Source organism: Lithobates pipiens, unplaced genomic scaffold (assembly GCF_037356315.1).
Source record: "Lithobates pipiens isolate NorthernLeopardFrog02 unplaced genomic scaffold, aLitPip1_a1.2 Scaffold_30, whole genome shotgun sequence".
Classification (NCBI taxonomy): Eukaryota; Metazoa; Chordata; class Amphibia; order Anura; family Ranidae; genus Lithobates; species Lithobates pipiens.
Genome location: NW_027507791.1, coordinates 103,017,697 through 103,082,268, shown reverse-complemented (window position 1 = coordinate 103,082,268; position 64,572 = coordinate 103,017,697). Strand labels below are relative to the sequence as shown.

The 64,572-nt window shown below is 43.9% G+C and overlaps 1 protein-coding gene across 1 annotated transcript; it reads right to left on the bottom strand.

The window, feature by feature from the left end:
• Positions 1-4,027: 4,027 nt before the first annotated feature.
• Positions 4,028-39,233, bottom strand: FAM177A1 (family with sequence similarity 177 member A1). Its single transcript, XM_077464710.1, has 5 exons — positions 39,080-39,233; positions 36,352-36,528; positions 21,011-21,077; positions 14,875-14,972; positions 4,028-7,786 (listed from the first exon to the last, which is right to left on the bottom strand). The coding sequence occupies exons 1-5, from the start codon at positions 39,092-39,094 to the stop codon at positions 7,580-7,582; spliced, it is 564 nt and encodes a 187-aa protein (XP_077320836.1). The 5' UTR covers positions 39,095-39,233; the 3' UTR covers positions 4,028-7,579.
• Between the last annotated feature and the right edge of the window lie 25,339 nt (positions 39,234-64,572).

The following is a 64,572-nucleotide window of genomic DNA, read 5'->3' as shown; positions in this document are numbered from 1 at the left end:
CCTGACTCTTCAGGGTATCACGCACAGCTGTGATAAGTGCTCCAACAGGCGCCTTGTCGCGTCCGGACCCTCACTGTCCGAACGGTCCTGGTCTTATAGGTCAGAGCAGGGCCAGAGTCTGCATCAGAGCTCTCCCCAGGGGACGGGGGGTAGGGGCCTCTTGCGTGCACCTTTCCTGCCACCTCTATCTTAGCAACATAGGAGTCAAGGACCGCCATCAGGGTGTCCATGCGTACCGAGGTGACCCGGTTGCTATAGCCTGTATTTCGGGGGAAGAAACACCAGTTTCTGAAGCCATGCTGACCCTAGCCTGTCTGCCACCAGTGAAGGTCCCACCCTCCTGCTGCCACTGCTTGGGGGGTACTTAGCGCTAGACTCACTACCCTGGGGCGTTCCGTGAAAAGCCACAAGCAGTGCCTGTAGTCCCTGGGAGGTTCCCAGTTGCAGAGAGGAGAAAACTGTGTCAGCAGCTATGAACAGAGGTGCAACGATCTGCAGCGCAGCTTCAGCAAAGAGCCATCCAGCATCCTGCACACACAGTGGACACAGGAAGCAGCAAGTGAAAGCACATGTAATGCTGCCACAAGAGGACAGCGGCGAAAAAAGTGCTCAGGCTCAGAAAATGGCCGCCAATGTAATCAATAGGAAATCCTCAAGAAAATGGCTGCTGAAGCTCACCAGGGGAATTTACAGCTTTCCCAAACCCAAGATGGCTGCCGGAACAGCGCCATGCGGTGACAGAACAAAAAATAAAACCATGCTGCCTGCTAACAATCAGAACAACCTCCACAAGCACCTTGTTTGAGACCCCCAGACCTGGACCAGGACTAACGCCAGCCGCACAGAGCCCCCACAGGTGAGAAACGGCGAGACACACACACACCGCTCGCAGACACCCCCCTCAGAGGGGGGAAGGAGGGGTGATAGGGATTTGGGAGAGAAGATAGGGAGGTGAGGTGGCCCCCGAATTGACCCCCCAGGGAATGCCCAGCTGCTCACCCCACCGAAGCAGGGAGAGCCGTACTTACCAGTCCTGAAGAGCTGGGAGACATTCCATCACAGACCTACATCTGCGCAGTTACAGGGTAGCTGTTGGCCTCAGTATACTGTGATCCAGACATCAGTAGCCCGGTCATATGTATACCCCAGAGCATTGAAGCTCACTGACCACCTCTGGAGCTGAGGCATGTCGTGGCCTGCTGAGCCTTAGCTGCGGCCTGCTCACGCTCGATGGCTGGACTGGGGAGACTACAAGGATATCATTAACCAGCCTGTCACCCAGCCGGCAGTTGATAGAAGATCTCAGGATCTTTCATCTTGCATAAAAAGCAGCAAACCTGCAGCAAAAATATGGACCGAGAGGCCCGCAGGGTTTCCTAGGTCATTCTCCTTGCTAGGCAAAATAAAAACTGAAGCTGCTAGGAGCAGTGGGAAGGGTTGATAGCACAGGGTCCGCCCCCCAGGGGCGGGATTAAAGTTCTGTGTATTGTGTAACAATTTTGCCTAGTTTCTCCTAATGGCAGGCTATACAACCCATTTAGTTACAGAGAGGAGCTGTGTCGGTCGGCGAATATAAGAGAAATGTGTTTTCCAGCGCTAAACCTTTCATGTGATTTCTAAATTGCTGCATTTGTAAATTCCAAAAGCCAAAAATATAAAAAGGAAGGAGTAGTGGTACAAAAGCACTTTTGGGTTGAACCAATCTTTGTACAATTCTCCTTTAAGGGGGCATGGCAAAGGGTGTGTTCTATGCATGCATACTTTTGCTGATAGGTTTCCCTCATTCCCATCTCTAAGGCTGTATTCACACCTATGCATTTTTAGTGCTTTTTGAAGATTTGCACTACAGAACATGTTCCATAGGAAACCATGTTAAATGGACTAGTGCAAATCTGCAAAAAGCACTAAAACTGCATAGGTGTGAATCCAGCCTAAAAGTTGGGAGCTATGCAGCATTGCTAAAGCGTAGGAGAGAAGAGAAGGACCAGATAAGTAAAACTGCAAGTCCAGGTCCCATAGACCTTAATAGGCATGTAATCCTTGCAGTGCAGGGGCAGCCCTGCTGTAAGGGAGGTCTTTTCCTTTCCCCAGAGATGGGCTTCAAGTCACATTCTGTTATGCACTGCTGCACTGTTACATGAACTTATGGCAGAGACTATGCGGCCATTCCAAGGATCGGTGCACAAGCATGTCTGGTTGTCTCAATAAAAGAACTGAGAGCCTGAGCAATGAAATATAAGGCACTGCTGAAGTAAACACATCTAGACAGGAACTGACTGCAGGAGATCAGCAGCACTAAAATAAAACAACAAAACACCACACACCATGGCAGTTCTTTGTTACAATGTTTTAGCAACTAAAATGTTATCCATTTGGGGTTTACATTTTCTTAATAAAAGAAAAAAAGAATATTGTACAGGATTAATGTTCCATTAAAGAGTCTTTATTTTGAAATAAAGTTTTACATTTTTACTGTACATGGAAAAAAAAAAAAAGTTCTCTTTACAGCAAAATATAATCCCAAAAGGGTGTTTCCCTTTAGTTTGTAGTTAAAATATAAATTACAAAGGAAATTGAAGACATGCCAATCAGAATTAACGTCTCATCTTTTTCTAATGCTGCTTAGAAAAATCCAGGCAAATATCCGATTAGCAACTACAGGACAGACTAAGAACTTTGAACTAGGTTTAATAAACATGGAGAATTTCATGAGTAGCATCAGAAAAGGTTGGTCAAATTGTATTTATGGCCTCATGCATGTCATTTCTGAAGCGGAGCTCCAGTCTAATCATCCTTTTTTAAATATTTGGATAGATTGGGTAAAAGGCAAGAACTCTTTTCGGCTTGTTCTTTCTGGTTCACCATGGAAGAGATTTTTCCACACTTCCTGTTCTAAAAGTGGAAATAACAGCTTTGACAGGTGGTCCTCCCCGAGACATTTTCCCTGGACTCTTGCTCTACTAACTGTGAAAATGTAGTATTTCCAAGAGTCACTCACCAAGGCAGAAAGTAAGAGTACACATCCCCAACAGGGACACGCATGGTGAGGGGGGAAAAAAAAAAAAAAAACTAGACAGGTTTTTAACCCCTCCCCAATTTTTGGCAGGAGTCCGATATTAGAGTGCCAAGACCATCAGCCTTTAGCAGACAAACTCAACTTTTATTTTGATTTTGATACAGCAGAAAAATCGATCTCCTCTACAGTTTAGCATCCCATTAACCACTTCCTGTCCATAGGATGTATCCGTACATCTTTGGATAGGAAGGGTGATATGTCAGACTTTGCTTCAGCAATGATCCAAAGTATATATATATATATATATATATATATATATATATATATATATATATATATATATATATATATATATATATATATATATATATATATATATATATATATATATATATATATATATATATATATATATTTTTTTTTTTTTTTTTTTAGGGCCAGCGATACTGCATAAAGTAAAATTAATCCAAGCAGGCAGAAGGGGGCTTTCCTGTCTGATCAGGGAGCCCAGTAAGGCGGCACCCAGCAGAATCTGCTTCCTGGGATATAGTGAGAAGTACTTATGTTGTTCTTCCCACTGTGTGACGTAAGAAAACCAGGATTTCCTCACTTCCTTTTTTTGCCGTTGCTGGCTTGTGAAATCATCTGATCTCAGTTTAAATGAGATGTTTTGGAGGCCAGAGGAAAGATATGGGGTCTAATAAACCCCAGATCTCTACATAAAAAAGTACCTGTCCTGGCTCATGCCATCACATGGGATGTTCATACCTTAGGATGGTGATGAAAGAAAAAAAAAAAAAAATGTAATAATGAAAAAAAAAAATAAGTATTTACATTTTAAAAGCACCCAGTACTCATGCGCAAATGTGATGCATCTGTCCCGCACGCACATGTTAAGGGTGATCACACCACAGGTAAGGTATCACCACAAGAGTGAGCGCAAAAATTCTAGCACCAGACCTGTGTAACTCTAAACTTGTAAAAGGCTTTTAAAGGACTCACCTCTAGAGATTATTTTTTTTTTTTTTTATGTACCGTAGTTTGACACTATTCCACGGGTGTTTGCAATTTTAAAGCGCAACATGTTTGATATCTATTTACGTGGCGTAACATCATCTGTTATATTTCTACCAAACAATATTGTGTTTTTGTGCATTAAAATTCTTTAAAGTACATGTTTGAAAAACTGCTACGCAAATATGCAACACTCACCATTTTATTCTCTGGGGCCTTTACTTAAAACCCCAAAACAGTTTTCTAGCAAAAAAAAAAAAATGCAGATTTTTACATGTAGGAAAATTCAGAATTGTCCCGGACTGGTTAACAAAACAAAAATACAATGTTAAAAGAGAAGTATGGGTTTGGTTTTTTTTTCTCCTCCATTATACTTAACGAGGTGGCTGCAGCATCGGTCCCCTGGCGCTTCTACACTGAGAACCAAACCGACGAACATCGATTGCTCGGTTCTCATAGCTCTCCGTGCTCACTGGAGCGTTAAACGGTGGAGGGGCGGGGAGCAGCCCTCTCAGCTGCTCGCTGAGATGGGTGTCAGTCCAGGCACCTGGCGGATCCAGACTTTGACGCGGTGCCTGGACTGATATTGGTGACGTGGTCACTGAAATGCAAAAGAAGTTGCACTCCTGTGCCATAGGAGAAGCCCAGCCAAATGAGCTTTGACTGGACTTCTCCTTTACGTACAGCTAAAGCCAATACTTTTTATATCTATTTTTGGAGTAAGAGGTTTAGAACCCCATTATTTTGTTTTATTTTTATTTTTTCTATCTGTGTCTCCTTAAGGAGATTTCCATTCACTTCCTGTCCTGTAGACTCAACAGGAAATTATGATATCTTGCCAATGTAGGTGAAATTCCTTCTTAGATGTCATGGGAACAAGCATGTCCATTGAGTTTTTCCCCATCTATCCCTGTTCTGCTGGCAAATCAAATTTTATTTTGGATGTACCTTAATTTTCATTCCTGGCGATCAGAACAAATAGAAAAGTTGACTCTCTATTAAAATACAGATTGGAATTAAAACCAGAGTGGTTCTAATCCCTGACCACTCTTTTCGAATTGTCATTAATTATACCTTAAAGGGATTGTAAAGTGAATTTTTTATTTATTTTTTTAAATAACAAACATGTTATACTTACCTCCACTGTGCAGCTCGTTTTGCACAGAGTGGCCCCGAACCTGCTCTTCTGGGGTCCCTCGGCGGCTGTCTCGGCTTCCTCCCGCAGGTGCTTCTCACGTTCATTGCGAGCTCCCTCGCATGGTGAGAAGCACCTGCAGGCGTGCTCCCATGATACAGCCGCTCGCTGTATCACACGGCCCCGCCCCCCGGCACTCCGCATCAGTGGATGTGATTGACAGCAGCGCAAGCCAATGGCTGCGCTGCTTTCCATTCATCCGAACAGCGGCCAGGCTGAATGGTGGAAAGGACGTCGAGGGACGAGCGCAGGACGTTCGAGGGGTGAGGTAAGCAAAACGGGGGGGCTGGGGGCGCAGGCACTGTCAGATGTTTTTTCACCTTAATGCATAGAATGCATTAAGGTGAAAAAACATTTACCTTTACAACCCCTTTAATCTCACACAATGACAAGTAAAGCAAAAGCTGCCCCAATATATAAACCCCTTATAATAACAGTGCAAAGAGCAACAGCGCATTAAGTGTAATCTAACTACAAAATTCATTTTTTTTGGGTTTCAACACATCACTGCTTCTTATACCATGCTGACACATACTCTTAAGTGATTTTCTTCATACATGAGTTTGTATAGGGCTGTATGTGTACATATAACTTTTATACAAATATTACATATTTATAAACCCTGATCATAGTACAGTTTACTAAAATATACAAGAAACGTTAAATACAATATTTCCTTAACTTATGAAGAGACAACAAGTTTGGTAAACTTCAGACACAAAAGTCACATATAAAATGCAGGTACTTTGGGGATTATAAATGTAGGGAGGTGACATTACAGCTGCAGCCTAAATGTGAGACACCAGAGGAAGTTACAATTCTACCAAACATGTGAACAGAAGTCTCCCTGGGACCTCAGATTTAAGAGGTTATTAATCGTGAAGAAAATTTGTAGTTTGAGCATTTAATGACATGCAGCAGACAATTTTCAAAGAATATTTCAACAATCAAAATAAGCCTTTCAATTTCCAAAGATTGGATCATTTAAAAGGAGAAAGTATGGGGTTAATGACATTTTTTTAATGCTGCAGTATGCAAGTGACAATGCAGCCGGCCATACACTAGTGTGGTCATTTAAAAGTACTTCAAAATTTAATTTGCTATGAACATTCCCAAAACAAAAACCACATTGCCATCCTCCTCAGCAGTCAAAAGTCAATGTCGTTTTGACCCCACTAATAATTAGAAAATTGCATTTTTTTGTTTCAAGAACATCAGTTCTTACAAAATTCTACTACTGTATGGCCAGCTCAAGACAGATCTGAGCATTCACCTAACCGCTAGTCAGTTCTTGATCTGCTCGCAGTGGAGTACAGTGAGTATCAGTCATTCCCCCTCAGCCCCACTGTGCTTCTCCGGCAATTACTGGAGCAATAGGCTGGGAAGAAAGCTGACACACAAGCTCCAGCTCTCAGCCATGAGTTGAAAGGCAGAGCCAGCTGTTAGTCAGGCGGACTGCCATCAGTTGACTCTGGATCATAGGAATACATTACTAAATGTAGTTGTGACCCATTAAGATGTATAGCCAAAATAAAGGTTTGACCATACTTTTTTTGTAACCATCCATTTACAGCGAATGGTGTTCAGTATACTATTAACGTTATTATCTACATATCAATTATTTATGCCATGTCCATCTATGTGTTTCTTGCAACACAATGTCCACTTCTCAAGGATGCAGATTGGAAGAGTATCTCTGCACATGGATCAATTCCATATGCAAACCACCATAGAGCATGCTGGGGCTGAGTGGAGGTTACTGCAGGTATTCCCATGTGTGGGGCATTACCTACACCTCTGGATGTCCCTCCCGCTGTCCCATGTTCTCCAGTTTGGTGCAATACCTGAAAAATACAGGGGGTCTTCCATTTATGTGTTTTTATGATTCACTGTAATGGTTCACAGTGTGTATATATTGAATTGATCCATCTAAGGAGATATTTTTTCCAATCTGCATATACAGCCTTAAGAAGGGAGGACTTATTTTCTAGACATTATGTTTGGATGGACGTAGCATATGTAGATACCATATTGTGACTCTATGCAACATGAGTTTATCTTTACAAATTGAGAGGCTTCTCATTTTTATCAATTATTAAATAAAGCAATAATATATTTTCAAAGTTCTGCTGTCTGCAATTACTGGATGCCAGGAAATGCCCAAGGGATATGACATGCAGTAACGTATGAACTTTCCTTGACCCCCATTTATCTCTTTTCTGCTAGTGAATTTAATATGTTATTACACAGTACTGTGGTACAAAATGGGACTCAAGTCACATTAGAAAGGCACCATGATGTTTTTGGTAGGTGAAGCTTTCCTGTTAGTATTCCCAGTTTCTATCCCCTTCCTTTTAAGTAGGGACAGCAGACAGCTCCTGCTTCTGTGCAAGATTCACCGAGTCTTCTCCTTCCATCACAAAACTAATGTTCACAAAAGAGGCAGCAGCCTCTGGCTGCTGTGTCTGAGCATTGCTTTCGCTCGGCTGCTGGCTGCGCTGCTCTTGGTACTGTTTCTCAGCCCGCTCTGACATTTCATTCTCTTCCTCCTCCTCTTCCACCTACACACACGAGAAAGAAAAGAGTCCATTATTGGAAAGTTAGCCACATTATTACGATGTTCAGTGTTTCGCCATTTCTTAAAGCCCAACTCCTGCTTAAGAGTGTTTGTTTGGAATTTAACCGGTTAGTGACCGCCCACCATAGATACACTGTGGCAGGCTGACCGCTCTGTGCCAGATCACATACCTAGTACGTGATCTAACACTTCCAAGTCTCGAGAGCGCACACACCACGCGATTGGACACGGCAGGAGCCAATCAGCAGGTCCGGCGGACATCAGACCCGGCAATCATTTGTGAGAAAGGCAGAACGGCGGTCTGCCTATGTAAACAAGGCAGACTGCCTTTCTGTGAGAGGAATGTGCGCATCCTGTGTTCCTGCTAAGCAACACAGATCTTTACATTCCTCCAGTCAAAGCACACCCAGGGAACACAGTTAACCCTTTGTTTACCATAGATGTTAAAGCGGTTCACCACCCTAAAGGGGAAGTTCCACTAATCTGATCCCTCCCCCCCTCCGGTGTCACAATCGGCACCTTTCAGGGGGGAGGGGGGTGCAGTCACCTGGATAATCCAGGTATCTGCACCCACTTCCAGGACAGACCGTCGCAAACCCCCACAGATGGCAACCCCCCCCCCCGTTGTGTTCTGGGAAGCACACAGTTCCCAGGACACAGCGGGGACCAGAAGAGACGCGCAGCGCGGCTCACGCATGCGCAGTAGGGTACCGGGCAGTGAAGCCGCAGCGCTTTACTTCCCGATTCCCTGACAGAGGATGGTGGCGGGGGCAGCAGAGAGACGAGCGGTCGCTCGTCATCTGCCGCCGACATCGCTGGACCCTGGGACAAGTAAGTGTCAATTTATTAAAAGTCAGCAGCTGCAATATTAGTAGCTGCTGGCTTTTAATATTTTTTTTTTTTTTTGGGTGCAGAACCACTTTAACCCCTTCCCTGGCAAAGTCATTAGTACAGTAACAGTGCATACTTTTTATCACTGGTCCCCCAAAAGTGCCAGTTATGTGTCCGATTTCTCCACCGCAATATCACAGTCCCACTATAAGTCGCTGATTGCCACCATTACTAGTAAAATATCTGTTAAAATGTCAGGTTTCTGCGAATATCATATATTTTATATATATATATTATATTATATTATATACACACACATACATACATACATATACAGTCAGTCGTTTTTTGTTTATAGCAAAAAACAAACAAGAGGTGATCAAATACCACCAAAAGAAGGCTCCATTTGAGGGGGGGGGGGGGGACATGTTTTATTTGGGTAAAGTGCCACATGACTGCGCAATTGTCGGTAAAATTAACGCAGTGCCATATTGCAAAAAATGGCACAGTCATGAAGGGGGTTAAACCTTCCGAGCTGAAGTGGTTCGTTGACCAACTCCACTAGAGATTTCCCTACACTCTGTACTCATGTGACACCAAGACAAGAACTTAGGGGGACAGGTGTTACCATAGGGGTAGAGACATCATCAAAACATCAGTTTCTACCATTTTTGTACTACAAAAATATTTTGCTGCAGTCTCTGTAACTGTATATTTCTCCACACTTCCTGTTACAAACACACTGCAATAGGAAAATACAGTTCTAACCTACTTTACAAATAACAAAACCAAATTGAGCTTAAATTTTTTTATTTTTTTTATTTATCTCCCTTTTTTACGCGCTCAGCTATTCTTCAGTTGGTGTTTGTCGGGAATATTAAAAAAAAAAAAAATTATTTTTTATATATATATATATATATATATATATATATATATATATATATATATATATATATATAGCACCAAATATCTGACTCTAGAGCAGGAATATGCAATTAGTGGACCTCCAGCTGTTGCTAAGCTACAAGTCCCATCATGCCTCTGCCTCTGGGTGTCATGCTTGCGGCTGTCAGAGTCTTGCTATGCCTCATGGGAATTGTAGTTCTGCAACAGCTGGAGGTCCGCTAATTGCATATCCCTGCTCTAGAGCAACATACTGAAGGTGCTGGGAACTTTTAAACTTGCAGGTGCCTCAGCTGAAGGAATACTCCAGATGAGCTCTAATGGTTCTAGCGAGGTGGCTTCCCTCGATGGGAACCGAATAGTAGCTCAAACCCCAGAAATAAAGAAAAGTAGTGTCAGACAAAAATTAAAAGGAGGATTAAAGATTTTTTTTTTTTTTGCAATCAACAATTAAAAAGAACACAACAAAAAAACAAAAAAACAAAAAAAAAAAAAAAACAGGGCGTGTTAGAGCAATACCACCAACTGTCTGCCATGGATAGCTCTGCTTTCCTTTAGCTTTTAATAACATCATATACTATTTGTGCCATATTGGACTTTGTTCTGGTATGCCATATCACAACTCACTGTGTCAGCACACCTCTATATTTGTGTTTCCTTGGGAGAACATCTACACAGTGGCTTTGGGTGAACCACAGAGCTGATAATGTGCTGCTGACCACTGGGACCAGGTTTACAGGAAACTAAATGCTAAGCAATCTAAGAAACTACCACCCTTGTCCCATTTCCAGGTTAATTCACCTACTGCCAAGGTGATAGTCATGCCATTATTTACCACCAGTATAAAACTACTTAATCCTTTTATACAAGGCCTGCTTCCATTCTTGTTTTAGGGAAGTATACAAAACAGAAACATCTACAGTAATTCTAGGTACTGAATATGTGCCAAGAGACTGGCAAGCACGTAAAAGGAGCCACATATCCTACCTCAGCCAAATTCTAAGGATTACCGATTTACAACTAGGGCTGAAACAACTAATCGACAACTAATCGATTATGAAATTAATCGATTACTATTTTCACAATCGATTAATCGGCCAGTAACAAAATGGGGTTAAAGTTAATGAGTCTGATGAAATTTACCAGATTGACCCTTTAATAGTATATACACTATATCATTCCTCAAATAGTATATACACTATCTCTCTCCTCTAATAGTATATGCAGTATATATCCCCTCTAATAGTATATACATGATATCTCTCCTCTAATAGTATATAGCCTCTAATAGTATATACAGTATATCTCTTCTAATAGTACCGGTATATACAGTATATCTCCTCTAATAGTATATATCACCTCTAATAAATACAGTATATCTCTTCTGTCTGTTATTAGATATTTTGCTCCCTAACCATATAGTTGGTTATTTATATTTACCACTGCATAGAGATATTTAAGAATAAAATTGCATTTTTTTTTAACCACTTTCAGACCGGACCATTTTGCTGGTAAATGACCAGAGGTCTTTTTACACTTTGGCACTGCGCTGCTTTAACTGGTAATTGCGCGGTCATGCAATGTTGTACCCAAACAAAATTTGCGTCCTTTTCTTCCCACAAATAGAGCTTTCTTTTGATGGTATTTGATTGCCTCTGCGATTTTTATTTTTTGCGATATAAACGTAAAAAGACCGCAAATTTTGAAAAAAAATGATATTTTCTACTTTTTGTTATTAGAAAAATCCAATAAACTCAATTTTAGTCATACATTTAGGACAAAATGTATTCAGCCACATGTCTTTGGTAAAAAAAAAGTCAATAATTGTATATTTATTGGTTTGCGCAAAAGTTGTCACATCTACAAACTAAGGTACGTTTTCTGGAATTTACGCAGCTTTTAGTTTACGACTGCCTATCTCATTTCTTGAGGTGCTAAAATGACAGGGCAGTACAAAACCCCCCCAAATGACCCCATTTTGGAAAGTAGACCCCCTAAGGAAATTGATAAGAGGCATGTTGAGCCCATTGAATATTTTATTTTTTTGCCTCAAGCGATTGAATAATGACAAAAAAAAAATTTTTTTTTTTTTTTTACACAAAGTTGTCACTAAATGATATATTGCTCACACATGCTATGGGCGTATGTGAAATGACACCCCAAAATAAATTCTGCTGCTTCTCCTGAGTACGGGGATACCACATATGTGGGACTTTTTGGGAGCCTAGCCGCGTACAGGGCCCCGAAAACCAAGCACCGCCTTCAGGCTTTCTAAGGGCGTAAATTTTTGATTTCACGCCTCACTACCTATTACAGTTTTGAAGGCCATAAAATGCCAAGATGGCACAAAACCCCCACAAATGACCCCATTTTAGAAAGTAGACACCCCAAGCTATTTGCTGAGAGGCATGTTGAGTCCATGGAATATTTTATATTTTGCCACAAGTTGCGGGAAAATTACAAACTTTTTTTTTTTTTTTTTTTTTTTCACAAAGTTGTCACTAAATGATATATTGCTCATGCATGCCATGGGCATATGTGAAATGACACCCCAAAATAAATTCTGCTGCTTCTCCTGAGTACGGGGATACCACATATGTGGGACTTTTTGGGAGCCTAGCCGCGTACGGGGCCCCGAAAACCAAGCACCGCCTTCAGGCTTTCTAAGGGCGTAATTTTTTGAGTTCACTTCTCACTACCTATTACAGTTTTGAAGGCCATAAAATGCCAAGATGGCACAAAACCCCCACAAATGACCCCATTTTAGAAAGTAGACACCCCAAGCTATTTGCTGAGAGGCATGTTGAGTCCATGGAATATTTTATATTTTGCCACAAGTTGCGGGAAAATTACAAACTTTTTTTTTTTTTCACAAAGTTGTCACTAAATGATATATTGCTCACGCATGCCATGGGCATATGTGAAATGACACCCCAAAATAAATTCTGCTGCTTCTCCTGAGTACGGGGATACCACATATGTGGGACTTTTTGGGAGCCTAGCCGCGTACGGGGCCCCAAAAACCAAGCACCGCCTTCAGGCTTTCTAAGGGCGTTACAGTTTTGAAGGCCATAAAATGCCAAGATGGCACAAACCCCCCCCCCCAAATGACCCCATTTTAGAAAGTAGACACCCCTAAATTTAGGGGTACACTAGTGAGACTAGGTAATAAATGGCGGGTGCCCTGAAACTATAAAAAAATAACTAACCAACCAGCGTCACCTGTAACAGTTATATGGTGATCACTGGTGAAAGGGTTAACTAGGGGGCAATCAGGGGGCTTTATGCGGTAGTATATGGGGGTCCCTGGCGCTATAAAAAGCTGCGGCGAACCTAAATACCTACCTGCCTAACTAGCGTCACCTGTGACACTAATACAGCGATCAGAAAAACGATCGCTTATTAGGCTGGGTTCACACTGGAGCGATGCGGGAACGCCACGAATGCGCGGCGGGTTCCCGCATCGCATGCCTCCCGGCGGCAGTTCACACTGCCCTATGCGAACTGCTGGGAGTGTCAGTGAAATGTTAATGACACCCCCAGATCAGTTCGCATATCGCAGTGCGATCTGCAAACTTGGATCGCATGGTGTGAACACCCATGCGATCCGATTCTGCTGCGGACCAAAAAAAGGGTCCCGTGCGAGTTTGCGGCGGGTGCGACACGAATTCAGCCATACTATCTGTATAGCTGAACTCGAATCGCACAGAGATCGGATGTGATTTGCACTGCAGTGCGGTGCGAATCACATCCGTTCTCATAAACCGCTGCAATGTGAACCCAGCCTTAGTGACACTGGCGACGGGGGGTGATCACGGGGTTAAACCTTTATTGGGGGGGTTAGGGGGGTACCTTAGAACTAAAGGGGGCTAACCCTAACTGCCCTAACAGTTATTAGTCACAAATGACACCTGCCGGGTGATCAGGGGGTTAAACCTTTATTAGGTAATAAATGGCGGGTGCCCTGAAACTATAAAAAAATAACTAACCAACCAGCGTCACCTGTAACAGTTATATGGTGATCACTGGTGAAAGGGTTAACTAGGGGGCAATCAGGGGGCTTTATGCGGTAGTATATGGGGGTCCCTAGCGCTATAAAAAGCTGCGGCGAACCTAAATACCTACCTGCCTAACTAGCGTCACCTGTGACACTAATACGGCGATCAGAAAAATGATCGCTTATTAGGCTGGGTTCACACTGGAGCGATGCGGAAACGCCGCGAATCCGCGGCGGGTTCCCGCATCGCATGCCTCCCGGCGGCAGTTCACACTGCCCTATGCGAACTGCTGGGAGTGTCAGTGAAATGTTACTGACACCCCCAGATCAGTTCGCATATCGCAGTGCGATCTGCAAACTCGGATCGCATGGTGTGAACACCCATGCGATCCGATTCTGCTGCGGGCCAAAAAAAGGGTCCCGTGCGAATTTGCGGCGGGTGCGGCGGGTGTGGCGGGTGCGGCGGGTGCGGCGAATGGCTGAACTCGAATCGCACAGAGATCGGATGTGATTTGCACTGCAGTGCGGTGCGAATCACATTCGTTCTCATAAACCGCTGCAATGTGAACCCAGCCTTAGTGACACTGGCGACGGGGGGTGATCACGGGGTTAAACCTTTATTGGGGGGGTTAGGGGGGTACATTAGAACTAAAGGGGGCTAACCCTAACTGCCCTAACAGTTATTACAGTCACAAATGACACCAATGCAAAAAAAAAAAAAAAAAAAAAAAAAATGACATTGGTGTCACTGTGACTGGGGGGCAGGGGTAATTGGGGGGGTGATCGGGGGGTAAAGGGGGGGTGTGAGTGTGCCTGGCATGTTCTACTGTGTGTGGGATGTGTTGGTGCAACTCACTGATCCGCTCTCCTCCGTGTCGGAACGAAAAATACCGACACGGAGGAGAGAATACATCACTTCCTCTCCTGTGTTTACATTACAGGAGAGGAAGTGATGTCACCGGGGATTTCCATTCGTCGGGAGCGATCGCGAGGGGGTGGCCATGAATGAATGGCCGTCCCCTCGTCCGGGATCGCTCCCGAACGAAAACCGACCGCCGCAGGCACCGGGCGGGGGCCCGATCGGGCCCCCGACCCGCGGGAGGCAAATCACGTACATGTACGTGCTTATGCCTGCCCGTGCCATTCTGCCGACGTACATCGGCGTGAGGCGGTCGGCAAGTGGTTAAACTTTACATATTAACTAAATCATAAACCACACTTTTTTTTTTTAAAGGTTATTAACCCGAAACAAGAAATCGGCCAACTAATCGATTATGAAAATAATAGTTAGATGCAGCCCTATTTTCAACTAGGTAATGAGAACATAAACGCATACATACCTCTTTCTGCATTCTGTAGTATTCATCAATTGCATACTGGTACTTTGGTGTACTGACTCCTAACACTGAGGCAATTTTTTCTCCTAGAAAGTCGCAAACTGAGGGGAAAAAAATAAAAAATATATTGAAAAAGTTATATTTTATAGACATTGGTACATATTCAGAGATTGATAAGTATACAATGTCTATAAAGATGCAGAATCTGCATTAATGTCCATACATTAGAACGAAGTATGTTTCATTATTCTAGTTCTGTCCTGGATTGACCCATTAATGTCCTCTAGGCTCAAGCAAATCATTTTACATAAAGCTTCTACTTCTTTATAGGATCAGGTGCCATTAGACATATCTATATATTACATGATCTATCCATGTTCAGCTTTGCACTTCTTACACTGGAAGAAATAAGCAAACCATTTTTAAAAGTCCATTTATCAATGTTAATACTGTTGCTTCTGATCCAACCGTGTGTATGGGGCATAAGACAATGGGCACTGGTCACATTATTGCAGTCAAAAGAGCGGAGGAATGGAAAACGGAGGCAGCACCGCTTAATTAAATCAGCTCCACCTGAATACTGACTGTCCCATTTGTATGAGATGATATAACACTCCAGCATTTGGATACATGAATAACACTGGAGGGGGCAGAGGCTTCTCCAGGAAAGCTAGATAGTGGACAGCATCTGCTGCAGTGTAGGTAAAACGACGAAATGTGGTGTGTTAGAATTCAGGCGAGTTGTTAATACACAGATAAGTAGATTTATAAGAATATGTACTTTAAATAGCAAATTCCCAAGTTCCAAGGGCAAAAAGCTGCCCACATAATGGCTTTATATTATGTTAAAGTGGCTGTAAAGGCTCCAGCATGAAGGTACAAAAAATAAAAAACACCTGTGTGCAGCAGCCCCCCCTCATACTTAGCGGAGCCCCATCCCAATCCAGTGATGTGCACAAGAGCCAGGGACTCTCCCTCCTTATCACAGCCAGTGAGCCAATGAGCAAAGAGGGGGGCGGGGCCAAGTGGCAGCCCTGTGTGTGAATGAATGAGCTCTGTGGGCACTTGGCAGGAGCCTTTAATATCACTTTAAAGAAAGAATTATGGGTTCCCCCCATCATACTTACCTAGGTGGATGCAGCATCGGTCCCCGCCGTCTCTGCACTGAGAGCCGAGCGATCGAACACAGACGGCTCAGTTCTCTCAGCTCCCCAAGCAGAGAGCTGCTGCCTGTCAGTCAGCATCTCTCCCCCCCTCTGCCCCCCCCCTTGCTCACTGGAGTGCCGAGCTGTAGAGGGGCAGGGAGCCACTGTCTCAGGCTCTCAGCGGCTCGCTGAGAGGCTGAGATGGGTATCGGTCCAGGCATCTAGCGAATCCAGACTTTGTCGCAATGTCGCGGTGCCTCTACACTGAGAACCGAGCGATCGAACATCACTGTCAATCAGCAGCTCTCCGCTGTGCTCCTCCAAGCTCACTGGAATGCTAAGCTGTGGGGGGACGGGGAGTGCCCATATCAGGCTCTCAGACGGATGTTAGTCCAGGCACCTGGTGGATCCAGACTTTGTTGCGGTGCCTGGACTGATTCCTGTGACCTCGGAGAGCGGACTCCAGTCCGCTCTCTGCTGAAAACAGGTCACGGGAGTGTACAACCAATTGCACTCCTGTGACCCATAGGAAGCCCAGCCAAATGAGCTCAGGCTGGACTTTTCCTTATTTTATTCAAACTCCACAAAATAATTATGTACAGCAGTCCCCCCGCACATTAAAATTAGATTGACAATTGCTATGTGTTAAAGCTAGATCATGTACGAGTCAGAACCTACTTAGGAATGATTACATCATTTTACAACATATCTATAAACATTAACCAGTGCATGTGAAGAACATTATTCTGATAAATATCAAAATCTAATTGGCTGTAACAGCAAATTCATTTATACGAGTGTCTCTTTACAAGCTAATTTTCTATATTTACCCACATGACCTCTAGCATGAATCTCCAACTCAGGAACTGAAGACAAAGATCTTTCTGATCTGGCAATAGCTACAGTATCTCACAAAAGTGAGTACACCCCTCACATTTTTGTAAATATTTTATTATATCTTTTCATGTGACAACACTGAAGAAATTACATTTTGCTACAATGTAAAGTAGTGAGTGTACAGCTTGTATAACAGTGTAAACTTGCCGTCCTGTCCCCTCAAAATAACTCACACGGACATTAATGTCTAAACCTCTGGCAACAAACGCGAGTACACCCCTAAGTGAAAATGTCCAAATTGAGCTCAATTAGCCATTTTCCATCCCCGGTCTCATGTGACTTGTTAGTGTTACAAGGTCTCAGGTGTAAATAGGGAGCAGGTGTGTTAAATTTGGCGTTATCGCTCTCACTCTCTCATACTGGTCACTGGAAGTTCAACATGGCACCTCCTACCTCATGGCAAAGAACTCTGAGGATCTGAAAAAAAAAAAAAAAAAAAAAAAAAAAAAAAAAAGAATTGTTGCTCTACATAAAGATAGTCTAGGCCAGTGGTGGTAAACCTTGGCACCCCAGATGTTTTGGAACTACATTTCCCATGATGCTCACACACTCTGTAGTGTTGGTGAGCATCATGGGAAATGTAGTTCCAAAACATCTGGGGCACCAAAGTTCACCATCACTGGCCTAGGCTGTAAGAAGATTGCCAAGACCCTGGAACTGAGCTGCAACACGGTGGCCAAGACCATACATTGGTTTAACAGGACAGGTTCCACTCAGAACAGGCCTCACCATTGTGCACATGCTCAGCGTCATATCCAGAGATATGACTTGTCTATGGGAAATATACCTATGAGTGCTGCCAGCATTGCTGCAGAGGTTGAAGGGGAGGGGGAGTCAGCCTGTCAGTGCTCAGACAATATACACCACACACTGCATCAAATTGGTCTGCATGGCTGTCGTCCCAGAAGGAAGCCTCTTCTAAAAGAAGACAAGAAAGCCCGCAAACAGTTTGCTGAAGACAAGCAGACTAAGAACATGGATTATTGGAACCATGTCCTGTGGTCTGATGAGACCAAGATGAACTTTTGGTTCAGAAGGTGTCAAGCGTGTGTGGCAGCAACCAGGTGAGAACAAAGACAAGTGTCTTGCCTACAGTCAAGCATGGTGGTGGGAGAGTCATTGGGGCTGCATGAGTGCTACCGGCACTGGGGAGCTACAGTTCATTGAGGGAACCATGAATGCCAACATGTACTGTGACATACTGAAGCAGAGCATGATCCCCACTGGGCCACCAGGCAGTATTCCAACATGATAACGACCCCAAATACTTCCAAGACAACCACTGCCTTGCTAAGGGGAAAAGGTGATGGACTGGCCAAGCATGTCTCCAGACCTAAACCCTATTGAGCATCTGGGGGGCATCCTCAAAACGGAAGGTGGAGGAGCACAAGTTCACCAACCTCCCCCAGCTCCATGATGTCATCATGGAGGAGTGGAAGAGGACTCCAGTGGCAACCTATGAAGCTTTGGTTAACTCCATGCCGAAGAGGGTTAGGGCAGTGCTGGAAAGTAATGGTGGCCACACAAAATATTGACACTTTGGGCCCAATTTGAACATTTTTACTTAGGGGTGTACTCACTTTTGTTGCCAGCGGTTTAGACATTAATGGCTGTGTGTTGAGTTATTTTGAGGGGACAGCAAATTGACACTGTTATACAAGCTGTACACTCACTACTTTACATTGTAGCAAAGTGTAATTTATTCAGTGTTGTCACATGAAAAGATATAATAAAATATTTACAAAGATGTGAGGGGTGTACTCATGTTTGGGAGATACTGTACAGGAGCAAACCCTCTAAAGCTTAGGGAAAGTCAATGTCATTGTGGGCACAGGATTGTGGCATTATCCTAATGTGAACAACTGGACGACCTTATTATATAAAATTTGCATGTTTCTGTGAGTAGGGGTCACGGCTCGACAAAACCCGGGCGCCAGGTCGCATTTGCGACTAGAATTAGCGACCTGGCGCCTGGGGTAGCACAGCTGGGGGTATCCTGTCTCCGTGGACCCCCCGGCGTGATCGCGTCGGGCCATGCCGCCGGCGGCTGGTAATTGAACCCCCGGCTTTGAGGCCTTCTGCGATCCTATGGTTATTCTGGAATCTGGCGCCCTCTTGTGGTGGCCGTTGGAATGACAACCAGCAATGCTAATGGAGCTTCCCCTGCCTGCCAGCCTATGTCCTGCCCTTTACTTAGAACCCCTAAACACACACACACACACATACATACACACACACACACACACACACACACACACACACACACACACACACACACATCTCCTAGAGAATAAAATGGTGGTCGTTGCAATACTGTCTGTCACATCGTATTTGCACAGCGGACTTACAATCGCACTTTTTTGGGGAAAAATAATTTATTTAATAAAAAAAAAAATAAGACAAAAGTAAAGTTAGCCTAATTTTTTTTTCTATATTGTGAAAGATAATGTCATGCTTCAAAATTGCGCCCGCTCATGGAATGGCGACAAACTTTTACCCTTTAAAAGCTCCATAGGCGACGTTTAAAAAATTCTACAGGTTGCACATTTTAAGTTACAGAGGAGGTCTGGGGCTAGAATTATTGCTCTCACTCAACCGATCGCAGCGATACTTCACATGTGTGGTTTTAACACCGCTTTCATATGCGTTCCCTTCTGCACGCAAGCTTGGCGGGACAGGGCGCTTTAAAATTATTATTTTTTTTTATTATTTTAACTTTTAGTATTTTTTTTTCACTGTTCTTTAAAAAAAAAAAAAGTGTTCACTTTTATTCCTATTACAAGGAATGGAAAAATCCCTTGTAATAGAAAAAAGCATGACAGGTCCTCTTATATATGAGATCTGGGGTCAGAGAGACCTCAGATCTCATATTTACACTAAAGTGCAATAAAAAAAAAAAAAAAAAAAAAAAAAAAATTGTTATTTGAAAAAAATAAAATAAAATGTCCCTCTAAGAGCTATGGGCAATGACTTAGAGACAGGTTGGGGGCTGGGGGCTATCTTCCCCTCACTTGTCTCCATGTCAGGCCAGGGACAGGTCCAGATCACCATCACAGACCTGGCTCCTAACTTTTTTAGCTGGCTCCTAGATTCCAAGCAAATTTGTCAACCCCTGGTAAGGGTATATTAAAAATCAAAAAGATTTATTAACCACACTGAACATGATAGAACGGGTAAACTGCACAAATGCATCTTAAATTGCACATATCAATGAATAGCAATGTACCGTATGTTCCCTAAATCAAAAAAAACAAGGATTGCTCAAACTGATCCACTTTTATCAATTCATATAAATTTAAAATGTTTGCATATACAGTATGGTCAAACATGCAAATTGCAGCTTGCTTAAACAATGTCATATATTCAGGCCACACCTAAATTGTGGCAAGCAGAGGCAATGACTCCTGCAGGGAAGTATAGCTTGTAAAGGGTCCTTAATTAGTTGTAATAGATCCACTACTGATAATATACTACCTGGCACACACACACACACACACACACACACACACACACACACACACACACACACACACACACACACACGTTCCATCTGAAAAAAAACTGAGGAGCTCGCTGTACTAACAATGCAATTTTAGTACAGCGATCTCCCCCCTGAGCTATTGTGTTCGCACTGTTCGGACTGCCCGCCATTAGAACGCACTCTCAGCCATTGGCTGCAAGCACTGATTGGATGCTGATCGGCAGAAGTTTTTCTGGCGTGCCCATTATACAGAACCCAGACAGGCTGCTGTGCACAGGGGCCGGATGTCAGCATGGCTTCTGTTGAAACCGTGATACTCGGCCCATGTGTACCCAGCATAGCATTAATACAACAGAGATCCAGATTCCTAATTACTGGGTTAGATGTCCAGCTCCACTGATATTATATGTTATGTTGTATAATGCTGCCAGCCACAGTCATGCAGTTTAAATCATACAAGGATCCATATTTTCCAATCAGCCAAATAGGGAGATCACTAAAGATTAAAAAAACAAAATTTCGATTTACCAACCTGCCGTTTTTAACAGGATCCAGGCAAAGCAGTTTTGTCTGTTTAAACAGGTTTACCTAATGACCAACAAAGCAAAACAAATACCTGAAAGTGTTGATGTTGCTACTCTCAGCATGTAAAACCAGAGATACGGACCCCAGGTTAACTTTGACTGGAGAGGGAAAAAAAAATAAAAAATTAATGAAAAACTTATTAAAATTATGATCAGGTCTTCTTTGACACAATGTAACTGAACAAAATACATGCATCTTACTTTGCAGTTAAAAAGATAAAAGTATTAGGAGAGCATACTTCTAAACATTCACCAGAACATTTGCTGGTGAATACTTCATAGCAGATTTGCCACCATTAAGGCCCCTTTCACACCAGCTGACCGATCAAGTCCACCTGTCTGTTACTCAGGCAGGCCCCTTTGGACCACCCACTGCTCTATATGGATGGATGAATGTCAGCAGATGGGAGATCCCAAGTGCGGACATCATATGTCTATGAACAGGTAGGGAAGTGGTTAAAAAGACCCGCATGGTGTATGCACCTAATGCTATACCAAAACCGGTTTTAGTAGTTAATGTAGGTCTTTTAAATGTTTTTTTTTTTTGCTTTTGTTTTTAAACTCGATTTGCTATCTCCTCCGTGTGTGCGCTCCCATCTTCGGTGTGGGCATCTGAATCCCACAGGTATCTCCTTCTGGGATAAGGCGCTGTTGGCTACCCAGCATGCACCTCCCGATCTTGTGCATGCAAATAAAACTACAAAAGCGTGGCACACTCATTGCGTTTCCCATTGACTCCTGAGATTGCTGAAACTCATATCCAAGGAGCCAGGGTGAGGCCAGAAATGATGTACACAACCCTGGTGAGGTACACCAGAAGGGGAACATTCCCCTGTGCTAATTAGGTAAATGGACTACTGAAGAAAAACAGTCCAATAGGGAATTGTAAAGTGATAACGAACAACAAAATGCTGGTAGAACTCCGCTTTAACCCTTTTTTCTTTTTGGAATAAAGGCTTTAACTAAATAACAGCCGACCATTGTAGACACCGCTGTCAGCGTTAAATGGTTGGTCTTAACTCTCTAACTTGATGGACAGCTTGGTCTGTTAATTTAAAGGAAATTGAACAGCAACAGCAGGATAGGCATGTCTTCTACATTTTAGCATTTAATAATACAAGTAAAAGCTGGGCCCTGCTGAGGCTGTTTTAGATGGCATAACTCTGTCCTATGGTATGGTTATTGAAATCAGTGTCACTGTAACCGTCACTATTATGTAGCAGCATTGCATCATGTTGATTGGCATCTAAACACCTCTGGATACAGTAATTACAATATTTTAATGACATACATAACAAACATATAGCCCTAGAACTTAAGCTGCCTATAAACATCAGAGGGCTGTCTGATTCACAGATGTGATCTGACCACTAAATTAGCATAAAAATAAATAAATGAATTTATAAACCTACATACTAAGATTGTACTGGCCTTTCTTGGAGGAAAATAGAACACTGGCCAGGTGAAGACCTCCATTGAGTGGTTGTCTGCTGGTACAAACATATAGAGTGCCTCCAAAAAGTATTCATTCCCCTTGAAATTTTCCACATTTTGTCACGTTGCAACCAAAAAAAACGTAAATGTATTTTATTGGGATTTTATGTGATAGACCAACACAAAGTGGCACATAATTGTGAAGACGAAGGAAAATGATAAATGGTTTTCAAAATGTTTTACAAATAAATATCTGAAAAGCGTTCAAGTATTCAACCACCTTTACTCTGATAACCCTAATAACTAAAATCTAGTAGTCCCCCTGACTGTAATTTAATCTCAGTATAATTACAGCTGTTCTGTGATCAGGGATAAAGTTGTGACAAATTTTAAATCAGGGTTAGGTTATAAAAAATATCCCAAGCTTTTAACATCTCACGGAGCACTGTTCAATCCATCATTCAAAAATGGAAAGAGTATGGCACAACTGCAAACCTACCAAGACATGGCCATCCACCTAAACCGACAGGCCGGGCAAGGAGAGCATTAATCAGAGAAGCAGCCAAGATGCCCATGATAACTCTGGAGGAGCTGCAGAGATCCACAGCTCTGGTGGGAGAATCTGTCCACAGGACAACTATTAGTCGTGCACTCCACAAATCTGGCCTTTATGGAACAGTGGCAAGAAGAAAGCCACTGTTGAAAGAAAGCCATAAGAAGTCCCATTTGCAGTTTGTGAGAAGCCATGTGGTGGACAGAGCAAACATGTGGAAGAAGGTGCTCTGGTCAGATGAGACCAAAATTTAACTTTTTGGCCTAAAAGCAAAACGCTATGTGTGGTGGAAAACTAACACTGCAAATCACCCTGAACACACCATCCCCACTGTGAAACATGGTGGTGGCAGCATCATGTTGTGGGGGTGTTTTTCTTTAGTAGGGACAGAGAAGCTGGTCAGACTCAGCGGGTAGATGAATGGAGCCAAATACAGGGAAATCTTAAAAGAAAACCTTTTAGAGTCTGCAAAAGACTCGTGAATGGGACAGAGGTTCACCTTCCAGCAGGAAAACGACCCTAAACATACAGCCAGAGCTACAATGAAATAGTATAGATCAAAGCATATTCATGTGTTAGAATGGCCCAGGCAAAGTCCAGACCTAAATCCAATTGAGAATATGTGGCAAGACTTGAAAATTGCTGTTCTCAGACACTCTCCATCCAATCAAACATAGTTTGAGCTATTTTGCAAAGACGAATGGGCACAAATGTCACTTTAGATGTGCAAAGCTGGTAGAGACATCCCCAAAAAGACTTGAAGCTGTAATTGCAGCAAAAGGTGGTTCTACAAAACTATTGACTCTGGTGGGGTGAATACAAATGCACACCACACTTTTCACATATTTATTTATAAAAAATGTTGAAAACCATTTATTATTTTCCTTCCACTTCACAATTATGTGCCACTTTGTGCTGGTCGAACATAAAATCCATTTACATTTTTTTAACATGAGAAAATGTGGAAAATTTCAAGGGGAATGAATACTTTTTCAAGGCACTGTAGATCCTCATTTGAACTTGCTGACAATGGCTGGGTCCAGCAATAATCACTGAATATCTGCAGGCACCTAAACAGATTTATTCACTTAGCTCTAACTGATACACCAAAACAACTGCTAAATGAACATTCACATCTAGCCATACCCCTCTCCTTTCTGCAGATTCAGTTACAATCTTGCTCTGTCACCACAAAAATGTCTATGAAAATTATTAGCAAAACTAACAAGAGCTGTTAAATAATTAAGACGGATTAGGTCATTCTATCTAGTTCTAGTGGTTTTCCTCTAAACTCAGAGTTGGCTGCAACTAAAAATCTTCAGCCGGACCTCCAAGTTTGTCTAAATACAAGAGGCATGTGTATTCTTACTTGAATCCTCTTCCTCTTTATATATTTCTTCCAGATCTGTGTACTAATCCAATGTAATAAATTCTGTAATAAAGAACAATCACTGCTGCTCTGTCTTCTTGTGCAAGGTGAAACAGTCTTTTGGAACATGTTGCCTGTTCCACACGTATTCTGGGTGGAACGTGTAAGGCCTCATGCACACGAGATGCAGTTAAACGCATGTTCAGATGCAGTTGGACAGTTTTTTCAACTGCCCCTGAACTCATTCAATGTTATCCTATGTGTCCATGCACACAGTCTCGTTTTTTTCCGTTTTTATGCAGTTGCGTTTAATCTCGTTTTTCCAGAAGCAAAAAAATGCGTTCAGAAGCAAAAATTTCCACGTTTCAGACGCAAAACGCGGCAAACGCCGCTACCGCGTTTAGCCGCGTTTGTGTTTATATGCGTTTTTAAAGGTGACCTTTTTTTTTTACATTAAAAATCGCAAAAATGATTGCAAATGATGAAAAACCATTAGAAAAATATTTTAACAATTGCAATTGCAAGTGGACAATCCACAACTTGTGGCAAGTGACATGGCAGGTGGCAAGTGACGTGGCAAGTGGACAATCCACAACTTGTGGCAGGTGACATGGCAAGTGACCTGGCAGGTGACGCGGCAAGTGACCTGGCAGGTGACGTGGCAAGTGGAAAATCAACAACTTGTGGCAGGTGACTGGCATGTGACGTGGCAAGTGGACAATCCATAACTTGTGGCAGGTGATGTGGCAAGTGACGTGGCAAGTGGACAATCCACTTGTGGCAGGGGACGTGACAAGTGACGTGGCAAGTGGACAATCCACTTGTGGCAGGGGATGTGGCAAGTGACGTGGCGAGTGGACAATCCACAACTTGTGTCAGGTGACGTGGCAAGTGATGTGGCAAGTGGACAATCCACTTGTGGCAGGTGACGTGGCAGGGGACGTGGCAAGGGACGTGGCAAGTGGACAATCCACAACTTGTGGCAGGTGACGTGGCAGGTGACGTGGAAAGTGATGTGGCAAGTGGACAATCCACAACTTGTGGCAGGTGATGTGGCTGGTGACGTGGCAAGTGGACAATCCACATCTTGTGGCAGGTGACGTGGAAATTGATGTGGCAAGTGGACAATCCACAACTTGTGGCAGGTGATGTGGCTGGTGACGTGGCAAGTGGACAATCCACAACTTGTGGCAGGTGGCATGGCAGGTGACGTGGAAAGTGGACAATCCACATCTTGTGGCAAGTGACGTGGCAGGTGATGTGGCAAGTGACGTGGCAAGTAGACAATCCACAACTTGTGGCAGGTGATGTGGCAAGTGACGTGGTAGGTGATGTGGCTGGTGACGTGGCAAGTGGACAATCCACAACTTGTGGCAGGTGATGTGGCTGGTGACGTGGCAAGTGGACAATCCACAGCTTGTGGCAGGTGATGTGGCAAGTGGACAATCCACTTGTGGCAGGTGACGTGGCAGGGGACGTGGCAAGGGACGTGGCAAGTGGACAATCCACAACTTGTGGCAGGTGATGTGGCTGGTGACGTGGCAAGTGGACAATCCACAACTTGTGGCAGGTGGCATGGCAGGTGACGTGGAAAGTGGACAATCCACATCTTGTGGCAAGTGACGTGGCAGGTGACGTGGCAAGTGGACAATCCACAACTTGTGGCAGGTGATGTGGCTGGTGACGTGGCAAGTGGACAATCCACAGCTTGTGGCAGGTGATGTGGCAAGTGGACAATCCACTTGTGGCAGGTGACGTGGCAGGGGACGTGGCAAGGGACGTGGCAAGTGGACAATCCACAACTTGTGGCAGGTGATGTGGCTGGTGACGTGGCAAGTGGACAATCCACAACTTGTGGCAGGTGGCATGGCAGGTGACGTGGAAAGTGGACAATCCACATCTTGTGGCAAGTGACGTGGCAGGTGATGTGGCAAGTAGACAATCCACAACTTGTAGCAGGTGATGTGGCAAGTGACGTGGCAGGTGATGTGGCAAGTGACGTGGCAAGTGGACAATCCACAACTTGTGGCAGGTGGCATGGCAGATGACGTGGAAAGTGGACAATCCACATCTCGTGGCAAGTGACATGGCAGGTGATGTGGCAAGTGACGTGGCAGGTGATGTGACAAGTGGACAATCCACATCTTGTGGCAAGTGACGTGGCAGCTGACGTGGCAAGTGGACAATCCAAAACTTGTGGCAGGTGACGTGGCAAGTGACGTGGCAAGTGGAAATCCATAACTTGTGGCAGGTGGCATGGCAGGTGACATGGAAAGTGGACAATCCACATCTTGTGGCAAGTGACGTGGCAGGTAATGTGGCAAGTGACGTGGCAAGTGGACAATCCACAACTTGTGGCAGGTGATGTGGCAAGTGACGTGGAAGGTGATGTGGACAATCCCCAACTTGTGGCAGGTGACGTGGCAAGTGACGTGGCAAGTGGACAATCCACAACTTGTGGCAGGTGACGTGGCAAGTGGACAATCCACAACTTGTGGCAGGTGACGTGGCAAGTGACGTGGCAGGTGACGTGGCAGGTGACGTGGCAAGTAGACAATCCACAACTTGTGGCAGGTGATGTGGCAAGTGACGTGGCAGGTGATGTGGCAAGTGGACAATCCACAACTTGTGGCAGGTGACGTGGCAGGTGATGTGGCAAGTGGACAATCCCCAACTTGTGGCAAGTGACGTGGCAAGTGGACAATCCACAACTTGTGGCAGGTGACGTGGCAAGTGACGTGGCAGGTGACGTGGCAAGTAGACAATCCACAACTTGTGGCAGGTGATGTGGCAAGTGGACAATCCACAACTTGTGGCAGGTGATGTGGCAAGTGGACAATCCCCAACTTGTGGCAAGTGACGTGGCAAGTGGACAATCCAAAACTTGTGGCAGGTGACGTGGCAAGTGACGTGGCAGGTGATGTGGCAAGTCACGTGGCAAGTGGACAATCCACAACTTGTGGCAGGTGACGTGGCAGTTGGACAATCCACAACTTGTGGCAGATGACGTGGCAAGTGGACAATCCACAACTTGTGGCAGGTGCCGTGGCAAGTGACACGCTAAATACAAGTACACTGCAGCTCTCACAGCAGCTGCTACTCACTCTGGTCTCACAAAATTGCTGAAATAGTTAATAATACTGTTTTTTTGAGCTGGGGAGGGTCTATGATGTTAGCTTAACTAAACGTTTCTAGACGCAAACGCGGTAAAACACCGCTAAATCGCGGTAAAAATCGCGGCAAAACGCGCGTTTCTAAACGCCGGTTTCAACATGTGTCCAGCAGCGTTTGCATCTGTGTCTCGTGTGCATGAAGCCTAATATGTTACAGCTCCTGCCCCCTCTCCCCCCTGCCACGTGATAGCAGTCAGGGAGGGGTTCTTCTCCCCGCATCTGCTGTCATTTTTTGAAAAGAGTCTTAGCTCCGCCCATGCAAACAGGTCATTCATTTGCAGTCGACTGAACTACAAAGGACACTGATGAGTGTCCTTGTAGTTCATGCACAAGCCCTGCAGCTTTCAAACTGTTCATATGGAGGTACGGGCTGAAAGCTATAGGGCTTGTCTGCAGAAGCAGAACATTGCACCTGGGATTTACCGATTTTAGGTCTTAATGCTTTGCAGACTTCTGCAGGAAAAATAATAAATGCAACTTTTTACTGCAAAAAATATGTGCATTTATTATTTTTTCTATAAAAGGTGAACTTATCCTTTAAATGGACTTGCTCCCACAGCCCTGCTCTCTGCACAATATAATGTGCAGCACAGTGATGATGTCACCATTACTTTACATGTAATTTCTGAGTTTGTAAAGTGACTTTGTGCACACCTTTGTGGTCATTGGGACATATATGCAAATTAAAGTGTTTGTGTTTAGTTTTAGACTAGGGTCACACTTGTGCAGATCTGCAAGCTGCATTATGCATTATGCATTTGAATGGGCTGCTGTGCTTCTGAAAATGCGGGGAAAAGGTCCCGCTTCATTTTTGAAAACACGGCCTGCAGAGAAATCACAAGTGCAGTTCCCAGTGGGGGTAAACTGCCCTGCATTTTCTAGTACATGTGGTTGCCATTAGGATTAATGATACCCCCCATGCATCTTCTGTTTTTCTGTGCGGGTGGTTTTCGGCTGCAGGTACAGGTGCAGACCAGAAGTGTAAACCACCAGCAAAAGTGTGAACTTAGCCTTAAAGTTTAACTCCATGTTATTTGTCACTTTAAATAGTTTGTTTTGCCCAAGCTAGTCCAAATGAACTATTTGCTTCACTAACAGATGAAGCAGCTGTGAGTGCTGTATAAAGCATGATGTAGCATCAGCTACACAGTATGCAGCGTTGTTTTAGGTGATCACTTTTATTGCTGTCACAAGGAATGTAAATATTCAAGGAGCACAAGGAATGTAAACAATAAGTGGCGACAGGTACTCTTTGTGGAGGGATCGGGGGTTAAAAAAAAAAAAAAAATTAAAAATCCCTTCTTTGCTCAAAGTATTTAGATCGCTCAAAACCGCGATTCTGAATACGTGTTTTTTGTTTTTGTTTTTTTTAAATGCCGCCATTGGCAGCCGAGTAAACCAGAGCGACGTTGTTGCATCACTTGCCTGTTTACACAAAGGGGACTGGAAGGAAGCCATTTCTCACTTACTTTCAGTCTTACTCTAGCTGGCGGAAGTGCCGAATCATGTCTCCAACTGCTCACTCCTCCAGGATAACAGCCAAGCGGCTTTTAACTGTGAGTGTATTTCTCAACCAATGCTTCCGTCAAGAAAGATTCCCTTTTTGTCATCCTAGATCAGGGATATGGAATTAGCAGACCTCCCCAGCTGTTGCAAAACTACAAGTCCCATCATGCCTCTGGGTGTCATGCTTGTGGCTGTCAGAGTCTTGCTATGCTTCATGGAACTTGTAGTTCTGTACCTGCTGGAAGTCTGCTAATTGCATATCACTGTCCTAGATGGTCCTCATGAAAAGGTACAATAGCTTTGTGTTCCATCATTTCTAGGTGGCTCAGGCAGACAGACCATCATTCAAGCTTAGGGTCTCAAGGAGCAGGTTTCAAACTTTCCTGTCAAGGCACACTCTTCTAGAACTGTGAATGCTTCCTCTGCATCAAGTATTTATTTCCCAGATTGACAAGACTGCCATCTGGTCTTCTGTAGACGTGCTCTGTAGGTTGTACCAAGTGGATGTTATCTAATGCCGGATTTAGGCATAAAAAGGTCCCTCAGAGAGACATTTAAGCTGCAGGTAGTCTCCAATTCTCTGCTGTTTTCTTGGGCCTGTTAGCATGTGCTGCATTTCCAAGCCCTCAGTTGGGCTCAAAGAATGGAGAAAGAAAATAGAATTTTAGTACTCGCTGTAAAATCCTTTTCTTGGAGTCCATTGCAGGACACAAGTCCCACACCTCTGTCTTTACAATTATGTTCTTAGTACTGCTTTGCTACTATAATTGAGGCATGGTGATAGTAAGAGGGGTTATCCTTGACTAACTTACAGTTTGTTTGCCAGTATCCAATTTGGTTGGCGAATGCATTACCTGAAGGTGTGAAGGTGAAAAACTTCTTGCGTCTCTCAATGGAGAAAAGGAGTTTAGGCGAGTATAAGAATCGATGTACCTCCTGTACAACTCCGATAAGCCATGTACCCCTTTCAGTAATTATTGCCTACAAGCTACTTTCCATCTCCCATGTACAACTCCCACAAGCCAAGTTCTACTTATCTTTGTGCACTTCCTACAAGCTACTTTTCAGGTCTCCATGTTCCTTTATGCTTGTACAACAATTACAAACTTCCCCGCCCCTCCAATCCTTTGTACAATTGTAAGTCACCAAGAAATTTGCAGGTTTCCTTGTATCTGTTTCACCAGCCCTTTCTTTTGTTTGTATACTTCCTGCTGGGGCTATATTCTGTACAGCCGTGACATCATTCTCTGCTGCTTTCACACAAAAGTTCACATGCAGTCCTTAGAACTGTTTAATTAGCAGGTGGTAAGGTGAGGCGAGAGTGCTGTACAATACTCGGTAACCCCATCTTACCTGTTCCAATCCCATTCCAGGTCACAGTAAACTGGTTTTTAACAAGAATTGAGATTTTACAGTATATACACTAAAGCAGCGAATACAGTACATGGAGTATTACAAATCACATAAACAGTCATGTAAACTTGTACTGCAAAGCAGGATGTTGCAAGATTGCGCCTGTTAAGAGAGATATGACGGCGGGAAATTCTCAGACAAATTTTGTGCATTTTTATTGATAGCAGTGCTGAACCAGGTATTATTGTCTCACACAAAGCAACATCAAGATAGTGAATGTGTGTGGCGACTTTGAATATTGGGGTGTGGTGAGCGGATATACCCCTTACTGCTGCCTCATTAAAGTATCCAAAACGGGGAAAAAAAAATTTCACCTAAAGTTCTAGAGTAAGCAATATTTGTCCCACTGGGGAGATTTACCCTCACTTCCTGTCCCATAGCCAAAACAGGAAGTGAGAGAAAATCCCTGCTAATTAAAGAAATCTCTTGGGAACCCCCTGGTCACTAGAACTAGTGTCCCCATTGGAAGATTTCCCCTTTATTAGTTTTCTGGGGTCAACCCAAAATTTGGGATTTTCTTTTACTTTAAATGATAATAGTAAACAGGACAAATAGAGAGGGTAAATCTCCCTAAGATCCCTTTCACAGTGGGGAGATTTTCAGTCATTTTAGCACTAAAAATAGTGCCTGTAAAGCGTCTCATGCCTCCCCAGTGTGAAAGCCTGAGTGCTTTCACATTGGAGTGGTGCACTTGCAGGACAGGAAAAAAAGTAAAGTCCTGTAAGCAGCATCTTTGGGGTGGTGAGGGAGTGCTGTACACACTGCTCCTCTACCTCCCCTGCCATTGAAATCAATGGGCCGCTATAACAGCAGTAAAGTGTCGCTAAAACTAGCGGCAGCTTTACCGCTAACGCCCCCCACCTCGGTGTGAAAATAGCCTAACGGGGGCACAGACAGCAATAAAAACCGACGTGTTCTTAATCCCGCACCACTCTAAAACAAAACAAAAATTAAAATAAAAGGTTTTGCCTTTAGTTCTACTTTAATGCCAAAATATACTGCACCACCCCTAAGCACCAGCTAGTAATTAGGACTACAAGCAGTACTAAATTCCAAAATAACTCCAAATTTTAAGTGTACAAATTTAAAACAGTGCTAAATCTTAATAGATTTAAATAATGGCAAATGTAATTTTATGCCCACATATTTGAATAAAAAACTAAAATTAATCTCTCATATGATGCAAGTACAAATACATAAACTGAAATGGTCCAAATAAAAAAAAAAAAAAAAAAAAAAAAAAAGGGAAGAGGTTAAAATTATTAAAAAACGTTTTGGTTATAACACATATACACGCTAAGCAGGGGATCGGTCTACTGATCCCCGCTGAGCAGGTGAATGACAGGTCTGTGTCTGCTTCCCTGATGCAGAGAGGACACGGACAAAGCCTGCTGTTTTCTATGGGCAGTCAGATGGAAACGCACTGCCTGTCCGTTTCCATACGATCCGACGGAACCCCTATCCATGTGTTTTTAGCGGATCGGATTGGATCGGATGTCGGCGGGTGTCAGCGGACACATGTGAGCCAACATTTGCTGCTCCACAGAGAGCAATGGATGGTCCGATCGGGTCCGCTTGAAAAACAGGGGATCATATTGATCCATCAGTGTGAAAGGGGCCTAAGACTAAATGAATACAATAGCTGCACTGATCTCTAATATAAAAATAAATAAATAACGAACAATGTGCATCAAGTGATAGTGAATAATAAAAATTAGCAATTCGATAAATTGCAAAAGAAAGTGAACAGCGTCCCGCTGTGACAAACAGTGTTCAAAACAATCTTGATTGCTCACACAGACACTGCTGATCAGTAAGGCATGCCAAAGATGATACATTTTTTGCTCAAATCTCCCATAAACACAGTCAGTGCTGACAAGAAAATCCTTCCCACTGCGCTATTTGGTTCTGCTAGTGGGGGGCCCTCCCTGTTGGCAGAACATAATGATCACAGCTTACTGCTATAGGCAGTGCTCATTTGCACAAAATCTGACAGGCTGGTTGTACTGAAGTAGATTGATGGATCTACTTCAATATAACCAGCCTGCCCATAGATGGATTGAATTTCAGCCAGTCCCTGCTGAACCACCCAAGATTTGATCCAGCAATTAGCTTCCCTGCACAGATTCACACAAGAAAGCTCTACTTTGAGTCCATTCAAGGGTCTTATTTTAGCTGAAGCACCCAGTACAGGGACACGGGGCAAGTCTGCTGGAACCCAAGATTTAGTTCAAATCCATAGACAGTCCTGCAAAAGCAACTGTGAGAAGTGTTGGAACCCCAGGTCCATACAAGCAGTATTATTGTTACATGTAACAAGCACAGTTTGACCACTCATAACTGGGGGTCATGAACTTCCAGTAAGCCTTCACGTTTGGCACATGTGTGAAGTGGGATTGTGTAGTGGAGCACATGGAAGATTCTCCCCGAGACAAATGGAGTCACAAGGACTTTTCCCGACTGTGGAATGCTTGTCACAGAAGGATTTATTTACTAAAGCCGGAGAGTGCAAAATCAGGCTCACTTCTGCATGGAAACCAATCAGCTTTTATCCTCAACTTTGTCAATTAAATTTTGGCAAAAGCACCTGGAAGCTGCCTGGTTTCTATGCAGAAGTGAGCCTAAAAACTATAATTTTTTTGTTAATTTGTCTAAAGTCCAGCTTTAAAGCACCATTTCCTGCTAGATTACTATGTAACTAACAACAAAACCTTGGCTGGTTGGTAGCAATAGCTGAAAATGTATGCAAAGTGCATGCAAAACGATATACTGACATAACAAGGAAATAAGAAATACAAGGACAATTCAACCTTACAGAATTACAAAACTTTGGAATCCATACTGTATTTTTTCACTTGTTTGTAAAGAGTCATGCCACTCTTTTCAGATAAAGCTCAGGCGTCCTGCTGCCTGGAGAGCTCTACTTCTGACTAAGAGGTCCGACTTGCTCCCTGCTACGAAGACCACAGGTTTGACATTAGGAGCATGGGTCCTTCTCTACACCATACTGGAAGGGACAGGCTAGTCTACTCTGGATACAAGGCTGGACTGTGTCTGCTTTCTAAATAAAAGTAAAACTGTCAAACTTTTGATGCATCTGCAATATATTTAGCGGATTTAAAATGTAGACTCAACAGGGCTTTACCGTGATTGTTATTTTTATAGAAAAAAAAAGCCTTTACCAACATGTTATACTTACCTACTCTGTTGCAGTGGATTTGCACAGAGCAGCCCAGATCCTCCTCTTCTTGGGTCCCTCTTCTGTGATTCTGGCCCCTCCCTCCTGTTCAGTGCCCGCACAGTAAGCGGCTTGCTATGGGGCACCCAAGCTGAGTCACAGCTCCCTGTGTCCATTCAGAGCCCTGTCCCTGATTGGCTAGCTGGCTTTGATTGACAGTAGCGGCGGCCAATGGTACCTCTGTGGTGTCTCAGCCAATCAGGAAGGAGAATCTCAGAGGGCTGAGACATTCATGAACACCGCCGGAACTAGATGGACCTCAGGTAAGTAAGTATTAGGGGGGCTGCTGCACACAGAAGGCTTTTTATCGTAATGCATAGAATGCATTAAGAAAAAAAAAAAAAAAAAAAAAAAAAAAAAAACACAAACACAAACAAACAAACACACACACACACACACCTTCTGCCATTACAACCCCTTTAAACGTAAAAACAGCTGGGGATAAAATGGTGCCCTTTTACTTAGGACAAAGTAAGTTTTTTTTATTTTTGCTTTTAATTGTGCTGAGCATATCTTTCATCTTCAAACATAAAGCCCTTCCAATGCAGAGAACTAGTCAAAAGACGGGGGGAATTACTAGATTGTGATTAGAACATAACAGGTAGCACATAATCACTTTGATCTTTACCTGTCCACTGGCTGGCACATAGCAATAATGTCTAATGAATATACAGGCACATACCTGTAAGATTATTCATTCAACCAACTTTACTGGCTTCACTTGTGTCATTTACACTTGCACTATGAACAATGATTCGTAATATTTAAAACGTGCAGAGAAAAAAAAAGGTGCAAATGAATGCAGAATTTAGGTACCTGTAAGTCCAACCTACTGCCATTATGTATTTTCAGGGCTTGTTCACACCATAGGGTAAGCAGAGACATACATGTATGTGCATGTACAAACATGCAACCTGCTATAATTCTTTTCATAGCACGCCAATGCAGTGCACATTAAAAAAGGTGCCACTTCCTGTTGTTGCACATCATTGCCGGATATTTTCAGACAGCAAGTACAGATTGCCGACTATCTAGTTAGAGCAGTATACAAAGAATCCACTATAAAAATCTTATGTGCATATTGTGCGTGTTTACCATTTAGATGAGTCATATTTTTGAAATACATGTACGTATTGTGTTCAAGAGTAAGATATGATCAGGTGCAGAGTAATTCAAGTCCTATATCTGACCTGCACAGGGAAGTGCATGTTAATCATTTAATGTAAATCCTCCAATGAAGGGAAACACACCATAAAACACCACAGCGTTAAACGAATCAATGTATATAAAAGGAACAGCGTAGAAAATATTACCTGAATAATAACGTCTGCTACTACATAACTTCAAAAATGCAAGAACACAGTATTCAGTCTTAAAGTGACTGTAAAATTTTGTTTTAAATATATATTTTTTTTCCATATTTACCTGCTCTGCTGCAGTGGTTTTGCACAGGGCAGCCTGGATCCTCCTCTTCTGGGGTCCCTCTTGGGCTCTCCTGGACCCTCCCTGTCCCTATGGGGGCACCCAAGCCGAGTCACAGCTCCCTGTGACCTTTTAGACACAGAGCCTTGGTTTGGACCCACCTCCTCTCTCTTTCTTCTGATTTGCTAACTGACTTTGATTGACAGCAGCGGGAGCCAATGGCGCTGCTGCTGTGTCTCAGTCAGTCAATCAGGAGGGAGAGTCCTGGATGGCCAAGGCACTCGTGGACATCGCTGCACAGAGATGAGGCTCAGGTAAGTATTGGGGGGTGCTGGGGCAGCTGCTGCACACAGAAGGCTTTTTATCTTAATGTATTATGATAAAAAAAAAAAAAAAAAGGGAGAGAAATAGTACTCACCTACATGGCTGCAGCACCAAACCCGGCTGCAGCTGTCCCCCGCCACCTCTAAGAGCAGAATTAAGAAATCAAAAGACCACTGATCACTCAGTTCTCATTCTTCAGACTGCAGAGAGCGGGTGACTGTTGGTCACCCGCTCTCTGCTTTGCCCCTCCAGCCCTTACTGGAGTGCTGGGCTAGAGAGAGGGCAGGAGTGGATAGTTTAGTCTCTCAGTGGCTCGCTGAGCCTGAGCCAGCTGCCGGTCCACGCATCTGAGTGGATGCTGACTGTAACGTCAGGGTCGCTCCTAAGCCTGGACCAGCTGGGTGACATCAGCCGACATTGGGCTTTAGCCCGCTGTCTGCTGAAAAAGGGTCACGGCATAGCCAAAATAGCTTTAGCTATACTTCTCCTTTTAGACTTTTAGCCTTTTAGAGCAGATGTGCATGGCAACCAGTGAAATTCTAGGTTTCATTTTAAAGCTTAATAGAGCAAGCTGAAGTTAGATGCACAGCTGCTCCAGTTTTAGTAAATTCCCACAATGTCCATACGACAGCTGTATGTAACATATAAAAGAGTTCTACAGAACGCATTACTAGGTTAAATGGCGTTTCTTTTAGCTCTGTCTGGAGCTCATCTTTAAAAATAATCAACATGCCTTCACAAATGTTTGATATTTGTTGCGCACAAATCATTACGGCTTCTTTTGTGAAATCCCTGCTGTAAAATTAACATTACTGCCCATGCATTTGGCCCCGTATTTACAGCTGCTTGTCCAATACATACCACTTGTTGTAGCTTTGGCTACCATTTTATTTTACTAGGTAAAGCATCTCAAAGTTTATTGTGAAATGGTTAACACTTACTGGATCACGGGTTGGTAAAAGATCCTTCTTCTCTTGTAACTCTTCTTCCTCATCCGTACTGTACTCTTCCATGGTTTCCCCACTGGCAAAGTGGATAATTCTACGTGGAATTTTCTTCTTCTTCCTTACATCCCCTAGCTCAACACTCTCAAACTCACGGTCCCCACTGGACATGACCTGGACAAATAAAACACATAATAAAAAAAAGCTTATCCCACCTAAAAGTAATGTTTAAGTCACAAGTTTAGTCTGGTAAAGTGTGAACCCGCGACTTCCTTAATCCATTTGGATACTCAAACACCAAAATGTCCCTGTCTACAATTCCCGACTGTTTTCTTGTCCACCTGGGGTTTTGGGTGTTCTTACCTACCTTTGTGTGTTTCCCTACCTTTCATTGTATTCTCCAAAATTATAAAACTAATAACAATCCAACATGAAGAATGGAACCTCCTCATAATGGCGACAGGAACTCAGTTTACCAATAGAGATCTCATTTTTTTTCCCTAACCGTTCCTCCACTCTCTCTTGTTAAAAAAAAAAAAAAAAAATTGGAAAGCATTACTCACCCTCTCCATACTCCAAGGATGTCCCTTCTCCATTGCCGGTCATCTCTTGGGTTACAGGACCCCCAGGTCATTGAATCCATATTGTGTGAGCCCAGACTGTCATGGGCACACTCCCCGTGAGGGTGCATCATCACATCAGAATAATAGTAAAATGTTGCAAATTATGTTGATGAGGTTATAAAGTCAGCACTGGTTTCTGAACAAATGGCAACTGCTGCCTCTGCAGAAGAGAAAGATGACCCTACCATGATGGGAATTGTTAAATACTTACCCACATGAATTGTATAAAATTTGAGACACATCAAAATGGTAGTAAAGCCCCTATTGTGTACTTGTATTTGCAGGTAAGCCTAAAATAAAGCTGGCCTGTAGGTACAGTAAATATCTCCTACAATGTGCACCGTTTAGGAGACATTTACTATAGTAGCTACCAGTGATGCCCCCCGGCACATGAACACTGCACTCTCAATGGATGGCTCTTGAGTGATGTCATTACAGCTCGGCCAGTCAAACAGCTGAAGCCCGCAAACCTGGAAGGAAAACCGGGTGAAGAAAGAAGCCCTGTCAGTACCGCTGGAGGGCTCCATTCTAAAGTAGGTCTTTTATAATGTGCTAGTATGCGATGCTAGTATCCAGCAGGGGACAACTTTTTTTATGGGTTACTACCACTAAACTTTCTTTTGGTGGCATTTAATGGCCACTGTTTTTTTTTTTTTTTTTTTTTATTACTATATAGGTAATATAATTAACAAAAAAAATAAATGGGTTTGCTTACATTAACCTCTCTTTTTTTACCCTTAAACACTCCTACAATCATTGATGGGCAGTGGCACTTAAAGCCCCCACCCACCTTCAGTTACTGATCATCCTTTCTGCTGTTTACATTCAGAGCTCCCATTCCTCTGTTCTGAATAGGCTGAATATTTCTCAACTCTACTAGTGGCTACACTCATGATGGTCGCAATGTTGGGATTGGTTCACAGCGCCGATCACAAGGCACAGAGTCACTCTGATTAGCTCTGTACATCCTGACTATGAATTGAGATGTCCAAAGACAGATGGGTGCAAGCCATTCACAGGCTCACTAGCAGCCTTGGTGTGTTTTCTGAACCACCGTTTACAAATGGCACCCCAGAAATACACAGCCACCTTCCATAAGTTCTTACAATACAGGGGTAGATAGATGGTTAGACAGTTACACCCATGGGTTTAACACTGGTCATACATTAGACAATATGATTGTAAAATCTCTGCAACATCTCCTTTAAGCCTGGCACATGCTATTAGTTCTTTTCCGTTCAACCCAGCGGGCTAAACAAAAAATAAATGGTCAGCTCCAGTCGGAGCCACTGTACTCACTATGTGAAGTATTGTACAGGTTACATGTTAGGATGAGCCTGGGTTTGGAGCAGACCTGTTAGGAAGCTGTCACTGCCACCCAATCAACCATCTGCAGCTGGAAAATTCCCCACCCTGCTGCTACATGTACACTGGGGGAGGCAAAGATACTCATGACATCATTGATCTAATTAGATCAATGATGTCACAAGTTTGGGTGTGTTTGGACGGGCATGTGAACCCACATGTGTGCGAGCCTGCCAGGAAGCGATCACCTTTGCCAATCATCTGCGGCCGGGAATTCCCCCATCATGCAGTTGCAGGTATACATGTATTTTGTGTATGTGCACATGGCAGGGAATGCTCTGGCCTCAGGTGATTGGCCCATACAGGTGACAGCTTCCTGGCAGGCGTGTACCACATGTGGGTTCAACACCAGCATCCACCCCCTCTCTGTATACAGATGTGGGCAGGGAGTGCCCTGGCAGCAGATGATGGAGCAGCAAGTGACAGGTTCTCTTTGAAGCCAAGTCCAGACAGGAGACGGGTGTACACAATACAGACAGGTGTACACAATCCCACCTCTCTGAATGGTGGAAGGAGGAAATGAAGAGAGTGGAGCCCCCAGACTAAGAACAGGGAATGCTGGGAGTTGTAGTCCTACAGCAGCTGTGTGGCCACAAGACAGGTCCTCTCCTCCCAGCCTGTGTCAGAGTGAAGGGAGCTCTGTCTGTAGACACACTATATATATATATATATATATATACACACATCCCCACACTGAGCTCTGCTGACATATGACAGCCGGTCACCGCACCGCTCACCTCCCCGGTGGCCATACTTCAGCGCAACGACACCGAGCCCCGCTCCTCCCTGAGCTTCAAACAGGCACTCCGTACTCTCCAGGCCTTGATGTGTACACGCACAGCGGACGCTCCCTCACTTACATTCCTATTGGACGACGCTCCCTCATCTACATTCCTATTGGACGGCGCTCCCTCCTTTGCATTCCAATTGGACGGCCGCTCTTATGGTAAATAGGGTGAAGCGATTACAACCTCTATGTGGCGCTGCCTTCTGAAAATCTGCAGACCGACATTTGCAAACTAAGCAGCAGATGGCGCTGCTGAGCAGTCTGACATCAGATTCTCTTCAATGGGATCAGCTCACCTATGCATTTTTAGTGCTTCTTGCATTTTGCAGATTTGTACTACAGAACGTGTTCCATAGGAAACCATGTTAAATGGACTGTATTGCAAATCTGCAAAATGCAAAAAGCACGAAAAATGCATAGGTGTGAATCCAGCCTTACTGGGGAGCCTGAGAGGGCTGCTGCTGCTCTGTACAAAGCTTTGCTGATATTTTCTAAAATGCAAAAAAAAATATATAAATATATAAAATAAAAATGAAAGTGGATGTAAACCCTCACATACAGTGATGTGAAAAGCCTCAAATGATACACAGAGATGAAACAAATCTCCCTACATAAGTTGTACTTGTATATCTGCTGTCTCCATCTTTCTAGACTCTTTAGAAAAGGGAACATCGTGTTAAGCTGGCCATACACCTATAGATTATCTGCAGATTTTCTATGGTTAGATGGAAAAAGTGAAACAGATTTTTCCATGTTCGCTAAACTGTGTGGATGGAGGAATCTCTCCACTTTTTCCATCTAACCATAGAAAATATGCAGATAATCTATAGGTGTATGGCCAGCTTTAGAAATTTTAAGCAGTGGGTGTGGAGTCTGGGCTTACACTGTGTGACAGCTGATTGAATAAAAAGGCACACACCAGGTTTTTTTTTTACGAAACCCAAATCCACTTTGCAGTGCAAGTGCAGTCGCTGTAAATCTAAGGGGTAGAGCTGACCGGAATCCGCTGGACAATTCGATCGTGTGTGGGCTCCAGCGGACTTTTTCTTCCCAAAAGTCCAGCGGACCTAGAAATAAAACTTGCTTTAAATCTTTCCGACGGACTCTAATCCAGTCGAAAAATCCGGTCGTCTGTGTGCTAGTCCGACGGACTAAAACCAACGTTAGGGCAGCTATTGGCTACTGGCTATGAACTTCCTTATTCTACGTCATCACGTTCGCATTTGTCGGACTTTTGCAGTGATCGTGTGTGGCCAAGTCCATTCGTTTGAAAGTCCGGTGGACCTCAGCTGCAAAGTCCGTTGGATTGTCCGCTGGACCAAGTCCGTCGAAAAGTCTGGTCATGTGTACGCGGCATAACAGTTGTCCTGTGGACAGATTCTCCCACCTGAGCTGTGGATCTTTGCAGCTCCTCCAGAGTTACCATGGGCCTCTTGCCTGCTTCTCTGATTAATGCTCTCCTTGCCCGGCCTGTCAGTTCAGGTGGACGGTCATGTAATGGTAGGTTAGCAGTTGTGCCATACTCTCATTTTTGGATGATGGATTGAAAAGTGCTCCATGAGACGTTCAAAGCTTGCTATATTTTTTTTTTTATATAAATAAACTAACCCTGCTTTAAACTTTGTCACAACTTTATCCCTGACCTGTCTGGTGTGTTCCTTGTCCTTCATGATGCTGTTGGTTCACTAAGGTTCTCTAACAAACCTCCGAGGGCTTCACAGAACAGCTGTAATTATACTGAGATTAAATTGCACACAAGTGGACTCTATTTACTAAGTAAATGACTTCTGAAGGCAATTGGTTTAGCTAGATTTTAGTTAGGGGTATCAGAGTAAAGGGGGCTGAATAAACATGAACGCCATACTTTTTAGATATTTATTTGTAAAACATGTGGAAAACCATTTATCATTTTCCTTCCACTTCACAATTATGTGCCACTTTATGTTGGTCTATCACATAAAATCCCAATAAAATACATTTAAGTTTTTTGGCTGTAACATGAGAAAATGTGGAAAATTTTAAGGGATATGAACAGTTTTTCAAGGCATTGTATGTACAGAACATGCATCTGCCACATCCCTGATCATGCTGATCATATAAGTAAGTTTAAAAAGTTTAAACAAAATAGAAAAATAAACTGAAATCCTGCATCCTTGGGACTAGTGATGGACGAACTTCCGACGGGATGTTTCACGAACGCGATCCGCGAACGTGCCCAAAAGTTCGGACCCCATTCACTTTAATGGCAGGCGAACCTTAAAAGCCTCCAGGTCATATTTTCAGCCACAAAATACTTACTAGCTGTGCAAAATGGACACTGACATACCAGAAGTATTAAGTGAATCTGGGATCGACAACGACAAGCATTCTTTTTTTATCTGTGAAATTTTGACAATTCAGGAGCGCATGAAGGCCATGGAGGAGAGGCAAGGTCAGGGCAGGCTATGAAGGGGGTGTAGGAGATGATCAGTGCTACAGTCAGGGCAGCGCAGTCCTGTGTCAGTGTCCCAGTGTGCCAACCTGTGCTTGAGCCCCTCCCTCTGCCCGGCTCTTACCCCCACCTATGCAGGGCTCCACTGCGGTGGTCCGGAGGTGCCAGTCCAGTGCTGATCCTCAACCATGGTGCGGGCACTGCCTGCTGATTGGCTTTTCCGCTGCTATCTCCCTCACTGTCTGAAACCAGCACTGCGATAGAGACTGAGCACTGACACCAGCACCGTGATAGAGAGCACTGACACCAGCACCGTGATAGAGAGCACTGAGACCACACCAGCACCAAGATAGAGAGCACTGACACCACACCAGCACCGAGATAGAGAGAGAGCACTGACACCAGCACCAAGATAGAGAGCACTGACACCACACCAGCACCGTGATAGAGAGCACTGACACCAGCACTGATATCAGCAACTCACTGCGGGACCCCAAAACATGACACCGCTCAACCTATTCAAACAGGAGGGTACGGGCATATAGTACGGTGTGCTTTCTTTGTACAAGTGAGCCAAAGGTAGAAAAAAGGTCCGTGTGCCAAATTATATAAATCGTTTATAGAGTTATGCATATACATGGTCTACTGGTCACATGTGTTGAATTCCTCCGAGATCCATGCCTCATTAATATTTATAAATGTGAGGTAGTCAACACTGTCGTGAGCTAGGCGAGTGTGCTTATCGTTCACGATCCCCACTGCTGCGCTGAACGTCCTTTCAGACAGGACACTGGATGAGGGGCAAGCCAACAGTTCTATTGCAAATTGGGCAAGTTCTGGCCAGAGGTCAAGCCTGCCTGCCCAGTACTCCAGGGGTTCATCACTTCTCAGAGCGTCCACATCGGCCGTTAACCCGATGTAGTCAGACACCTGTCGGTCTAGGCGTTCCCTGATGCTGAATCCGGATGACACCTGTTGATGGGTCGGCTGAAAGCATGATCTCATATCAGAAGTGACCAACACATCTTCAAACCAACCTCTTCTTGCAGGCGCTGTTGGATTGGTACCCGCAACTGTTTCTCTGGGAGTGGGAATTCCTCTGCCAGCGCACGCAAAAGCAGAAAGCAACATTTCTCTAAGCAAGGCCTGGAAGTGTTCCATTCTGACAGCCCTCTGTGATGGTGGTAACATTTCCGCCATTTTGTGTTTGTACCGGGGGTCTAAGTACATTGCCACCCAGTACTGGTCCTTGACCTTTATGCTTTTTATACGGGGGTCCCTGTTAAAACACTGGAGCATGAAGGCCCCCATTTGCACTAAACTGGAAGCTGTGTGGTGGCCTGGCTCCTGCTCATCATCCAGGATAATTTCGTCCTCCTCGTTCTCCTCCCCCCATCCGCGGACAACACAAGGGATCCCAGAAAGGTTTAACACATGCTCTTCTTGCTCCCCGGCACCATCCTCCTCAGACTCCACTTCAGACTCCTGTTGTTGACTTGTCTCAGATAGAGTAGCCCCCCCGGGAATTCATCCAGCATTGCGACTTCCTCATCTTCCTGCTCCTGCTCCTCCACGGCTTGATCAATGACACGACGCAATGCACGCTCCATAAAGAAGGCATAAGGTACCATGTCACTGATGGCACCATGGCTGCGACTGACCAGTTTGGTGATCTCATCAATTGGCCACAGAAGTCTGCATGCCTCACACATGAGCAGCCACTGGCGCTGTGAAAAAAACCCAAGCTCCCCAGAACCTGTTCTGCCGCAGAGTTTGTACAGGTAGTCGTTAACTGCACGTTTCTGCTGGAGCAGCCTATCAAGCATATAGAAGGTTGAGTTCCATCACGTCGGGCAATTGCAAATAAGACGTCTGACCGGCAGATTGTGTCGCCGCTGAATGTCATCAAGGCGAGCCATGGCCGTGTAAGATCTTCTGAAATGGGCTGAGATTTTCCTTGCCTGCCACAAGATGTCCTGGACCCCAGGGTATTTGACAACGAATCGCTGCACGACCAAGTTTAAGACGTGTGCCATGCATGGCACGGGTGTAATTTTGCCCTGTTTCAATGCGCTAAGTAGATGGGCACCATTGTCACACACCACTTTACCAACTGTCAAATTGAGCGGTGTTAGCCACTGATCTGCCTGTGAACGCAAAGCTGAAAGGAGTGCAGGGCCAGTGTGGCTCTTGGCTTCCAGGTACAACAGACGCAGCACAGCATGGCAACGTCTCACCTGGCATGTCGAATAGGTTCTGGGGATCTTGGGCGGTGCAGCAGAAGAGACGCTAGCAGCGCAAAAGAAGGAGTCAGCCGAGGAGGAGAGGGAGGATGGAGTAGGAGGTGGAGAAGAAGAGCCAGGCCTGCATGTAATCCGTGGCGGTAAAACCAAATCTACATGGATGCCACAGCTTACATGCTTGACGGCCATCAGAAGGTTCACCCAGTGGGCAGTGAAAGTTATATACCTTCCCTGCCCGTGTTTGCTAGACCACGTGTCTGTGGTCAGATGTATCTTGGCACCGACACAGTAGTTGGCGGGCTAACAGTTCTGACAACCAGCGGTCAACCGTTGGGCAAGAGGGTTATCCGGCATCATAATTTTTTTTACGCTTGAACATTTAGCCCACGGAAGCCTGCCTTTTTCCAGAAAAACGTGAGAACGGCATGATGGAAGGTGGAGAGGAGGACAATTCTGAGGAGAGAGGAGAAGGAGAAGTAGAAGAGCCTGGACGGTGAGAGTCTGGAGTGTGGCTTTGTGGGTTCCGTTGCTCCCACTGGGCTCGGTGATGGCTGCTCATGTGCCTTCTTAAGGCGGTCGTCCCTAGGTGAGTTTTGGGCTTACCGCGACTTATGCGTTGACTGCAAAGGCGGCAGATGGCAACACTATTGTCAGCAGCGGACACGTTAAAAAAACCCACACTGCGGAGCCATGTGATGGTGTCCTGGGAGCGCCAGATGTGACCGTACATGGTTGATGCCTCGCTCCTGATACATTACCAGTCTATAGAAAAAAAGGAAAAAAACGCGCTTGTCCAATCGTAAAATAAAAATAAAAAAACAAGCAGCAAACCCAAATGTTATACTACATTCAACAATAAATAAGAAAAGAAGAGTGGGTTGCGCTAAAAAAATAAAATAAAATGAAATACAATAAATGTTGTGTCACCCAAATTAAAAAAGTGAAGTGTCACCAAAAATTAAATAAGTGAATATGTATACCAATCCTATGCAGAAAGAATGTGCAAGAAATATGCAAAAAATTGAACTGTGTAGGTATTATAAGAAATACACATAAAAAATTCAATTATATTAATAAATTAATCAAAAGAAACATAATTATAGACAGTAAGAAAAACCTTTTGATAGAGGTAATTTTAAAACGTCCATATAAAAGTCCTTAATTGAAGAAAAATGATAGTGACTCCACAGTGATGAGGTGATGACAGACCATCCAAAATATTGTGAGTAGTGAGCACCTCCACCACAATTAACACTGCCGCTTACCAGAAGTGTATGGTTCTTGGTTATAGAGAACCTTAAAACAATGACTGACTCCCCCAGTCCAGGGTATTCCCCGGTGGATACAGGAAAAAAGGCACTTCTCTCAGCTTCCAAACAATTCCTCTTATCAGCGACCATAAAGGAAATATAAGGCTCGCAATAGTGTAAAACCAAAACACTTTAATATAATAGATAAAAAAGCCAATTGCGCACTTACAAAATGTCAGTAAACAGCTCGCATGTCAAATTCGAGCCGGCCGGTCTCGATATACAGTGCCCAATACTTCCGGGACAAACACGTGAAACGGTGACGTCAGGACGTCGCTCCTCCTCCCTACGCGTTTCGTCACTAAGGGACGTGGTCACGGGGTACGGGCGTCGTCCTGACGCACCGCTTAAATAGTAAAACAATAACCAAACCTCGGTCTGACCCCCGGAAATGAAACGGAAGATGCCATCTTGGTTTGGGGAAAACAACACTATCTAATGCTATGGGAAAAAAACACCCACATATCTAGCAATAGAGAGAAATAAAATCTAAGTTATTGGACATCTAAACCCGATCTGTACAAATTTAAGTGCTGATGGCAACACAAATCAGGTAAGAAATTAAAAAAAAATTTTATCCAAAAAAAAGGATTCCCAGAGGAATTCACTTAAACGATCAAGATTTGACAAATACAATTAAATCACAACTACAAAAGAATTAAAAAATAAGATTCCATCATTGAAGGGAGATCAAACCTGCCAAATTAGATTTTAATAGGAAAGCACTAAATTAACCCACTTGATTTAACATACCACATGGGTGGTCCGCAACCTACCAAAGGTCAGACCATTAGGCGATACCATATGCAAAACATCAATTCTACATACACAAACACCCAAAATGTAATAATGAAGAAAAAATGAAAAAATGAAAAAAAGTACCAGTTACTTACCGGTAACTGTCTTTCTGGGAAATCTTCCAGGACGGCACACCTGAGAGATGAGAGGCTCCTCCCTACAGGAAACACAATCAATCGACAGCTGTTTTAAGTCCCCACCCTTCCCCTTGATCCTCAGTTTGTAGAGAAGTAACTCCTGAACCAGGTTCACAAGGGAAATCATTCCTCATAGGTACTCACCTTCTAGTGTTCTAGAATTTTCCCTCCTCCAACGGGCGGGAAGTAGGCCTGCCGTCCTGGAAGATTTCCCAGAAAGACAGTTACCGGTAAGTAACTGGTACTTTTCTCAAGTCATCTTCCAGGACGGCACACCTGAGAGGATAAACAAGTACCTCAGGCCTACCTTAGGGTGGGGCCACTGCAAAACCCTCTTGGCAAACCTTGGCTCTGCAGTGAGCTTTACCTCCACTCCATACGCTCATATGCTTGATGAAGGCATCTTAGCTGGATCATGCGGCTGATCTGCAGGTCTGCTCCACAGATGTTCCTGCCTTTTCCGCTTCAGATGCAGTATCTAGGTGAAATGGGCTCTTAAAAATGGAATCAGAAAACATGTTAAACTTGTAGGTTAGCAATGTTGCCCATCTCACACATCTAACAACCATGGCCTATTATGCCTGTAGGTGCTACTTAGAACCACTAAAAAGATAAATAAGAGACCTGTGTAAGACAAAGGACACTACATTAATCAATAAGAGGGCCTGTCTTAACACTATCCTGTTGAGGGAAATAAAACTGCTTCCTTTTTATCTTTATGTCAGCAAAAGACTAAAGGGAAGCCTACTTAAGGGAAATAGATTAACAGAAGCTTGAACCCTGGGTTTAAGTCACGCCCAATCTATGTCCTTACTTACGCCTGAGAGCCTTCTTCAGGAGATTAAAGTCCCTAGCAGGAGTAGACTACCCATATTGCTATGTCTAGTTTTGCTAAAAGGGCAAAATGAAGGCCATGCACCGAGCCGAAACCTATTCGATCGGGTATACATCTTTATACTTCATCCTCAGGCCCTAATACTCCTCTGAACAGAACTCTCCAAGTTCTTACTAAACAGGGCGATTCATTATCCCCTTCCTCCAGTGTCCCATAACCCTACAGGGCTTCAACCCTAGGAAATGGTTCTGGCATCCCTGAATGCAAGTGGTCAAGGTTTTCTGACATGTGGCAGCTGCAGCCCGAACTCCTGGCCCCTCCATGGAAAAGGCTGAAATACAAATCACAAATAAAATGATCATAGATTGTGGGCACGGCACAATAGATTTAGACAGAAAGGACACAAGCATAGACAACAATGTTGTGTGCCTGAGTGTGACTAGCTAAACCAATATATCAAATATGGGAAGAGACCCAAATCTGAACCTCAACGTAGACAAACAGTCCTCATAGTCTGGTTTTCTGATGTGCTGCCAAGACGTAAAAACATTAAGACTCAAGCAAACCCTAAATGCTGCGTATTTCTTTAGTGCAGCTAGCTAGGTCATAACTGATATATAAATACGGAAAGGACAGGAACCCCCTTTACTGTTGTGCTTTACCTATGTACAGCAAAACAAGGCTATAAAGACAGAAAGACCCAAACTTCTATGTTGTGTATTTCTGACAAACCACCACAGTTATAAGATTAATATGAACACCAACTCCCGTGTTGTGCATTTTTGCTATGCCACAGGGTAAAACATGGAACACAAGACAATCCTTTCTGTCATGCACTTCTGTAGTGTAGTTCAGATAGAACCAACACTGAGAAAGGACACAAGCAACCTGCAGCGTTGTGTTTTTCTGAAACAGAAAGCACCAACAAGCTTCAATCTTGAGTATTTCTGCTGTGCAACAACATAAAAGCAGACACTGAGGAAAAAGACAGACAGCCTTTACAGCTGCAATCTTTCTGGTCTGCTGCAAAATAAAACAATAACGTCATGATGAGTATTCCTGCTGTGTAGCAAAACCTCAATCAGAAGGGACAGATAAGTTTAGGGTTCCCACACCCGTCCGACCCAACCTGCGACTTGGGACTGCAAGACGCATGAGAAGTCATACTATGGCTTCCAATGGGTACCATTTGTGTCTGTGCGACACCAGCAGTCCCTGATTCCTGGATCCACAGACCTCAAGATTACACAGGTCGCAGGGAAAAAAACAAATAGTAATTTTCAGGTCGAACAAGTAAGGGGTCCCCAATGCTGTGACTCCCTGGAGGATTGCAGCCAACAAACCCCTGCTGTGTATCCCTAAGATGCAGAAAGGTAGATCCATGAGAAACACTGCTTAGCCTGATATACAAACGATAAGGCAGTAAATATAGGACATACAGGACACAAACATTCAATCTTTGTGTATGTCTGATGTGTAGTAATATACCAATACTGAGCAGAGATGCCACCATCTTCAATGTGTCTCTCAGCTGAGCAGCAAAAACAAAATCAGAAAAAGACAAGCAACCTTCACTGCTGTGTCCTTTCTGATATGCAGCCAATAAGGCAGTATATGCAAGACATAAAAGGACAGACAACCTTCAATCTTGTATATGTCTGATGTGCAACAATATAACAATTCTGAATAGAGATAGCACATCCATATTGAAGTGATTTGGCCTTGCGACTCAACATGTCAAATCGCATGGCTAAAATCAGCACAACACCACTTTGTGGTGCTACATGGATTACCAAAGGCAGTATATGTACTACACCTGGCAGGGGTTCAATTTGTATCACTATGTAGCCCAACAAATTCGAACCATCAATTTTCACTGCTGCCTTTCTGATAAGGCAGTAATACAGGACACAAAACCTCACAGACCTTAATGCTGTATAAATCTGATGTGCAACAATAAAAAACACTATGAATAGAGATAGCACATCCATATTGAAATGATTTGTCATGCGACTCAACATGTCAAATCGCATGTTTAAACTCGGCAGCCATTGCTGTTAATAGCACTGTCTGAATCAGCACAGCGCCACACAGATCAGGACCATCAGACTTCACTGCTGCCTTTCTGATAAGCAACCCTCTGATGTGCAGCAATATAACCATTATGAGCAGAGATGTCACCAGACTCAATGATGTGCATTTCTGCTGTGCAACACAAAACCAGAAAGTACAGACCGCCTTCACTGTTGTATTTTTCTGATCTGTAGCCAAACAAAGCAGTACCTTTAGTATATAAAGGACAGAAAACAAGCTTCAGTGCAGTGCATTTCTGATGTACAGCAATATAGTCCTTATTAAGCAGAGATGTCAAAAATCTCAATGTGTATTTCTGCTGTGCCACAAAAACATCCCAGCAAGCACAAACCTTCACTACTGATCTACTGGTGTGCAGCCAATGAGGAGTCATGGTCTATCCCTTTATGAAATAACCAACAGGCAATTTATTTCATAGGCATAGCCTGGGCTGTAGATACTAAACCTTCACCACCAGAGAAGGAACAGATCCTAAAATGGTTGGACACCCTACTATTAGTAGTAGTAGTTGTTGTCCTACCTTACCTCCATAGACTGAGCAAACGCTAGCCAGCACATATCCAGGTGGTGCTGATTAGCAACTAAAGTCTCAATGAGCCCAGCCCTAGAGACCAATTTAAGCCTCCCTCTAGAAGAGGTGGTTACCAGTTTAACCTGGGAGGTAAATAGCTATTTGCAGGCTTCAAACAATCAATTATGTAGCTCTTGCATAGGTTTGCACAGAAAATCCTCAATTAAAAGGATGTAGGGAGCGATCTATGGTGAATCGCCTTTAGATCTGCCACTGAGTGGATTGTAGCCCAAACCAATAAAAAAAGTTTCTTCTTACCTCCTACACTATAATATAAACACAGTGTAAAGGTGGAGTGGGAGGTTGGAGCTTATGAAAGTTAACTATAGCAAGCAACCCCCAAAAGGAGGATCTGTGACAAGGGAACCTCTACTGTGCCACACAGTAGCTTGGTCCCTGCCCATCCTTGAATGTTAGGTCAGCTTTTAAACATCGTGAAGCAACTTCAGATTCCTAGCAGCTGGGCTAATAGGGCCGGTAACCTAGTGCACCTGCTGACCAGGTGAGCTTCTGAATCCACCAACCACTGCCCAATTAATAACCTGTTCAGTGGTATACCTGGCCTGTAAGTAACTTTGTATCTACCAGGTCCCCTCTGTACGCCATATTCATCCCTACTAAATGTACCACAACTGGGCATGTAGGGAGAGGCTGGCAACCTACTGCTGCGATAACCACAGTGTCTCTGCTGTAAGAGGGAGCTGTGGCTGGTGGTTTTAGCAGTGGCGTCTGCGCTATTTGTATCCCGACCCCAAGTTCTGCACTGCACCAGTCAGTATATACACGGGGAAGGGGGAGCAATGGCCTACCTACCTCTTTCTCATCTGAGGTGGTTTAGGCACACTCGTTCCTCTGCACCACCTGTCCACCATACAGCTTCTCTGATGTAAGAGGGGCTGCAGCTGGTGTTTTTAGCAGAAGCTTAAGGGCTATTTGAATCCAGACCCCAGGTGAGATCTCAAATGCCCAGAAACCCTCTGGCTGGAATTGGGGATTTTGCAGCTAATTTCCCACGGCAAAAGGAAAGGAAAGTACTCACCGTTGTCGTCTTCCTCTTTTTGCCACAGCCAGTGGGCTTGCTTTTCCATCCTTATGGTCCACACGCAAGGAGGATAGCCGCCAAAGTGCTCCCCCCCAACTGCTGTCCCCATAGGGAGGTGCTAGGTTAGGCTGTGTCCTGCACTGTACCAGTCAGTCAGTCTATATACATGGGGGGGGGCAAGGCCTTCCATTCCTCATTCCCATCTTTATATCTGAGGTGGTTAAGGCAGACATCCACCGTAGTAAACTGGTGCCTCCTCGCTCTAGAGAAAGGAGGATGTGGGCGCCTGCTCCTACTGACTCTCAGCCTTCCCTCCTGGGTAAGAACGCCGCTGCCATTTTCCCGAAGTTTGAAAATGACGCGGGTGCTTGTTGCCACGCCCTCTCCGGCAGCCCACGCGAGCTACCGGGGACCCAGGAGTCGGGGACAAGATCCCCCTGGAAAGAACCGATGGCCAGCACCCCCGTCTGAACAGCCACCTGTACAGGTAAGGAGGGGGAGACAGGATAATGGCCCCTGAAGTTCTGGGTACACCACTGTACCCAGGGTCCTTCAGCTCTCAGGGGGGCTCTTCCAATTTCTGCTGCCCGCCCTGAGGAAAAGATAGGGGAACCCCCCAGGAAGGACAAGAATATCCTACCAGACCCAGAGGCTTCCCAGGCTTGTGGTCCGGCTCCCAGGGGGAGACCACCAGCCCCAGGCTTCGGGTCATTTGGAAAAAAACAAACAGTTTCGCTGTGTAGGGAGAAACACAATCAAAAACTGAGGATCAAGGGGAAGGGTGGGGACTTAAAACAGCTGTCGATTGATTGTGTTTCCTGTAGGGAGGAGCCTCTCATCTCTCAGGTGTGCCGTCCTGGAAGATGACTTGAGAAAAAAAAAAAAAAAAAAATATATATATATATATATATATATATATATATATATATATATATATATATATATATATATATATATAAAATAAAAAATAAAATAAAATAAAAAAATAAATAAATAAAAATAAAAATAAAAATAAATAAATAAAAAAATATAAAATATAAAAATAAAATAAGAATAAAAATAATATAAAAAAATACAAATAAAAATGAAAACAAAACAAAAACAAAAATAAAAAATAAAAAATGCAAAAAAAATATATAATAAACTCATAGAAATAGATGAACATTGACATTAAAAACATAAAAATATATATATATAAATGTAAAAATACATATAAATATAAGATAATAATATAAACCATACATTTCTAGGAATTCTCAATGAAGCAATTTACGTCAACATCGATATTCAGCCCAAAGGGGGTGTAGCTCTTTAGCTTATGCACCCAGGCCATCTCCAGTCTAGAAATGCTGCGAACCAAACAACCACCCCTCCAATTCGGCCTATATTTGTCAATTCCAAGAAACACCGTGTTAGAGGGATCCCTATTATGGACAGTTAAGTAATGTTTGGAAACCGAGTGCTTAGTGAACCCTTTTCTGATGTTGTTTATATGTTCATTGATACGGACCTGTAAGGGTCTCTTGGTCCGGCCCACATACTGCAGGCCACATGGACACTGAAGCATATAGACAACACCAGTAGTGGAACAGGTAATAAAAGAATCAATGGAAAAAGTTTTCAAAGTACAGGAGGAGGAAAAACTAGTGGTCCTTCTTGTAGTGCATCGATTCAGTTGGCATACCTGACATTACCAGTCTGCTTTGTCCCTCCTGTGCAATGTAAGTTCCGCCTGCTTCTCCTCCCTATCTGCTGGTCCATATCTCCCTTTGAACTCCCCTCCTCGTCCTCTCTTGTGGGCACCCACGTGACATCACTAGACACGTCATCATCGAAGTCACCTTCCCCACCACTATAATTAGAGATCTCGGAGTAGACAGCAACACCGGGGACCAACCTCCTTGGGCTGATCTGGGTACTGTCTTCAGACTGCTGAGTGGCGGTTGTTGCTACCTCCTCTTCCTGATCCAATGCCAAGAATGGCTGCGCATCGGCAATGTCTTGTGATGGATCGGAAAATAATACCTGTGACTCAAGCGGAGGGTATATGGTGGTTGTGGTGTTGGTGGTAGTGTCTTTGGGGGTGCACACAGCAGAGAGTGAAGAGGGTGCAGATTGAGAGGATGAGGAGGGTGCAGAAGAGTTAGGCCACGTACACACGCGGGGACTGTTCTGTCAGGCTAGGTGCAGATAACAAGTAACAGTTCAGGTGTGCTGATTATACAAAGAGTTCAAAGCACATACCATGAGCAGGTCTAAGCAGAGCAGGTCAGCTGGGACTTGTAGTACACCGCTGCAGACGAAGGTAGGTGATTGCTGGACCTTGTAGTTCACTGCTGTAGATGAGGGTAGATGAGTGCTGGACCTTGTAGTTCACTGTTGTAGATGAGGATAGATGATTGCTGGACCTTGTGGTTCACTGCTGCAGATGTGGGTACTAGTAGAATCAGGCAAAGCGTAGTCTAGGCAAGCTGGGTCATACACAGGTAGATCAGAATCCAAACGGTACAGAATCAGAAGCAAGCAAGGAAGGTCAAACAAGCCGGGTCAAACAAGAAAGTCACAGAGCAAATATCAGCTGGATCAAACACAAGTGAACTCTAACACGAGCGCTGACTGAATGCTGATACAGGTGATTTAAACGTGAGCTGGCCAATCACTGTTGTTTCCCAGACACAGGCTGTGTCAGGTGAGTTGTGCTGGGTCCTAAAGGGATTCTAGTACTGACATGTTCGCTCAACTTTTTCCGCTGAACAGTGTTTCAGCGGACAGTCCGCTCGTGTGTGGGCTTCAGCGGACAGTTTCAGCGGACAGTTTGACGAACAACGTTTTTCGGAAATCCCGAAAAACTGTCCGCTGAAACTTGGTTTGAGCGGACAGTCCGCTCGTGTGTAGGCTTGTTCGTCAAACTAAGTTCCGCGCATACTCAGAAAGAATTTACAGGGCGGACAGGGCGGAAGCGCTCGGTCTTGTAAAACTAGTGTTCGTATTGAAGCTAGCATATTCGTCATGCTGCTAATTTTGTGGTTTTTTAATATAGCCCGTTCTTTTCTTCTTCGTAATGCAAGAAAAGTGAAATAGCTTTGCTACTTATATTCACACAGAGTTATACTACATGTTTTTATTCATCCTCATCCTATGATTAATCTTCCAATTATAGAAAAAATATATTCCAAATTTTAAAAAAAACAAAAAAAAACCCTATAAAAAAAAAAGAAAAAAAAAAATATATATATATATATATATATGTGTCTATCTTAAAAAATATATATATATATATATAAAAAAAAAAAATAAATAAATTATATATATATATTTATTTCTGAAAAAAAAATAGAATTTATCTATTACTATATATTTTTGGAACTACTATTGTCATATTTTTTTTTTTTTTTTTTTTTTGTGGGGGGTTTGAAACAAGATGGCCAAGCAGGACTATGCAAGTAGACATAGATAGATAGATAGATAGATAGATAGATAGATAGATACCCAAACCAGCATTTTAGCTTACACATGATTGCATGTTCAAAATCAGCAGAGCTTCCCCTCATTTCAAATGTTAAGCCTCAAATTTACAGCGACTGCACTTCCAAGTGCACTTGCAGTGCTTTAAAAATTGCACTTGAAGTTAGCATATTTACATGAACGTGTGTTTTGTAAATAACCCCCAGAGTCTTTTGACATGTATCTGCCTACTCACAAATAAACTTTGTTTTTTAAGCCAAAATTATACAAAAATATTTAAAAAAAAATAAAATAAAAAAAACATACAAGATTTTTTTGAAATAATAAATTTTTATTTTTCCTCAGAACAAAAATAAATCAAGAGGGAGGCAACACTGGAGACAATTTTGACGTTTGTGAAGCCTTTTGTCCCCCAGGCACACATCAAGTGAGTGGACACCAAAATTCCAAACCTGCGTAGCATGTACATAGGGAGCAAAACCAGGTCCTAGAATCCCAAAGACCAGGAACAGCAGCAGATGAGATCTATGTCCCCAGACTGTGGTACTACAACAGCCTGCGTCTTCTTTCAGAGCAGACTGAAGCCAGGCAGTCACTTGCGACTCTTCCGTCTAGCCTTCCCTCCACGCTTCGCTGGAGGCTGTGCCTCTGGTGGTGGAGTTGTGGTAGGAGGAGGAGGAGGAGGAGGAGGAGCAGTAGGGTCTGTGTTGTAAAGCTTAGTGGTGGGTGTGAGCTCACCCTTCAGACCCCGTTGGATGGCATCAAAAAAGATTGCCTCACACAAGTTTCGCTGTGGTTTGTCCATTTCTTGTAGCTTACTAGCCAGATAAGTGGCATAGGCCTCCTCCGGATTGGGGGGTTTTGACAAAACTTGTGTGGCTTGGCGTATAAGCGCCAAGGACTCCTCCTCTGTACGGCTCATCCTCCTGGGCCTTTTGCTGGCTAGGCGGAGGGGAGGGACCTGGCTTTCAGTCCGACTCCTGCTGGGCCCAGCTAGCTCTTGTGTGTGGCTGGTCCCGGCCTCCTCCTCCATACCACTGGTCCCGGCCTCCTCCTGGGTGAGCTCATCCTGTGTAAAAAAACAAAGAAATCAATAAATAAAATATGTCTATATTTAGAAATCATCAATCACTAACAATTTTACAGTTCTCACTTGCAAATACATTTGTCTTGAAATACAAAAGGCTATCATTTTGACACCATCATTTTTCCATCAGTTCACCAAGATTTGAGCCACATTTGTGTAAACTACTGTATCCTTCTATCTAATTTAATTTGTGATGAAATCCTAGATTTGGAAGCAATTCAAACATTGAACTTGACATCATTAATATTTGAGCAATCCTAACTTTAGAAAATAAAATATACCTGGCTCCAGCTGGGCGCATCAACTTCGTCCAGCAAGGAAGGGTCTGGATCTTCCAGGGATGGCTCACCTGAGGTGGAGGGAAGGGTGGAGGGACGGGTAGACGGAAGAGTGGAAAGTGACTGCCTGGCTTCTGACGTGTCATCCAGAAAACGCAGCCTGTCGTAATACCGCAGCTTAGGTACATAGACCTGACCTGCTGCTGCTCCTGATGTTTGGGACTCTAGGATCTTTCTTTGCTCCCGCCTATACCCGCTACGCAGGTTCTTAATTTTGGCGTTCACAAAGTCAGTGTCTGCCTGGGGGAGTCGGGTTTTCACAAACGCCAAAACTGTCTCCAGTGTCTTCTTCCGGGCAGCACGGCTTGAATATTGGGGGTGTTTTGAATCCCAAAGATTGCTGTGCGACTCCACTAAATCGAGAAATGTTGAGAGGAAGGCCTCCTCCTTAAAGGGGTCTGCAGTATACCTTTGCATTTTCTGAAAAAAAAAAAAAGAAAAAAAAAAGTCAGACCAAATGCACACTATATAGTGACAATGTAGGCGAGACACACACTACTACACACGCTACCCCCCACACACACACTACCCCCCCACACACACACACACACACACACACACACACTACTGCACCATACACATACACACACACACACACCACACACACACACACACCACACACACACACACACACTACCCCTCTCACACACACACTACCCCTCCCACACACACAAACACTACCCCCCCCCACACACACACACACACACACACACTACCCCTCCCACACACACACTACCCCTCCCACACACACACTACCCCTCCCACACACACAAACACTACCCCCCCCACACACACACACACACACACACTACCCCCCCCCCCCACCCCCCTATACACCCACCTCCACCCCCACACTACCACACAAAACACCAACCCCACTCAACCACCAACCCACATAAAAATCAATTAAACATCAATAAGAATAAAATTCAATATGCACATCCCTAACGCAGGCTTTAAGTGTACGGCCTCGTGGTAACGCTTTATATACAGCGCATGCGCTCAGGCTCCGCCTGCGTCGCCCGCCCCTGACGTTCCTTGTGAACGTGTTTCCCAGCCCCTTTTACCCTCGTTCCGCTGTGGGTGAATGATAGGAGAAAATGGCGGACGCAAATTCTATGAGCAGCGTGAGCAGCGCGGAGGAAAGCCATGGGCCCCATGCTTCCGGAGCAAGGAGGAGATATAAGGCCACCAATATGGCCTTTGAAGAGATGGTGGAGATGGTGGCCATATTAAAAAGGGAGGATTATGATGGGGAACATGGCCCGTACCCCAAACCTAATGTCCGGAAAAGCGCCATCTTGGATGAGGTAGTCACAACCTTGGAGAAGAAATTTGGGGTACGAAGAGGCAAGGACCAGCTCCGGAAACGCTGGTCCGACATCAAGTCCAGGGAGCCGGACCAATATTACCGCATCAGAAAGGCCCTGAAAAAAAGTGAGTAAACTCCGCGTTTCTCGTGACTGTCGGACATAATCGTTCGTGTAGGCATTGTAAATCTGGCGGATTTGATCGTAATCGTTCGTGTAGGTAGTGTATGTAAATCTGGCGGATTTTATCGTAATCGTTCGTGTAGGTAGTGTATGAAACTGGCGGATTTGATCGTAATCGTTCGTGTAGGTAGTGTATGTAAATCTGGCGGATTTGATCGTAATCGTTCATGTAGGTAGTTTATGTAAATCTGGCGGATTTGAGCGTTCGTGTAGTTAATAGTTCATGTAATGAGTGCATATGGTTGTTCGTATATGTGGGCGTAAATAGCATGAATTTGTGTATGGTGTAAATTTATCTCGTGTTGGATTAGATTTTAATTAGTTATTATTTTTTTTTGTATTGTTCATGATAAACTGAATTGTCACGCTCATATTATAGGATATACATTTTTACTAAAGTTTCATAAATTTATTCAGTGCAATGTAGACTCAATTAAAAAAATGAGATAGATAGATAAAATGCTGGTTCAACATCTGGACTGGGATACATTTATAAGTGTAGTTTGGGCCATCATAGAACATTTTTTGACATAATCACACACAGGTACTCCAGGGGATGATTCGAGTGTGTCCGTCTGTGAAACTTGGACAAAAGATATACAGTATCACAGTTTGGTTAAAGGCTAGGTTCACATTGCTGCAATGTACGAGATCAAATGTGATTTGCACCGCACTGCAGTGCAAATCACATGTGATCTCTGTGTGATGCGATTTCAGCCATGCATATAGTATGGCTGAATTTGCATCGCATCCGGCCCAAACTTGTACATGGCCCTTTTTTTAGTCCACAGCCGAATCGGATCACATGGGTGTTCACACCATGTGGTCCGATTCCTGTCCGAGTTTAAAGATTGCACTGTGATTTGAGAACTAATTTGGAGGTGTCAATAAAACTTTACACTGATACTCCCAGCAGGTCACATAGGGCAGTGCGAACTGCGCATGCGATGCGTGAAACCACAGTAGATTTGCAGCGTTCGCACATCGCAGCAGTCTGAACACAGCCTAACTAAAAAAAAAGTCATTTTAAGGATGTATTAAACTAGGATCTTGTAATAACCACTAATAATTGTACACCACTTCAAACCAATGTTTCATATTCAAATTTCTGAACTCAAATATCACTATGCTTAAAAGTTGTTTTTTTTTTTTTTTCATTCTCATAGGGGAACAAAGACTCAGACAAGAGGCGGAGCAGCCCAGGACCCCCCGACCTCGCCAGCCTGATTGGGCACTTAGCCCCAGCCCGGCATCAGTATTGGAGCTGCCCAGCCCAGTGTCCGAGAGGGAGCAGCCAAGCTCGGTATCCTCCGCTGGACCAAGCTCCGTAGCTCCACTGGATGAGCCCAGCCCAGGGCTAGATGTGGAGGAGGAAGAGCAGGTGGAGTTACACACCCCACAAAGTGAAAGTGAGTGTCTGACAACCCAGCTTAAGGTAAACAATTAACTAGTTGCTGACCGCCGGCCGTCAAATGACGGCCAGGCGGCGCAGCTATTGTGGCGGGAGGCCGTCATATGACGGCCTCCCGTTTAAACAGGGATGCGCGCGATCGTGCGCGCGCATCCCTGTTTCTTCGGTGGCGGCGTGTCACGGAGACACCGCTCGCCACCGAAGGGGGTGAACAGCCATTCGTTATGGCTGTTTACCACGTGATCGGCCGTGATGAAGTCACGGCCGATCACAGATGGTCACACCCCCTACGTGCACGGCGCATGCGCGCGATCGCGAGCGCGCTGCGCGTGCACGTCGGTGGCGGCGTGTTCCCCGGGAACACTGCTCGTCACCGACACTGGTAAACAGCCATTGGCTGGCTGTTTACCCACGTGATCGGCTGTGATCCTTTCACAGCCGATCACTAAAATGTAAACAAACCGCGGTAACGGGATGTTACCGGGTTCTCCTCCTCACACACCGATCGTGTGTGAGGAGGAGATTGCGGTAACATCTCGTTACCGCATACAGTGTACACCAAACATACTGATTGCCCCCCCCCCCCAATAAAGAGGACCTGTCACCACCCCTCATAGTACCTGTCAATCACAGTCCATCAGAGTACCTGTCACAGTCCATCAGAGTATTTGAGTACCTGTCCCAGCCCATCAGAGTACCCGAGTACCTGTCCCAGCCCATCTGAGTACCCGAGTACCTGTCCCAGCCCATCTGAGTACCCGAGTACCTGTCCCAGCCCATCTGAGTACCCGAGTACCTGTCCGAGCCCATCTGAGTACCCGAGTACCTGTCCCAGCCCATCAGAGTACCCGAGTACCTGTCCCAGCCCATCAGAGTACCCGAGTACCTGTCCCAGCCCATCAGAGTACCCGAGTACCTGTCCCAGCCCATCAGAGTACCCGAGTACCTGTCCCAGCCCATCAGAGTACCCGAGTACCTGTCCCAGCCCATCTGAGTACCCGAGTACCTGTCCCAGCCCATCTGAGTACCCGAGTACCTGTCCCAGCCCATCTGAGTACCCGAGTACCTGTCACAGTTCATCTGAGTACCCGAGTACCTGTCCCGGCCCATCAGAGTACCCGAGTACCTGTCCCGGCCCATCAAAGTACCCGAGTACCTGTCACCAGGCCATCAGAGTACCCGAGTACCTGTCACCAGGCCATCAGAGTACCCGAGTACCTGTCACCAGGCCATCAGAGTACCCGAGTACCTGTCACCAGGCCATCAGAGTACCCGAGTACCTGTCACCAGGCCATCAGAGTACCCGAGTACCTGTCACCAGGCCATCAGAGTACCCGAGTACCTGTCACCAGGCCATCAGAGTACCCGAGTACCTGTTCCAGTCCATCTGAGTACCCGAGTACCTGTCACAGTCCACCTGAGTACCCGAGTACCTATTTGCAGCCCATGTCTCATAGAATATACGTTGGGGTGTTTACTTTCCAAAATGGGGTCATTTTGTGGGTAATTTCACTGTCCTGGTGGTCCAGGACCTTCAAAAGTGTGATGGGTAGGAATGAAATAAGATGTGTCATTTATGCTCCTAGAACGCCTGAACGTACTACTTCAATGTTTGGCCCATCTATGTGGCCAGGCTGTGTAAAAGTCCTACACATGTGGTATCGCCATACTCGGGAGGAGTAGCAGAATGTATTTTGGGGTGTAATTTTTGCTATATACATGTTATGTGTTAGAAATATCTTATAAATTGACAATTTTGTGTAAAAAAAAAAATGCGTTTTAATTTTTTTCCACATATTCCAAAAACTTCTGGAAAAAAATGAACCGTTCAAAAGACTCATTATGCCTCACAGATTATACGTTGGGGTGTTAGCTTTCCAAAATGGGGTGATTTTATGGGAAATTCCATTGTCCTGGTACTCCAGGGCCTTCAAAAGTGTAATAGGTGGTTGAGAAATGAGATGCGTCATTTTTGCTCGTAGAACGTCTGAAGGTACTACATCGATGTTGGTGCTCTGTATGTGGCCAGGCTGTGTAAAAGTCTCACACATGTGGTATCGCCGTACTCGGGAAGAGTAGCAAAATGTATTTTGGGGGGTAATTTGTTGTATACATATGCTGTGTGTGAGAAATAACCTGATAATATGACAATTTAGTAAAAAAAAATAAAAAAAAATAAAAAATCTTCATTTTGCAAAGAATTGTGGGAAAAAATGACAACTTAAAAAAACTCACCATGCTACTTACTTAATACCTTGGGATGTCTACTTTGTAAAAAGGGGTCATTTGGGGGGTATTTGTACTTTCCTGACTAGTTAGAGTCTCAAGAAATGAGATACACCTGATGTACTGAAGGCCTCATCAGAAGTGATCAATTTTCAGTGATTGGCACCATAGTTTGTAGACTCTATAACTTTCACAAAGACCAAATAATATATACTAATGTGGGTTATTTTTACCAAAGATATGTAGCAGTATAAATTTTGGCCAAAATTTATGAAGAAAAATTACTAATTAGCAAAAATTTATGACAGAAACGAAGAAAAAGGCATTTTTTTCACAAAATTTACGTTTTATTTTATTTATAGCACAAAAAATAAAAAACCCACTAGTGATTAAATACCACTAAAAGAAAGCTCTATTTGTGTGGAAAAAAGGACGCAAGTTTCATATGGATACTGTGTTGGATGACTGAGTAATTGTCATTCAAAATGTGAGAGCGCTGAAAGCTGAAAATTGGTCTGGTCAGGAAGGGGGTGTAACTGCACTGTACTGAGGTGGTTAATGGCTGTATATTTTAACCAATTTTTTATCTACACATGTTTTTAGGTGATGATCTGGTTGTGGTAGGAGAAGCCGCGGAGCCATTTTGAGCGGACAGTGCCCAGAGGCTAATTGGTGACATCATGGCCTGGAATGGGCAGATTGACCGGATGGAGAACCAGATTCTCAACATCCAAAGAAAACTGGTCACTATGAGGCAGGGAATGAAGAACATGATCGATGTTTTAGGGAGAATCTAAGCCCCTTTTCCCTAAAACCCAATCGATCATGTTCTTCATTCCCTTGTAAAAACGTTTTTAATGTTTTAAAAACAGAGTTTTTAGAGGCCAAATTTTGAAGATGCACACGGTGTGTCAACATGTGCTATGTGCCATCAGAGGATCGCAATGGACGCATTTGGTGTTTGCAAACCCTTCCTCATTCTAGTATGTGTGAGGAAGGGATTGCACACACCAAACACGTCCATTGATCACTCATGATGGTACATAGCACATGTTGACATTACCAATTTTTGGTGTGCATCTTCAAAATTTGGCTTTACCCCTTGTTTTATGTAAATAGTTAAAAATCTGATTTTATTTTTTTATTTTTGTGATAATTGTATTTTTGATATATCTATATATTTCTATGTTTACCAAAAAAGAAAAAAAAAAAAAAAGACACAAAAAAAAAAAAAAAGATCTAAATAAGAGGCACTGGTTGGAATGTGCACTATTAAAAAATCAAAAAAAAAAAAAAGATGTGTGTGTGTCTACTTCTTTCAATACTCAATACCAGTTTGTGAAGTCATTTTGTGTTTTCTGTCACAAAGGGCCTTATTTCCTATTGTCAAAAACCACTTTGCTATACAAATGCACTAGGACAGGAATATGCAATTAGTGGAAATCCAGCTGTTGCCTTGTAGTTTTGCACCAGCCGGAGGTTGGCCAATTGCATATCCCTGAATTAGGACAATGTAGGATACAAGCAACGTGAAAAGCAAACAAGAACCAAACTTCAAAATTTGAACAGACAAGACATATTTCAAGAAAAATAGATTTTTATTGGTCAGCTGGCATTGGAATAGCCCCCCTACCATTAAAATAGCTGACATAGCGGTCACGCACCTCACGTGCTGTTTGGGGGGCTAAGCCAGGAAGGGCATGATCCAGCCCTGTCAGTTCTGGAAGCCTGAGTCCGGCCTCAGGCCCAATAGGCTGCAGGTACTGGTTACCTGAAAATTTCCTTAGAAAATTGTGCAGAATGCAGCAGCACAGAATAACATAGTTCAGTTTATATTCTGCCAGGTTGATGGCTGTCAGTAACAGACGGAACCGGCTGGCCATAATGCCAAAGGCACTCTCCACAACCCTTCTTGCTCTGGCCAGCCGGTAATTAAAAATCCTCCTCTCCGGGGTGAGGGTCCTTTGGGGGAAGGGTCTCATAAGATGTTCACTCAGACCGAACGCTTCATCAGCCAGAAAAACAAACGGGAGCCCCTCCACATTCTCGGCATCTGGTGGCAAGTCCAGGCCACCAGTGGTAAGACGGTGGCAGAACTCGGTCTGCCTAAAGACTCCTCCGTCAGACATCCGGCCGTTCTTCCCCACATCCACATAAAGAAAGTCACATTGTGCCGACACCACCGCCATTAGCACCACACTATGGAACCCCTTATAATTCCAATAGTAGGACCCCGAATGGGGTGGGGGCACAATCCTCACATGTTTCCCGTCGATGGCCCCTCCGCAGTTGGGGAAGTCCCAACGGGCAGCGAACTGGGAAGCCACAGTCTGCCATTCCTGTGGCGTGGAAGGAAGCTGGGGAGTCAAACACATGAAACAAAAAAAAATTAGTCATTAAATAAAAACAATTCATAACAAATAAAATTCAAAAACATTTTGGAAGAACAGTTAAACAGAAATATTGCAAATTTGTTTTCAGCCAAAAAAAAAAAAAAAAAAGTAGGCGGACCAATTCACAGATTAAAGAGGAAGTAAACCCTTCCAAACAACTTGGACCTATAGGTAAGCCTAGATTAAGGCTTACCTGTAGGTCCAAGCAATATCTCCTAAACCTATATGGTTTAGGAGATATTTGCCCGAAAATGGGCACCGCTGTCTACGGAATGGATTTGCCAAATTTGTCGACTCCCGTGCGCATGCGCGGGAGTGACGTCATCGCGGCTTCGCCGTATGACAGCGGCGGAGCTGCGAGGCGCGACTCCCGTGCGCATGCGCGGGAGTGACGTCATCGCGGTTGCGCCGCTGTGATTCGTCGGAGCTGCGAGACGCCACAAGCAACATGGATGCGGCGGACTACAGGGGACAGCGGCGACTTCGCTGGCTCCTGTGTCAGGTAAGTGACACATAATGAGCTACTATGCGATGCATAGTAGTCCATTATGCTTTACCTTTGCAGGGAAAAAAAGAGGAAGTAAACCCATCAGGGTTTACTTCCTCTTTAATCAGCCCTCTGATGGACCAGGGGACATAAATTAGGTGGGTAAGTGGGGTGGGGGGACTAATTAATAAGTATCACACCTTATAACACCTGCAAGCAATTTGAGTGGGGTGGGGGGACTAATTACTAAGTATACAACACCTGCAAGCAATTTGAGTGGGGTGGGGGGACTAATTACTAAGTATACAACACCTGCAAGCAATTTGAGTGGGGTGGGGGACTAATTACTAAGTATACAACACCTGCAAGCAATTTGAGTGGGGTGGGGGGACTAATTACTAAGTATACAACACCTGCAAGCAATTTGAGTGGGGTGGGGGGACTAATTACTAAGTATACAACACCTGCAAGCAATTTGAGTGGGGTGGGGGGACTAATTACTAAGTATTCAACACCTGCAAGCAATTTGAGTGGGGTGGGGGGACTAATTACTAAGTATACAACACCTGCAAGCAATTTGAGTGGGGGGAATAATTAATGAGTTGACAATCCATATCTATATATCTATATATCTATATATCTCTATATCTCTATATATCTCTATATATATCTATATATCTATATATCTCTATATATCTCTATATCTCTATATATCTCTATATCTCTATATCTCTATCTCTCTCTCTCTCTCTCTCTCTCTCTCTCTCTACACACACAGGGTGTATACAAAGAGTATACAAAGGGTGGGGGGGCAAGTAAAATAGTACAATGGAGCTGACAATATGAATTATAGAGAAAAACAAACAGTCTCGGCTGTGGGTGTATATGGGGCCCAGGATTGAATGCTGAGGACGTTAATGAAAGCAAATATGCATGTGAGACACAAAAAAGGTAAAAAGCTAAAAAAAAATGACACAAAAAAAAAAAAAATATATATATATATATATATATAAAAAATCCATTTAAAAAAAAAAAAAAAAAAAAATGCATGCATTCATATAAAGGGGACATTCACATCATAT

Excerpts from the sequence above, each read along its gene's own strand:
- FAM177A1 (XM_077464710.1), bottom strand. Across the intron at positions 14,973-21,010 it reads AGCAACATCAACACTTTCAG|TTTGCGACTTTCTAGGAGAA; the intron begins GTATTTGTTTTG and ends TTTTCCCCTCAG. Across the intron at positions 7,787-14,874 it reads ACTACAGAATGCAGAAAGAG|GTGGAAGAGGAGGAGGAAGA; the intron begins GTATGTATGCGT and ends TCGTGTGTGTAG.